Genomic DNA, 71875 nt, shown 5'->3' with positions numbered 1-71875 from the left:
TGAATAGCAAGCTAGGGGAAGCAGAATGGATCAATGAGCTATACGACAGATAATGGAAAGTAATCAAGCTGCACAGGAGAGGAAAAATAATTCAAAGGAAACACAGACTTAGGGAACTCAGAGACATCATCAAGCATAATAACATTTATACTATCAGGATTACAGAAGGAGAAGAAAGAGAAAAGGGGCAGAAAATTTATTTGATGAAATAATATCTAAAAATTTCCCAAATCTGGTGAAGGAAATAGAAATCAAGAATCAGGAAGCACAGAGAGAGCTCCCAACAAAATCAACCTAAGGAGGTCCTCAGCAAGACACATAGTAATTAAAATGGCAAAAAAAAAAAAAAAAAAAAGTGATAAAGAGATAATTTAAAAGCAGCAAAGGAAAAGAAGGCAGTTACATACAAGATAAGCCCTATAAGGTTATCAGCAGAGTTTTCAGCAGAAACTATAGGCCAGAAGAGGGTGGTATGATGCACTCCAAGTACTGAAAGGATGGAAGCCTGGGTGGCTCAGTGGATGAGCGTCTGCCTTCAGCTTGGGTCATGATCCCGGGGTCTGGGGATCGAGTCCCACATTAGGCTCCCTGCGTGGAGCCTGCTTCTCCCTCTGCCTGTGTCTCTGGCTCTCTTTCTGTCTCTCTCTCTCTGTCTCATGAATAAATAAATAAATAAATAATCTTTAAAAAAGTACTGAAAGGAAAACAAAACTAAACAAAGAACCATTAGAGCCGAGAATATTCTATCCAGTAAGGCTATAATTCAGAAGAAGAGATAAAGAGTTTCCCAGACAAACAAAAGTTGAAGGACTTCATGACCACTAAACCAGCACTACAAGAAATATTAAAGGGGACTGTGAGTGGAAAGGAATGGCAAGACCAAAATGAAAGGAAGCATGAAAGCAGTAAAAATAACGATATCTATAAAATCAGTCAAAGGACTCACAAAATGAAAAGATGTAAAAGAAGTCACCACATACCTAAAATGTGCGTTTGGAGGGAAAGAGAAATAAGGTATGGATTCAGTGTTAAGTGACCAATAAGTTAATATCGACTGCTATGGGCAGAAGCTGTTATATACAAGCTAAATGATATCCATGAATCAAAAACTACAAATAGACATGGAAAATTTAAGAGATAAGAATTCAAGTGTATCACTAAAGAAAGCCAGCTAACCATGAGAAAAGAGAGCGAGAGGAGAAAGGAACAGAGAACTGCTAAAATAACCATAAACACATAAAAAATGTTGATAACTACATACCTATCAATAAATGCATTGAATACAAATGTACTAAATTCTCCAGTCAAAAGTGTGATGGGTGGATAAAAAAGCAAGTCCTACCTCTCTGCTGCCTACAAGAGATTCATTTCAGACCTAAAATCACATGCAGATTGAAAGAGAAGGGATGGAGAATTGTTTATCAAGCAAAAGATGTGAAATGAAAGCCAAGGTAGCAATATTGTATCAGAAAAAATAGACTTACAGAAATACTGTAACAAGAGGCAAAGAATGACATTATAAAATAACAATGAGAATAATGAGCAAAATATATAATACTTTTAAATATTTATGCACCCAACATTGGAGCACCCAAATGTATAAAACAAGTAATAACATAATGGATATAATCCACAGTAATACAATAATGGGGGGGGACTTTAACACCCACTTACATCAATGGACAGACCATCAAAGCAGAAAATCAACAGGGAAACAGAGGCAAACTAAATCCAACAATGGATTAAATATTAGCAAATTGAATCCAAAGATACATTTAAAAAGTCACTTATCATGATCGAGTGGAATTTATTAATGAGATTCAAATGATGTTCAATATTCATAAATCAATCAACATGATTTATGACATCAACAAGAGAAAGGATAAAAACTGTATGATCATTTAAATAGGTTCAGAAAAATCATCTGACAAAGTACAACTTCCATTGATGATAAAATCCCTCAACAAAATAGATTTAGAGATAACATAACTCAACATAATAAAGGTGATATATAAAAAACCCGAGCTAACATCATACAAATAATGAAAAACTTTTTCCCTTAGGTCAGGAATAAGACAAGAATGTTCACTATCACCACTTTTATTAAACATAGTACTGGAAGGCCCAGCCACAGAAATATGACAAGAAAAAGGGGATAAAAAGGCATCCAAATTGGCAAGGAAGAAGTAAAACTTTCACCATTTTCAGATGACACGATACTACGTATAAAAAACCCTAAGAACTTCTCCAAAAAACTCCTAGACTGATAAATGAATTCAGTATGGTCACAGAATATAGAATCAATATAGAGAAATACCTTGCATTTGTATACACTAATAAAGAAACAGAAGAGAAATTAAGAGAAAAACAATTCCATTTACAATTGCACCAAAACTAATAAAATACCTAGAAATACACTTAACCAAAGAGGTGAAAGACCTGAAAACTATAAACACTGGCGGAGAAAATTGAAAGTGACACAAAGAAATGGAAAAATGTTCCGTGTTCATAGTTTGGAAGAACAAATATTGTTAACATGTCCATATTCTCCAAAGCAATCTATAGATTTAATGCAGTGCCTATAAAAATATCAACAGCATTTTTTTTTATTGGAGTTCAATTTGCCAACATATCACCCAGTGCTCATCCCATCAAGTATTTTTCACACAACTAGAGCAAACAATCCTAAAATTTGTATGGAAACACAAAACACACTGAATGGCCGAAAACAAAGCTAGAGGTGTCACAATTACAGATTTCAAGGTATCCTACAAAGCTGTAGCAATCAAAACGGTATGAAACTGGCACCAAATAGACACATACATCAACGGAACAGAGGAAAGAGCCCAGAAATAAACCCATGATTTTATGGTCAATTAAACGTTGCCAAGGGGACAAGAATGTGCAATGGGAAATAGAAAGTCTCTTCAACAAGTGCAGTTGGGAAAACTAGACAGCTACATGCAAAAGAAAGAAGGTTGATCACTTTCTTACACCATAGACAAAAGAAGCTCAAGGTGGAATAAAGACCTAAATGAGGGGCTGAAATTCCATAAACATCTTAGGACAGAGCATAGGCAGTAAGGTCTCAGATATTGGCCACAGAACATCATTTTAGATATGTCTCCAGAGGCAAGGGAAACAAAAGCAAAAGAATCTATTAACTACATCAAATTAAAAAGCTTCTGAGAAGCCAATGAAACAATCAATAAAACAAAAAAACAACCTAAGGGATGGGAGGATCTGTTTGCAAATAATATATTTCATAAAGGGCTACTATCCAATCAATATATATAAAGAACTTGTACAAGTCAACACCTAATAAAACAAATAATCCCATTTTTAAAAGGATGGAACACATGAATAGACGTTTCTCCAAAGAAGACACCCATATGGTCAACAGACATAAGATGCTCAACATCACTCATCATCAGGGAAATGCAAATCAAAACCACAATGAAATATCACGTCACACCTGTCACATTGATTAAATACAAAAAAAAAAAAAAAAAGAAAAGAAAATACACAAGAAATAAGTGTTGGAGACTCCTAAGTGGTTCAGGCGTTGAGCATCTGCCTTTGGTTCAAGGAGTGACCCTGAGGTCCTGGGATCGAGTCCCACGTCAGGCTCTCCGCAGGGAGCCTGCTTCTCCCTCTGCCTGTGTCTCTGCCTCTCTCTCTGTGTCTCTCATGAATAAATCAATAAAATCTTAAAAAAAAAAAAGAAACAAGTCTTGGGGATGATGCGAAGAAAAAGGAACCCTTGTACATTGTTGACGGAAATTCAAACTGGTGCAGCCACTATGGAAAAGAGCATGGAGGTTCCTCAAAGCATTAAAAATAGAATTACCAGAGAACCCAGTTATTGTGCTACTTGATATTTACCCAACGAATGTAAAAACACTAAAATGAAAAGATATAAGCTCCCTGATGTTTCCTCTAGCATTATTTACAACAACCAAATTATGAAAACAGCCCAAGTGTCCATTTATGGATAAACAGAGAAAAAAGATATGATAGGCGCACATGATGAAATATTACTCAGCCATGAAAATGACTAGAATCTTGCCATTTGCAACAACATGGAGCTAGAGAGTATGATAGTGAGTGAAAAAAGTTATTCAGAGAAAGGTTAATGCTGTATAGTCTCAAATTCACTCACATGTGGATTTTAAGACACACACAAAAAAGGAACAAAAAGAAAAGAGACAAAGGAAAAACCAGACTCTTATTTATCTATAGAGAACAGACTATTGGTTCCCAGAGGGGAGGTGGGTGGAGGAGACGGGAAAACAGGAGAAGGGGATTAGGATTACATTTATGTTCATGAACGTTGACTAATGTATAGAATTGCTGAATAACTGATTTTATACCTGAAACTAACTCACATGGTATGTTAACTATAGTGGAATTGAAAAAAATCCCAAAGAAAAAATAACTCCGCAAAACAAAAAGGTGTAGTTCTTGGTGTTTCTTGGCTTTTCTTCCCAGGTAGACTCAATGCTCCTTGAATACAGTGCCTCATCACTCCCCTGTGCACACTGTACTTTCATGAGTGCTTGGGTCCAGGCAGGTGCTAAGTGGCTGGTGGTGAGTGAATATGTATTAATGCCAGTCAGATGGAGGGGGAACTCTTCAGATGTTTCCATGTCCTGTGGTCTCTGTGATGCCTACTGGTTCCTCCCGAAGAATAATGGAGAACTGGGGGTTGCTGAGGCTGCTACAATCATGGGGAATCTGGACAAGCAAATAGAGCATCTGTTGAAAAGAAACCCTTGGGCCCAAATGTCACCTTGGTCCAGACCAAGTCACCAGATCTGGTTTAATCCCTAACCAACTGCAGTTCCCACCTCCCCCAGAAATAAAGTCTTCACCATCAGTGCGGGATTCTCTGGTTTGGCCCAGGGAGGTTCTCTGTCACATGCGCCCTCTCCATCCCCATGGAGGGGAGGTCATCTGCATGGTTAGACCCCCTGCTCTCCCAGTTAAGGGTAAGGGACCTTCCCTGAAACACTCCTTTCTCTTCTTTCACCAACTTCCTTCCTATGAAAACCCTCCATTTGCACCACTGCTCAGAGCTCCCCTTACCTGCCAGGTGGGAGGCTGCCTCATTCTTGAATCACTTAATAAAACCAGGTGGATCTCTGAATGTAACTCTTTGGTTGTTTTTTTGGCACAAGCAGTGAGAAGTCAGAGGTGTGAAGGAGCTGGGGTAGGGGTGGGACAGGGAAGGAAATACCTGGGGTGGGGCAGTCACAGGGCAGGAGGGACAGAGAGACAGCAGGTCCAGGGCTGGTGCTGGGAGCCGGGTATTTTCCTGGGTTACTGTCTGGGTGAGAAGAAAGGGCTGAGAGGTGGGGCCACTTTTCCAGGCTACACAGGACTTGTTCTGTAGCATCTGAATCAGGGGGCGGGGGCGGGATGGACACTGGAAGAAGCTGGAAGGGAGAAGCTGGAGGCCAGAGGGGAGGCAGAGCAAGAGGGGAAGTGAGACTGAGTAGGTGTCCAGGGCTGAGGGAGGAGCACATTTGCATTGTGGCAGAGACTCAGGGAAGGGTTGTGTGTAGAGAGGAAGTCAGAGGAAGGGGCTGGGAGGGGGTCTGTGTGTGAGGACAGACATCAAAGAGCGACTTTGCAAGAGAAAGAACATCTGCAAACACAATGCTGTTCCTGCAACTTGTGCTGTTGGTGGTTCTCCTCCCGGAGGGTGACAGCGAAGATGGTGAGAGCTCCGGTCCTGTCCAATCTGTGCACGTGTGTGTGTGTGTGTGTGTGTGTGCGCGTGCATGTGTGTGATGTGTGTAAATGTCCTTGTGTGCCTCTAAGTGTGCATTTGATTATGTGTATACATGTGTGAGGGCGTGAGTGTGTCTTCCAGTCTCTGTATTTGTGATGAATATATGTCTTGTGTGTCTTTATGCAAGTGTTTTAATATGTGTTTGTGTGTGTGTATGTGTCTCTGTGTCTGTATACTTGTGTGTGTGTGTATATATTTGTTTGTGTAAGAATGTGTGTACGTTTCTATGTGTGTGTTTTTGTGTGGATGTGCATGTGTGCACTTGTTGCCTGGGTTCCCAGCACAGACCTGGGCAGGGAGAGAGTCAGTCTGCTTCCTCCCCGAGCATCCCCAACCACAGGGCCCTGTGCTCTCCTGAAGGATGGGTGCGAGGCCCGGGCTCCGGGGCAGCACTGTCTCCTGAGTTGACTTGGCTTCTCTGTCCTCCAGATTTTGGGTCCCGTCCCCGGCCCCTTAGTCTCCATTCCCTCTCCTTCCCAATGCCCTCCTCTTCCTCAGTCTATCTGTCCTTTTTCCCACAGCCTTCCAGGAGCCAGTCTCCTTCCAAGTCATCCTGACCACATCCTTTTACAACCGTTCCTGGACACAAAATCTTGCCTCAGCTTGGCTGGATGAGTTGCAGACTCATGGCTGGGACAGTGACTCTGGCACTTTCTTGTTCCTGTGGCCTTGGGCCAAAGGCAAATTGAGCAAAGAGGAGCTGATTGAACGGGAAAGGACATTCCATACCTTCTCCATTAGATTTCCCCTGATATTTCAGGACCGTGTCAGTGACTGGCAGCTTGAATGTGAGTTCAGTTCCCTCTGGTGGGATGGAGGAGGCTGGTCTGTGTGTGTCCTGGGATCCTTCTTCCTCCAGGAAAGAGGCTTCATTGAACCTCATGTGTCCCCATCATGAAGCTGAATCCCACCACTGTGGGCAGAGCGTGGAGCCAGACTGTGATTCTTGAAAAGCTTCACATCTTCTGCTTCGTCCCGCTCCTCTCATTGACCACAGGGCCCTCCTGTCCCACTAGTTCTCCCACGACCTGGGAGTTCTCCCTCTCCCCTTTCCCTGGCCTCCAACCAGGCACCTCTGGTCCTCACTCTGTGACTGACTCCTTGATCTGCTTTTCTCCTCATTCAGTCCTATCAGCAATGTCTATCTATGTGTTCCCTGTACCCCACTGCTCTCCCTTCATTTTAAATTGTTTTTACCTGAACTTCTCTGCTGAGCCCTTCCCTTTCCTCTGCCCACATCCTTCATGTCTCTCCTCTAACATTCATTCCTTCCTCCATCATTCACCTCTCTCTCTCCACCTCCAGCTACCACCGCTTCCCCTTTATCTGAGCCTCCCATCAAATCAAATTCTATGCAATTCCCTCCAATCCCCTGAACTTCTCTACTTCCACTATCCTAGGCTTTGCTTTATCTCATTTTAGTTTTTTCACTCCCCCTGTCCTGTAATTCACAGTCTCTCTTCCCAGATCCCTTTCAGGTACAGATGGCAGAAGGCTGCGGCCTGTACTTTGGGGAACCATCAGTAGGATTCATGCAGATTGCTTATCAAGGATCAGATCTTGTGAGTTTCCAGAACAAGTCATGGTGGCCATCTCCAAAGGGAGGAAGGAGAGCTCAGCAAGTCTGTAAACTATTAAATCAGTACCATGTGGTCAATTTAAGAATACATTCACACATCAATGACTTCTGTCCCCGTTACCTGTTGGGTCTTCTTGATGCAGGGAAGGCAGATCTCCAGCGACAAGGTCAGTCCTGCTTCCTCGCTCCAAGAATTCTCTATTCTGCACTCATAAATTTGCATTATTCCCTCACATTCAGGGAAGAAGGAATCAAGAGGGAGAAGGGATGATGGTGATAGGTCTAAGGGTGAAGACCTCCCCTCAGTCTGTGAATCCCTGTCCTGTTTCCACAGTGAGGCCCGAGGCCTGGCTGTCCGCTGGCCCCAGCCCCGGGTCTGGCCATCTGCGGCTGGTGTGCCATGTCTCCGGCTTCTACCCCAAGCCTGTGTGGGTGACGTGGATGCGGGGCGAGCAGGAGCAACAGGGAAGGTGGCGAGGTGACGTCCTTCCCCATGCTGACGGCACGTGGTATCTTCAGGTGTCCTTGGATGTGAAAGTCAAGGAGGTGGCCGGCCTGTCCTGCCGTGTGAGACACAGCAGTCTAGGAGGCCAGGACATGGTCCTCCACTGGGGTGAGGAAGAACTGGGCCTGGCTGGGAAAGGGGCAGGGGGCCCTTCACCAGGGCAGGAGAGTCAGAAGAAAAATTAGGGATTCTAGGAACTCCAGGCCAAGAAGAACAAAAAATCAGTAACCCAAGAGTTGGAAGAACTGAGGGTGAGGGTCCTGCAGATGTGGGAGGATGCGGAGGGTGAGGTGAAGTGTCCATCTCTGAGGAGGGATGGGAGAAGGGAAAGGGGGAAAGGCAGCTGGTGAGATGGATGGTGACAGGAGTGGAGAGGACCTGGGAGGTGCAGTCCAACCTGGGGTGGATGGGAAATGATACCCTCTGGGCCCAACCCCACAGAGCAGCCCCACTCCATGGGCTTGGTCTTCCTGGTGGTGATCGTGCCCCTGGTGCTCCTGGCAGGCCTGGCGTGGTGGCTCTGGATGCGCTGGTGAGTCTCTGGAGCCCCCTTCCTGCTCTTTCCCACCTGTCTCCCCACCTTTCAGTGTGTCCTCAGCCCTCCTGCCACCTGTGCCCTTCCCCCCTGCAGCCTCCCCTCCACCTGCTGCAGAGGGATTCCTTTTTATTCCTCCCAGGAAAACACACAGCAGACCTCAGTGCATGGACTTCCCTTTGAAGTGAGATCCCAGCAGCCCAGGCCCCTGGACTGACCTCAAGGCAGCTCAGCCGTGATGTCCTGGCAACTCTCTGTGTGCAACTTTGTCTTTGGTTCCTGCTTAATGATCGTTTGTCAATATAAGCTAGGTGTAATTTAGTGGGATTTGTTGTTCTAACTTGATTCTGGAGCTTAAGTCTCAAAATCGAATTCAGAGCAAAATGAAATCCTTATAACCTCCCCGAGTCCCTGGCATCTGATGTCACTTCCTCCAGTGAGCCCTCCCTGATTCATAATTGGAATCAGTCTCTGCCTGGTACGAATTTTAACCTGCACTTTGGCAGTTCTATTCAGATACCCATGGCTTTTTGCCACTGTTAGGTTCCTTTCCCCTTTCTAATTCTTAGGCCTCTGAAGAGCAACGTCCATGTCTTTATGATATTTGTAATTTGGTAAGGTATCTCACATGCATGAAATAAAAATCCCGGTGAATAAATGCTAAGTCTGTAGGCTTTTCTTTTTCTGTTGCTTCCTGAAATGTTTGTAGTAGTTGAGATGTTTGATGCTTGAAGGATGGACAGATATCCCCCACTTCAGGCCAATCATCGTATAGATTCCACATGACCTCACCCAGTGCGATGGTTTGGGTCCAGGCATCTGGTCCAGGTGGCACAGTCACACAAAGTTGATTTTTTGTGGCCAATGTTTGAGGCTCTCTCTTGTCCTGAAGGATACGATGTGAGGTATAAAGCTGAAAAACCACAATCATTTTCGCACCACAGAAGCAAGTCTGAGGAGGAATTCGGTATTCAAGAAGACAGGGAAATTGTATACATGAAATTTTCCAAGGGGGTAGATCTGAAGTGTTCTCACCAAAAGAAAGGTAATTAGGAGAATCGAAAAAGAAACAAGAGGGTCGGCGGGAGGAGCTAGGATGATGGAGTAGTAAGCAGATTACAGGCTTGCCTCATCCCTTAAACTCTGCTAGATAAATATCAAAGTATTCTGAATACCCAAGAAATCTGTCTGATAACTGATGGAACAAACTACACAGCTAGAGAGAGAGAAGAAGCCACATCATGGAAGGTAGGAGGTGCAGAGACATGATTTGGGGGAGAAATGGATTGTGGTTTCTGCTAGTGGTAGGAGCCATGGTCATGGAGAGAGGAGAGAGAGAGAAGTGAACATGGGACCACACAAGGAGAAACTACCAGGAAGCCAATGAATGGGAAAATAAGAGGCCCTTATTTTTCTGAGATTTTGTAGCCAACAGGGCTCAAAAACTGGAATTTTGGAGGTCCACATTATGGCTGGTGTGGAGCCTTGAAGGGATTGCAATGATCCTGTGGAGAAGCCCAGGGGCAGACAGCGTGATCTGAGGTCTGTTAGGATGCACTGGGAGCGATGTTGATCCTTCTCGTAGTGCATCTGGGAGAGATGCCATTGCCTCTCTGGGTACATAAGGGACAGTAGGTGCCATTAGCCTCCCGCACCCTTTAGCGTAAGTGCAGCAACACTGGCAGAAGGCAGATAGCCCGGACACTAGCTATTTGCTATGCTTTACGACAAACTCCATGCTCCTGTGCTTTGGTGCAACTACCCATCTGGAACAAACCTGCACCCCTCTCAGTGCAGCAAGACCCTCCCCGAGATGACCAGTGTGAGGCCCTGCCATGCCAGCTCCCTAAAGTTTGGAGCTTTACATCTCAGCTAACCTGCCTGGGATAGAACACAGGGGTACTGTGCTGCCTGGTGGGCAGACGGTCTACACACAAGTAGGATTAAGGCATTGATCTGAGAGGCATCTGGGACACATGAGGGGAGATTGTCTGCTCTTCTGGGAATTGGAGAGTGGTGGACATGAGCTCCCTTCTCTGAGGATGACAAAGGGGGCTGGTGCCTTTCTCTTACCCCACCCTTCAGCCTAAACTAACGTCAGTAAACATTACAACACCCACAGTGGAGGCTTGAGCCTCTTGTACAAAGACCCACCCCCCTGTGCTTTGCAGGTGCAACTTTTCTCAGGCAAGTGTACTTGAGAACCAGAGCAGCAGGCATCTCCTCCAGAAGATCAGCAGATCCTCCACATGCACCACAGCTACTGACCACAGGAATTCTGTAAATCTTCATTTCTAGTGGAAATAGGATCTGGCTCTTTTAAGAAGCAGATCAGGGCACACATAGTTAAAACTCACCATACTTTGGGCAAGGTCCAAAAATATCCACTGCAGGCAGGGAGAAACTCTTCAGAGGAATGACCTAAGGGAAAGGGTAGACAAAACACAGAAGCAGAGTGTGTACATCATACACCAGAGACACTTCCTGAAGCAATAGACACTGGATGGCATATGACCTCTTCTTTAAAGAGTTCTTACTCTCAGGAACAGAAACATAACGGGCCTTTCTAACACAGAGAAGACAGAGATTTAGATAAAATGCCACGATAGAGGAATTCATTCCAAAAGAAAGAACAAGAAAAGGTCAAAACCAAGGATCTAATGAAAACAGATATAAGTAATATGACTGATCAATAAGTTATAACAACAATCATGAGGATACTAACTGGGCTTGAGAAAAGCATAGAGGACAGCAGGAAGTCCCTTACCACAGAGATAAAATAACTAGATACCAGTCAGGACAAAATTAATAATGCTATAACTGAGATTTGAAACCGACTAGATGTAATAACAACAAGGGTGGACAAAGCAGAGGAATGAAGAAGTGACATAGAAGATAAAATTATGGGAGCATCTGGATGGCTCAGTCAGTTAAGTGTCTGCCTTAGGCTTGGGTCATGATCCTGGGGTCTTGGATTTGAGTCCTGCAACAGGCATACAGCTTAGTGGGGAAATTGCTTTTATCTCTCCCTTTGCCACTCCTCCATAAATAAATAGATAGATAGATAGATAGATAAATAGATAAATAAATAAATAAATAAATAAATTTTTTAAAGAAGATAAAATTATGGAAAATAATGAAGCTGAAAAGAAGAGGGAAAGAAAAATATTGGGTCATGAATGTAGACTTAGGAAACTCAGTGACTTCATACAGTATAAAAACATTCATATCTTAGGAGTCCCAGGAGAAGAAGAGAGGGAAAGGGGGCAGAAGGTTTATTTGAGAAAATTATAGGTGAAAACACCCTCTTTCCTAATATGGGGAAGGAAACAGACATCCAAATCCAGAAGGCCCAGAGAACTCCTATCAAAACCATCAAAAGCAGGCCACCATCAAGGCATATCATAGTTAAATTTGCAAAATATAGAGATAAAGAAAAAATCCTAACAGCAACAAGAAAAAAGAAGCCCCTAACTTACAGGGAAGGCAAATAAGTTTAGGAGCGGATCTGTCCACAGAAACTTGACAGGCCAGAAGAGAGTAGCAAGATATGTTCACCACATTGAATGGGAAAAATATGCAGCCAAGAATATTACATCCAGAAAGGCTGTCATTCAGAATAGAAGGAAAGATAGAGAGTTTCCCAAACAAAAACTAAAGGAGTTTGTGGTCAGTAAGCCAGCCCTGAAAGAAATATTAAAGGACTCTGAGTGGGAAAGAAAGACCAAATGCAACAAAGACTGGAAAGTAACAGAGAAAATCTCCGGAACCAACAATAAAACAAGTAATAAAATGTTACTAAATTCTTATCTATCAATAAACACTCTGAATCTAAATTGACTAAATGCTCCAATCAAAAGACATAGGGTGTCACAATGGATGAAAAATCAAGGCCATCTACATGCTGCCTACAAGAGGCCCATTTCAGACCTAAAGACACCTGCAGACTGAAAGTGAGGGGATGGAGACCATTTATCATGTAAATAGAGGTCAAAAGAGAACCAGAGTTTCCATACTTACATCAGACAAACTAGATTATAGAGCAAAGACTGTAACAAGAGAAATAAAAAGAGCACTATATCATAATAAAGGGGTCTACCCAACAAGAAGACCTAACAAATGTAAATATTTATGCTCCCACCTTGGGAGCGCTCAAATGTGTAAAGTAATTAATAACAAACATAAAGGAACTCATTGATAATAATAGTAGGGAACTTTAAAACCCCACATACAGGGACGCCTGGGTGGCTTAGCAGTTGAGCATCTGCCTTTGGCTCAGGGCATGACCCCAGGGTCCTGGGATTGAGTCCCACATCAGGCTCCCTGCAGGGAGCCTGCTTCTCCCTCTGTCTACATCTCTGTCTCTCTCTGTGTGTCTCTCATGAATAATTAAATAAAATTAGAAAAATAAAACCTCACTTGCAGCAATAGACAGATCATCTAAGAGAAAGTCAACCAGGAAGTGAAGGCTTTGAATGACACACTGGGCCAGATGGACCTAACAGTAGAAAGAGAAAGAAATCAAGGAATCAGTCCCATTTACAGTCCCCGGGCTCTCCAGTTCCATCAGCCAATACCTTTCCTGTGTGATTTCAGCCCAACAAGGTCAGTTTCTATCCTCAGTGACCGGAAGCTCTCCTCTGATGGACGTGGACAACGCTCTTGGGGACGCTGGGTTAAGGTCTCTCTTCCTTGCAGCGTTCCTCCTCACTTCCCTCTTCCTTTCTCTAGATGCTTGAAAATATTCCTTTATCCCTTTTCTTGCCTATTTGTGTTTTCTTTATGTGTCCTTGTCTTGTAACACTCTTATCCTGTCTTGCTTATTAAACCTGACATCTTGAGCAACCCCTGTCCTGGGTGTTTTCATGATTTCTGACAGATCACAGGTCAGGAATCAAGGTTGCTGCTGCTGATTAAGTGACTGGTAGAAATTCATCTTTCAGGGTCTTCCTAGAGTTGGAAGAACAAGATACACCAGCATGTAATAAACTAAGAAGTGTCCTGACAATGACAGCGAAATACTCAAAATGCAGGATTTTCTGCGGAGGAAATTCACTGATGCCTTGGATCATCCATTCATTCATTCACTTCCTCCTCACTTACTCAGCATTTCCTATTTTTATGGTAAACATATTCTCTGAGAGTGATTCCAACATGGATGAGAGGAAGCTCTGTGTCCAGATATTTAAGGCAAATGAATAATCTCTTCCTCTAAGCTTGTTCATTTTTTGATGTTTACTTTTAATCACCCTGAGACAAACTTCAGAACTGTTCAATAAGAAAAATCAACTACATATATTTGAAGAACTAATTGGCTTCATTAAATGGTGCATGACTTACACAATACCCCCATCTGACCCACAGGGGGGCACTCAGAGGAGTTGTACAGAATGGAAGGTTTTTATAGAGGGGGCGTGGGGCCAGGGAGTTAGTAGCAAAAGAGAAAGATAGTTTCAGGGACAGGTCCGTTTTCTTGGGGGAAAAACAGGGGTTTTTATCATGCACATGACTTCATCTGCCTTCAGGGGACAGAAGGGTCTCAGTAGACAGATTCATTGGCTCTGATGGAAAGAAAAATTTCTTGCCTGACCAGTTAAGGCTACATTTCTGGATGAGGGTGGGGGTTGGGGTGGTAGTGATTAAAACTGTAATTAGATCGTAGGAAGCTCCAGTGTGGGAACCGGGTCTAAATGACACCATGTGGACCTGTGACTTTCTTTTTCTAGTAAGATGTGCCTCATGGGTACGTATCTTCAGAGTCTTGTCCCTCCACTAGCAGAGAAGCTCTGGGTACCTTGCTGGCTACTCTGCATGGGGCAGAGAGTGGGGCACTAGCTCTGTTTCTGGTCCAGTCTCATCCTCAACTATGCGTTTTGTTTCTCAGTTTTGGGATCATTGAGCACCTACTTACTGGGCCCTCTTTTAGATTTTGGGGGTTCATTTTAAGAGGGATGTATGTATATCTAATACCCCAAACCAACAAATTAAGTCATGATTTTAAGTGAGCAAACATCAGTTAAAGGTCATTTTTAGAAAATATTATTTCAAGCAGTTATATTGTTGGGTACAGCCTATACATTATCATAAAACTAGTACATGAAGTTCTGGGGAAGAAGTTGCTGAGAAGGGCCCTACAAACATCTCTTCCCAATGAGATGACACCTGTATCAGTGTAAATAATCTAGAAAATGACCCAAAGACTGCCGGAACTAACTCTCCATAGCTAAGCGTAGAAGAGAGGCCACATGGACCTGGCAGGAAGGGTGGAGATGCAATGAAGAGAGCCTCCACAGGGCACACATGATATACATAGGAGACAGCCCTAAAGTGTCAGGCTCTGGTAAACAGGAGACTCTGCCCTGCAGAGCACCACAGAAACTCTTATTCATAAGGACATCACTTTTAAGAGCAGAAGATGTAACTAACTTTTCTAACATGGAGAAAAAAGAAAAGAGACTTAAACAAAAAGAGGACACAGGGGAATATGTCCCAAGTGAAAGAATAGGACAAAATCACAGTAAGAGAAAGAAGAGAAAAAGAGATAAGTAATATGTCTGATAGAGAACTTCAAATAATGATCATAAAGTTACTCCCTAGTCTTGAGAGACAAATAGAGGACCTCAGTGAGACCCAAAATAGAGAGATAGATAACATAAAAAGGAACCAACCAGTGATGAAGAACTCAACAAATGAAATTAAAAATACACTATATGGAATGAACAGGAGAATTGAGGAAGCAGAATAGATCAGTGACCAGGAAGACAGGATATAAAAAGCAATCAAGTTGAATAGGTGAGAGAGAAAGAGAGAGAGAGAGAGAGAGAGAGAGAGAGAGAGAGAAATACAAAAGGAAAATAGACTTAGGGAACTCAGTGATACCATCAAGCATAAAAGCATTATACATCACAGAAGGAGAAGAACGAGAAAAAGGGCAAAAGTTTATTTGAAGAAATAATGGCTGAAAACTTCCCAAATCTAGTGAAGGAAACAGAAATCAAGAATCAGGAGGCATAGAGAGCTCCCAAGAAAATCAATGCAAAGAGGTCCACACCATGATACATATTAACTAAAATGTCAAAAAGTAGTAATGAAGGTGAATTTTAAAACCAGCAAGAAAAAGTTACATGCAAGGGAAACTCATAACCCATATCAGCTGAGTTTTAATCAGAAATTTTGCAGGCTAGAAGAGAGTGGCATGGTATATTCAAAATACTGAAAGGAAAAAAAAAATATCCAGGCAAGCATACTCTATCCAGCAAGACTATCATTCAGAACAGAGAAAGAGAGAGATAAAGAGTTTCTCAGACAAACAGATGTGAAAGGAATTCGTGACCATAACCTAGCACTACAAAATATGTTAAAGGGGACTCTGAGTGGGAAGGAAAGGAAATACCACAGGAAAGAAAGCAGAAAACGAGTAAAAATAAAGATATCCATAAAAATCAGTCAAGGAACTCACAAAAGACTGCAAAGTAGGACACCGTATTTCAAAAATGTGAGAGTAGGGAAGGGAGAGGGATAGAGAACGGCTTCAAACTTAAGTAACAGTAACTTAATGTTGACTGCTACATAAAGAAGCTGTTATATACAAACCAAATTATAACCACAAATCAAAAATTAATAATAGATATGTAAAAAATAAAGAGACAGTATCCCAGTATATCACTAAAGAAAGCCAATTAACCAAGGGAAAGAGAGGAAGAAGAGGAAGAATAGAAAACTTCAAAAACAGTCAAAACAAGTAGCAAAATGGCAATAATTATATACCAATCAATAATTACATTGGGCAGCCCCGGTGGCTCAGTGGTTTAGCAACGCCTTCAGCCCAGAATGTGATCCTGGAGACCCGGGATCGAGTCCTATGTCAGTCTCCCTGCATGGAGCCTGCTTCTCCCTCTGCCTGTGTCTGTGCCTCTCTCTCTCTCATGAATAAATAAATAAAATTATTAAAATAAATTAAAAAATAAATAAATAATAAAATTAAAAAATAATTACATTGAATGTAAGTGGACTAAATTTTCCAATCATAAATCATAGAGTGATTGGATGGATAAATAAATAAGACACATTTCTATGCTGCCTAGAAGAGACTCATTACAGACCTAAAGACACATGCAGATTCAGAGTGAAAGGATGGAAAATCATTTATCAAGCAAATACTTGTGAATGGAAGTCAGAGTAGAATACTTGTATTGGAGAAAATAGGCCTTAAAAGAAAAACTTTAAAAAGGGAAAAAGGGGGATCCCTGGGTGGCGCAGCGGTTTCACGCCTGCCTTTGGCCCAGGGCGCGATCCTGGAGACCCGGGATCAAATCCCACGTTGGCCTCCCGGTGCATGGAGCCTGCTTCTCCCTTTGCCTGTGTCTCTGCCTCTCTCTCTCTCTCTCTCTGACTATCATAAACAAATTTAAAAAAATTAAAAAAATAAAAAGGGAAAAAGGATAATATATAACAATAAAGGGAACAATCCAACAAGAAAATATAACAGTTATAAATATTATGCACCCAACATGGAAGCACCCAAATACATAAAGCTGCTAGTAACCAACAAAGGAGATAATGAATAGCAATACAACAATAGTGAGGGACTTAAACATCCCACTTATGTGGATGAACAGACCACCCAAGCAGAAAATCAACAAGGAAATTGCCTTTAATAACACATTGGACCAGATAGATCTGAATGATATTTCAGAACACTCCATCCGAAGACAGCAAAATACACATTCATTTCAGGTGCAGGTGGAACATTTCCAATAAAAAATCCCATATTAGGCCACAACACAAGTCTCAACAAATCCAAAAAGATCACCGTCATACCACTCATCTTTTCTGACCATGACAATATGAAAGCAGAAATTAACCACAAGCAAAAGATAGAAAGAGGACAACTACAAGGTGGTTAACTAACATACTGTTAAACAATGAATGGATCAACCAAGAAATCAGAGGAAATAAAAAAATACATAGAGACAAATGAAAATGGAAACACAATTGTCCAAAATTTTGGGGATGGAGCCAAAGTTGTTCTAAGAAGTAATTTTATTTTGTTTATTTTTATTTTTAAAATAAATTTATTTTTTATTGGAGTTCAATTTGCCAACATATAGAAAAACACCCAGTCCTCATCCCATCAAGTGCCCCCCTTAGTGCCCGTCACCCAGTCACCCCACCCCCCGCCCACCTCCCCTTCTACCGCCCCTTGTTCGTTTCTCAGAGTTAGGAGTCTCTCATGTTCTGTCTCCCTTTCTTATATTTCCCACTCATTTTTTCTCCTCTCCCCTTTAATCCCTTTCACTATTTTTTATACTCCCCAAATGAATGAGACCCTATAATGTTTGTCTTTCTCTGATTGACTTATTTCAGTCAGCGTCATACCCTCCAGTTCCATCCATGTCGAAGCAAATGGTGGGTATTTGTTGCTTCTAATGGCTGAGAAATATTCCATTGTATACATAGACCACATCTTCTTTATCCATTCATCTTTTGATGGACACCGAGTCTCCTTCCACAGTTTAGCTATAGTGGACATTGCTGCTGTGAACATCGGGTGCAGGTGTCTCGGCATTTCACTGCATCTGTATCTTTGGGGTAAATCCCCAGCAGTGCAATTGCTGGGTAGTAGGGCAGATCTATTTTTAACTCTTTGAGGAACCTCCACACAGTTTCCCAGAGTGGCTGCACCAGTTCACATTCCCACCAACAGTGCAGGAGGGTTCCCCTTTCTCTACATCCTCTCCAACATTTGTGGTTTCCTGCCTTGTTAATTTTCTCCATTCTCACTGGTGTGAGGTGGTATCTCATTGTGGTTTTGATTTGTATTTCCCTGATGGCAAGTGATGCAGAGCATTTTCTCATGTGCTTGTTGGCCATGTCTATGTCTTCCTCTGTGAGATTTCTCTTCATGTCTTTTGCCCATTTCATGATTGGATTGTTTGTTTCTTTGCTGTTGAGTTTCATAAGTTCTTTATAGATTTTGGATACTAGCCCTTTATCTGATACATAAGAAGTAATTTTATAACAAAACAGGCACAACTCAAGACAGAAGAAAAATCTCAAACAAACAGCCAAACTTTACAACTAAAATAGATAGAAAAAAAGCAAATAAAACTCAAAGGCAGTAGAAGGAAGGAAATAATAAAGAATAGAGCTGAAATAAATGATATAGAAACAAAAACAAAAACCACAAAAATAACACAGCAGATCAATGAAACGAGGAGCAATTTCTTAGGCAAGATAAAAAAATTGGTATTTAACCAGACTCATTGAGAGAGAGAGAGAGAGAGAGAGAGAGAGAGGAAGAAAGAAAGAAAGAAAGAAAGAGAGAGAGAGAGAGAGAGAGAATTCAAATAAACAAAAGCATAAATAGAAGAGGAGAAATTTCAGCATCACAGAAATACAAAGGATTGTAAGAGAATATTATGGCAAATTATATTCCAAGAAATTGGACTACCTACAAGAAATGAGTAGATTCCTAGAAACATATAGCCTCCCAAAAATGAAGTGGGAAGAAATTGAAAATTTGAACAGACGAATTACCAGCAATCAAATGGAGTCAATAATGAAAAAACTCCCAACAAACTAAAAATCAGGACTAGATAACTTCAAAAGTGGATTTTATCAAATAGTTGAAGAAGAGTTAATACCTATTCTTCTCAAACTATTAAAATTAGAAGAGGAGGAATGCTTTCAGATTCATGCAATGAGGCCAATATTACCCTAATACCAAAATCAGATAAGAACACTATAAAAAGAGAAACTACAGGCTAATACTGCTGATAAAAGGATGCAAAACTCCATAATAAAATATTAGCAAACCAAATCCAACAATTCATTAAAAAAATCATTCCTCACCATCAAATGAAATTTGCTCCTGAGATACAAGTGTGGTTCAATATTCACAAATCAATCAATATGATATATGACATCACCAAGAGGAAGGATAAAAACTGTATGATTATTTCAATAGATGCAGAAAAATCATCTGACAAAATACAACATCCATTATGATAAAATCTCTCAACCAAATATATTTGGAGGTAACATACTCAATATAATAAAGGTCACATATAAAAACCCCACAGCTATCATCATATTTAATGGCTAAAAACAGAGAAGTTTTGGGGTTATTGGGTGGCTTAGTTGATTAATTGCCTGACTTTTGGTTTTGGCTCATGTTGTGATATTGTGGTCATGGGCCTGAGTCCTGTATCAGGCTCTGTGCTCAGCATGCAGGCTGCTTCAGATTCTCTCTCCCTCTCCTTCCCATTCATTCTCACACTATCTCTCTCTCATAAATAAATAAGTAAACAAACAAACAAACAAACAAACAAACAAACAAATCAAATCTTAAAAAAAGAACAGTGAACTTTCCCCTGAAGGTTAGCAATAAAACACGGATGTCCACTCTCACCACTTTTAGTTAACATAGTATTGAAGTCCCAGACACAGCAATCAGACAAGAGAATAAAAGTCATCTTTGGTAGGGAAGATAAGGAAAGAAGCAAAGCTGGTAAGGAAGAAGCAAAATATTCGTCTGCAAAAAATATTTGCAGAAAACCCTAAAGGCTCTCCCCAAACTACTACAACTGATAAATGAATTCAGTAAGTCTAAGGGTACAAAATTAATATAGAGAAACCCTTTATATTTCTATACACTAATAATTAAGCAGCAGAAAGAGAAATTAAGAAAACCATTCCATTTACAATTGCACTAAAAATAATAAAATACCTAGGAATACACTTAACCAAATAGGTTAAAGGCCTATACTTGGAATCTATGAAAACACTGATGAAAAATATTGAAGGTAACACAAAGAAATGCAAAGATATCCCTTGCTCCTTGATGGGAAGAATTAATACTGTTAACATATCCATACTACCCAAAGCAATCTGCAGATTTAATTCAATTCCTTCAAAATACAAAAGCATTTTTCACAGATTGAGAGTAAGTAATCTTAACCACAGACGATTGAATGGCCAAATCAAACTTGAAAAAGAAAAACAAAGCTGGATGTATCACAATTACGGATTTCAAGTTACCCTACAAAACTGCAGTAATCAAAACACTACGGAACGGCACAAAGTAGACACATACATCAATGGAACAGAGTTCAGAGACGAAGGAAAAATAAACCACGATTTCATGTTCAATTAATCTTTGACAAAGGAGGCAAGAATACGCAATGGGAAATAGTCTTTTCAATAAATGGTACTGTGAAAACTGGACCACTACATGCAAAAGAAAGAAAGTTGACCACTTTTTTTAAATTTAATTTAATTTTTTAAAATAAATTTATTTTTTATTGGTGTTCAATTTGTCAACATACAGAATAACACCCAGTGAGTTGACCACTTTCTTATACCACAGACAAAAATAAACTCAAAGTCTATAAAAGACCTAAATGTAAGGCTTGAAATAATAAAAATCCTAAAAGAGAGCAAAGACAGTAAGGTCTCTGATGTTGGCCCCAGTAACATTTTTTCCAGATATGTATCCACAGGTAAAGGAAACAAAAGGAAAATCAAACTGTTGGGACTACATGAAAATGAAAAGCTTTTGGACAATGAAGGAACCAGTCAAGAAAGGTAAAAGACAACCTATGGAACGGGAATATCAATTTGCAAGTAACATATTCCATATGGGGTTAGTATCCAAAATATAAAAGGAATGTGGACAATTCAACATGTCAAAAATCAAATAATCTAATAAACGATAGACAGAAGACATGAACAGATATTTCTCCAAAGAAGACACCCAGATGGCCAACAGACACATGAAAAGGTGCTCAACATCACTCATCAGGGAAATGCAAATCAAATCTCAATGAGATATCACCTCACATCTGTCAGACTGGTGTTATATATATAATATATAATTATATATAATTATTATATATATATATAAAGAAACACATACAAGAAACAAGTGTTGGAGACGATGGAGAGAAAAAAAGAACCATTGCACTCTGTTGGTGGGAATGCACACTGGCGCAGCCACTGTGGAAAAGAGCATGGAGGTTCCTCAAAACATTAAAAAGAGTTACTATATGATCCAGTGTTTGTACTACTTGCTATTTACCCAAAGAATATGAAAACACTAAAATGAAAAGATATGTGCATTCTGATGTTCACAGCAGCATTACATTCTACAGCCCAATGTCCATAGACAGATGAACCAAGAAAAAAAGGTGTGGTGTGTACGCACAATGGACTGTTACTCAGCCATAAAAATGGATGAAATCCTGTCAAGTGCAACAACCTGGATGGAGCTAGAGAGTATGATGGGAAGTGAAGTAAGACAGCCAGAGAAAGATAAATCCCATATGGTCTCACTCATATGTGGAATTCATAAACAAAATAAAGGAAGAAAGAAAAAAGAAACAAAGGATAAAACAGGCTCTCATATATAGAGAACACACGGCTGGTTCTCAGACGGGAGGTTGGTGGGGGAAGGTAAGCAGGTGATGGGATTAGCATTACACTTAGGTTCATGAGCACTAAGTAATGTGGGGAATTACTGAATCACTATATTGTATACCAGAAACTAATTTAACGTGGCATGTTTACTATAGCAGAATAAAACCAACCAAACTAAGAACTAACCGAGCACACAAAACTGTATAGTTTTTGATTTATGCGTTTTTCTTCCCAGGTAGACTCAATGCTCCTTGAACACAGTGCCTGCCCTGCGCACACTGGACTTTAACGAAGGCAGCACAGTGCTTGGGTCCAGCCAGGTGCTAAGTGGCTGGTCCTGAGTGAATATGTATTAATGCCAGTCAGATGGAGGGGGAACTCTTCAGATGTTTCCATGTTCTGTGGTCTCTGTGATGTCTGCTGGTTCCTCCCGAAGAATAATGGAGGACTGGGGGTTGCTGAGGCTGCTACAATCATGGGGAATATGGACAAGCAAATAGAGCATCTGTGGAAAAGAAACCCTTCCCTTGGGCCCAAATGGCACTTTGTTCCAGACCAAGTCCCCAGATCTGGCTTAATCTCTAACCAGCTGCAGTTCCCACCTCCCCCAGAAAGGGAAGTCTTCACCATCAGTGAGGGAGTCTCTGGTTTGGCCCAGGGAGGTTCTCTGTCACATGGGCCCTCTCCATCCCCACGGAGGTCATCTGCATGGTTAGACCGCCTGCTCTCCCAGTTGAGGGTAAGGGACCTTCCCTGAAACACCCCTTTCTCTTCTCTCACCAACTTCCTTCCTATGAAACCCTCCATTTGCACCACTGCTCAGAACTCCCCTTACCTGCCAGGTGGGAGGCTGCCCCATTCTTGAATCACTTAATAAAACCAGGTAGATCTTCAGATTTTCCTGGCTGATTAGTTTTTTGGCACAAGCAGTGAGAAGTCAGAGATGTGAAGGAGCTGGGGTGAGGGTGGGACGGGGAAGGAAATACCTGGGGTGGGGGGGTCACAGGGCAAAGGGACAGAGGGACAGCAGGTCCAGGGCTGGTCCTGGGAGCCGGGTGTTTTCCTGGGTTACTGTCTGGGTGAGAAGAAAGGGCTGAGAGGTGGGGCCCGTTTTCCAGGCCACACAGGACTTGGTCTGTAGCATCTGAATCAGCGGGCAGGGCGGGATGGGCACTGGAAGAAGCTGGAAGGGAGAAGCTGGAAGCCAGAGAGGATGGTCAGAGCAGGAGGGGAAGTGAGACTGAGTAGGTGTCCAGGAGGAGCACATTTGCGTTGTTGCAGAGACTCAGGGAAGGGTTGTGTGTGGAGAGGAAGTCAGAGGAGAGGGGCTGGGAGGGGGTCGGTGTGTGAGGACAGACGTCAAAGAGCGACTTTGCAAGAGAAAGAACATCTGCAAACATGATGCTGTTCCTGCAACTTGTGCTGTTGGTGGTTCTCCTCCCGGGGGGTGACAGCGAAGATGGTGAAAGCCCCGGTCCTGCCCAGTGGCTTCAATTGTGTATATGAGTGTGTATGTGTATGTTTTTAAGTGCTTTTGTGCATCTGTGTGTTTGTGCATGTGAGGAACTGGGAGTATGCATGTTTGTATATCTGTGTTTGTATATGCATATGGGTGTGCATGTCTGTGTGTGGGTGTGTGTGCTTGTGGCATGTGTTTCCACACATACTTGAGGATGAGAGAGTCAGCCTGCTTACTCCCTGAGCATCCCCAGCCCCAGGGCCCTGTGCTCCCCTGAAGGATGGGTGCGAGGCTCAGGCTCTGGGGCAGAACTTGTCTCGTGAGTCGACTATGGCTTCTCTGTCCTCCAGATTTTGGGTCCCGTCCCCAGCATCTTACCCATTCCCTCTCTTTCCCAATGTCCTCCTCTTCCTCAGTCTATCTGTCCTTTCCCACAGTCTTCCAGGAGCCAATCTCCTTCCAGATCATCCTGACCACATCCTTTTACAGCTGTTCCTGGACACAAAAATCAAGGCTCAGCTTGGCTGGATGAGCTGCAGACTCACGGCTGGGACAGTGACTCTGGCACTTTCACATGCATGTGGCCTTGGTCCAGGGGCAATTTCAGCAACAAGGAACTGATGGAAGAACAAAGATCATTCCATACATTCTCCATTAGAGTTCCTCTGATATTTCAAGATCATTTCAGTGAATGGCAGCTTGAATGTGAGTTCAGTTCCCTCCAGGGTGGGATGGAAGCGGCTGGTTATATGTCTTTCGTGTCCTGTGTTCCTGAAGGAAAGAGCCTCCACTGCCTTCTGAACCTCATATCTCTCCATTTTGAAACTGAGTTACACCTTTTAGGGGAGGGGGTGGAAGCCAGACCCCGATTTTTGAAAAGCTTCACATCTTCTGCTCCATCCCACTCCTCTCATTGACCACAGGCTGGGCTCTCCTGTCCCACTAGTGTCTCGCACGAACACTACTTTCCCTGGCCTCCAACCAAGCACCTCTGGTCCTCATTCTGTGCCTGACTCCTTGAACTGTATTTTTCTCTCCATTCTATCCACCAGCATGTCTACCTATGTGTTCCCTGTACCCCATTGTTCCTTGACTGTAGATTGTTTTACCCCAATTTGTTGATGAGCCCTTCCATATTCTCTGCCCACACCTTTCATACCCCTCCTCCAGCATTAGCTCCTTCCTCAATTATTCACCTCTTCCTCTGCTTCCAGTGACTACCACTTCCCCTTTGTGTGAGCCTCTACTAAAACCAAGCTTTGTTCCATTCTCTAAAATCCCCTGAACTTCTCTCTCTGCTCCCATCATCCTTGGCTTCCACTCATTCAATTCATCTCTTTCAATCCCGCTGTGCTGAAACTCACAGTCTCTTTTCCCCAGATCCCTTTCAGGTATAAGCAGCAAAAGGCTGTGAGCTGCACATTGGAGAAACATCAGTAGGATTTATGCGAATTTCCTATCAAGGGGAAGATCTTGTGAGTTTCCAGAACAAGTTATGGTGGCCATCTCCAAACGGAGGAAGGAGGGCTCAGCAGGTGTCCAGACTATTCAATCAATACCATGTGATCAATGTAAGACTGCAAACACACATCAGTGACTCCTGCCCCCAGTTCCTGTTGGGTCTTCTTGCAGGGAAGACACATCTGCAGTGACAAGGTCAGTCCTGCTTCCTCCCCCAAGAACTCTACAATCATAAATTTGCATCATTCCCTCAAAGTCAAGGTAAGAAGAGAGTTGAGGGAGAGAGACAATGATGGTGGCAGATTTCTAGAGGTGGAAAGGTGTGTCTGTCTAAAGTGATATGAGGACCTCCCCTCAGTCTGTGAATTCCTGTCTTGTCTCCACAGTGAGGCCCGAGGCCTGGCTGTCCACTGGCCCCAGCCCCAGGCCTGACCATCTGCGGCTGGTGTGCCACGTCTCCGGCTTCTACCCCAAGCCTGTGCGGGTGACATGGATGCGGGGTGAGCAGGAGCAACAGGGCGCCCAGTGAGGTGATGGGACATGGTACCGTCAGGTGTCCTTGGATGTGAAAGTCAAGGAGACAGCTGGCCTGTCCTGCCGGGTGAGACACCGCAGTCTAAGGGGCCAGGACATGGTCCTCCACTGGGGTGAGAAAGAGCTGGGCCCGGCTGGGAAAGGGGGTGAGTGGTGCTATAGCAGAGCAGGAGCCTAATGAAAAATTTGGGAATCTAGGAAATCTCCACCAAAAGGACAAAAGGTGAGTAATCCATGAAATGAAAGATCTGAGGGTGAAGGCCCTGTAAATGTGGGAGGATGCATAGGGTTAGGTGAAGTGTCCATCTCTGAGGAGGGATGGGAGAAGAGAGAGGTGCAAGGGTGGCTGGTGAGGCAGAGGTTTTCAGGAACATAGAGGACCAGGGTGGTGCAGTTCAACCCGGGGTGGATGGGAAATGACACCCTCTGTGCCCAACCCCACAGAGCAGCCCCCCTCAGTGGGCTTGGTCTTCCTGGCAGTTATTGTGCTCCTGGTGTTCCTGGCAGGCCTGGCGTGGTGGCTCTGGATGCGCTGGTGAGTCTCTGGAGCCCCCTTCCTGCTCTTTTCCACGTGTCTCCCCACCTTTCAGTGTGTCCTCAGCCCTCCTGCCGCCCGCGCCCTTCCCCCCTGAAGCCCTCCCCTCCACCTGCTGCAGAGAGATTCCTCCTCTGTTCCTCCCAGGAAAACACACTGGAGACCTCAGTCCACTGGCTTTCATTTGGAGTGAGAATCCAGGAGCCCATGGACCAAAATATACCTAAACTCAGCTTAGTGGTGATGTCCTCATAATCTTCTGTGTGCAACTTTATCTTTCATTTGTGCTTAATGATTAGTCGACAATAAAAACTAAGTGAAATTTAGCTGGATTTGTTGTTCAACTTCATTTGCAACTTAAATCTCAAAATTGAACTTAGGGTAAAATGAATTCTCAGCAACTTCCACGGTTTGCAAGCATCAAATAGCATTTCCTCCAGTGACAATTCCCTGTTTCACAAATAGAATCAGTGTATTTTTTAAAATTTACTTTTTATTGGTGTTCAATTTGCCAACATATAGAATAAAACCCAGTGCTCATTCCATCAAGTGCCCCCCTCAGTGCCCGTCAACCAGTCACCCCCACCCCCCCGCCCACCTCCCTTTCTACCACCCCACGTTCGTTTCCCAGAGTTAGGAGTCCCTCATGTTCTGTCTCCAGAATCAGTGTATTTTGTAAGAAATTCCACCACCTTGATGTGCACTCTGTCTAATTTATTGCTGCCCTGCAGCCCTTGATCCCTCCTATAGTTTCTTTTCCCTTCTAACTCTTAAGCCTCTTCAGGGCAAAGTCCATGTCTTTTAAATATTTCTACCTTTGCAAACTGTCTCATTTGCATGGAATAAGTTCTCAATAAAAATATGGGTGATTCAGGATGCCTGGGTGGCTCAGTGGTTGGGCAGCTGCCTTTGGTTCAGATTGTGACTCCAGGATCTGGGATCGAGTCCTGCATCGAGCTCCCCGTAAGGAGCCTACTTCTCCCTCTGCCTGTGTCTCTGCCTTTCCTCTCTCTCTGTGTCTCTCATGAAAAAATAAATAAATCTTTAAAAAATATTGGTGATTTATGCCAAATTTATAGGTTTTTCTTTCCTTTTGGTTAGTGACATGCTCCACATAGACCTCACAAATTTCCTGTTCTTTCTCCTGGATTTACTGCATTGTTGAATCATTACCACTGAACTCATGACCTGCAACCCTGCATCCCAAGCCTGAGAGGGCCTTATGTACACTGGTGTTTTGTTTGTGAGGCGCATCCTACCCTTTTGTGCTTAAGAACACTAGTCATCCCTGTAGCTCTAGCTTCAGGGCCATTTTGAACAATGAAATAACCAAGAAGGAACATGTATATGCAGAAATTGCAGCAGCATGGCCCAACCAGAAATTGGGCCATGAATAAGACACATGCTTACAGTGTAGTAATTAAAACAGGAAGGCAGAGAGGCCACTGGTTCTGCCTCACCTGGGAACACGTGTGATGGGTGACATATGTTGGGCCAATCTAAGTACCATGAACATGGTGAGCATGTGTGTCTGGGGCTACAAATCAATGTCTGCAGGTATGTCAATCAGCACAGACTCTGAATAATGAAGATAGATCCTTTGTGAGTAATGACCCTCATGGCAGTGTGAGTGGAGACATCCATGGCTAGACTTCAGTTATTTTAGGTTTCACTAATTAACTCAAACCATTCTCAAGCCCTGACCATGCAGCAGGGATACTTTGAGTGTCAAGGAGTAGGGGAAGAAGAAGTCATCACTGTTTTTGGAGCTTGAAAGTTTTGCTTTCCTGCCTTGATTATGGTTTTCATTGTTTCTATCCAGTTAGTAGAGCTTCTTATTTTAATTGAACAAGGGAAAAAGCACTTTGTTCTACTTTGTTTAGGGGTCGAGGAGGGGCTCTGGGGAGGAGAGCATCCAGAGGGACCAAGTGTAAACAGCCACTGCTGCACATGAGGATATTTCTGGAAAATGACATTGAGATGGGAGAGGTGGCAAAGGTGAAAAGACAGGAAGGGGGGAGAGCAAATCATGGGACTTCCACAATCTTCTCACCTGGATCAGACTGTGCGGCTGCTTCTCTATGTTCCAGGCTTATCATCCTTGCATGACTGTCATGTGGTTTTTGGTTAGTTGACTCCAACCTCATGGATATCCCTGGGCTCTCATCAACCTGAAGCCATCAGGAGAAAGCATCCTTGACAATGAAACAGGCTGAAGGATGGACAAGAGGTAACCTCCAGTTCAGGCCAATAATCAGACAGGTGTCACTTGTCCTGACCCAGAGTGATGGTTCAGATCAAGTCACCTGCTCCAGCTGGTGCAGATCATACAAAGCCTGATTTTTGTCACAAATCGAGAAAAATGAGATGCTCTCTCTTTGCCTGGATATTAAGGTTTTATGTATAAAACATGAGACAACTACTGTCCATTTTTCAGCACCAGAGAAGCAAGTCTGAGGATGAAGTCTGCCTGCAAGAAGGCAGAGAAGTTGTATATGTGAAATTTACCAAGAAGGTAGATCCCAAGTGTTCTCACCACAAGAAAGATAAAGAAAGGAAAAGAAAGAAGAGGGTTGGGATGGAAGAGCTAAGATGGCAGAGTAATAGAATGGTCTAGGGCTTGCTTCATCCCATGAACATAGCTGTATAAATATCAAATCATTCTGAATACCCATGAAATCAATCTGATGACCAAACAAACTGCACAACTAGAGGGAGAGAAGATGCCACATCATGAAAGGTAGGAGGGGTGGAATTGTGGCTTGGGGAAGAAACAGATCACAGGTGTGGTGGATGGGAGGAAGCCGTGGTCACAAACAGAGAAGAGGGAAAGAAAGGAGAAGAGAGAGTGCAGAGCCTGCAGGGGATCACAGAAAGAGAACACTTCCCTGCCGCCATTGTCTGGGAAAAGGAGTGGGGCTGATTTTCATGAGTTGCTACAATCAGTGGGGCTTAAAGAGTAGAGTCTTAGATTCCCACTACTGGCCAGGGTAGAGTTGGTGGGCACTACAATGCTCCTATGATAAAGGAAGGCAGAAGCCTGGGGGCAGACAACATGATCTGAGGATTCCCTGGGATACACAGGAGAGATGCTTAGCCCTTCTTGGAGCATATCTGGGAGAGGTGGTACTGAATCACCAGGGACACAAAAGCCAAGGGAGATCACCATTACCTTTCCCCACATCAGAGCATGGTACAGACACTTGCAGAGGGTGCCCTACCTGGACACCAGCTATTTGCTGCCCTTCAGTCCAAACCATAAGCCCCTGTGCTTTGGTGTGACTGCTGTTCTGGAACAAATCTGCACCAGTTGCATCCTGACGAGACCTTCCCCAAGGACCAGTGGGAGCCTGCACCATGCCACCCTAAAGTTTGCTTTAAAACTCAGCCAGACTGGTTGAGTTAGGACACAGGGGGCACTTTCCTGTTGGGTAAAAGATGGTTTAGACACAGACAGGGTGAAGGAAGGGATCTGAGGGACACCTGGGACACATGAGGGCAGATTGTTCACTCTTCTGGGTATGCATTCTTCAGGGAAATAGTACAGGATCTCCTGTCTATGGATGAGGAAGTGGGCTGGCACCACTTCCCTCTCTTGCCCTTCAGCATAAGCTAAATTCAGTAAGCAGACAAGGATAACAGTGGTAGCCTAAACCACTTCACCAATCCCTCCCCCTGAGCTCTGCAGGTGCTGATTTTCAGACAAGTGTGCCCAAGAACCAGGGTAGGGAGCCCTCCCTAAAAGACCAGCAGTAACCACAACATGCATCACATCTACCAACCAGAGACTTCTGCAAAGCTTCATTTCTGGTGAAAGTTACATCAGGTCTCATTTAACAAGCAGACCAGGGCACACCCAGTTAAAACTCACCACACTCTGACAAGCTGCAAACACTCCTCGCTGCAGCCTAGGAGATCTTCTGTAGATGACTGACCTGAGGGAAAGGGCAGCCAAAACACAGAAGCAGAGTGCACACAGCACAAGAGATACTTCCTGAAGCTCCAGGCCCTGGACAGTATAAGATCTATTAATAATAATGCCATTACTCTCAGGAATAGGAAACACAACAGGCTTTCATAACACAGAGAAGACAGAGACCTAGACAAATTGTCAAAATGGAGGAATTCATCCCAAAAAGAAGAACAACAACAAAAAAAAGTCACAGCTAGGGAATAACTGAAACAGATAAATAATATGTCTGATCCAGAATTTAAAGTAACAATCTTAAGGATACTAGGTGGGCTTGAGAAAAACACAGAAGACACCAGGAAGTCTCTTACATTAGAGATAAAAGACTTGAAAACTGGTTGGGCTGAAATAAAAATGCTATAACTGAGATTTAAAACTGACTGGATGTAATGATCACAGGGATGGAAGAAGCAGAGGGATGACAAAGTGATAAAGAAGATAAAGTTATGTAAAATATTGAAGCTGAAAACAAAGGGAAAGAAAAACAGTGGTTCAGAAATGTAAACTTAGGGAACTCAGTGGCTCCATATAACACAGTGACATTCACGTCATAGCAGTCCCAGAAAAAGAGAGGGAAAAGGGGGGGCAGAAGATTTATTTGAGCAAATTAAAGCTGAAAATTTCCCTAATCTGGGGAAGGAGACAGATTATCCAAATCCAGGAGGCACAGGAACCCCCATCAAAATCACCCAAAGCAGGATAACACCAAGATATATCATAGTTAAATTTGAAAAACATAGAGGTAAAGAAAAAATCCTAACAGCAACAAGAAAAAGAAGTCCCTAACTTACGAGGGAAGACAAATAAGGTTAGCAAGAGATCTTTCCATGGAAACGTAGCACACTGGAAGAGGGTGGCATTAAATATTCAACATCCTGAATGGGAAAAATCTGCAGCCAAGAATACTCGATCCAGCAAGGCTGTCTTTCAGAATAGAAGGAGAGATGAAGCGTTTCCCAGACAGAAAGGAGAGAAAATGAATGGGAGATATCAGAGAGGGAGACAGAACATGAGAGACTCCTAACTCTGGGAAATGAACAAGGGATAGTGGAAGGAGAGGTGGGTGGGGGGTGGGGTGACTGGGTGATGGGCACTGAGGGGGACACTTGATGGGATGAGCACTGGGTGTTATGCTATATGTTGGCAAATTGAACTCCAATAAAAAAAAAAGGATGGGAAAATTCTTCAAATATTTGACCATAATGGTATAGTTTTATATTGGATTCCAAACTTAAACGTGGATGGGTACTTGTCATTTAGTTGTGAAATCCACCAACTTGCCTGAATACAGCCTTTTCACATTTAGGCAGTAAACTGTTTGATACTGAGATTTGAGCCAATGTTTTATAATAAATTGTATTGATAAATATGTTAAAAAAAGTGTTTCCCAGACAAACAAAAAGTAAAGGAGTCTGTGACCACAAAGGCAGCCCTGCAAGAAATATTAAAGGGAACTCCTTGACTGAGAAAGAAAGACCAAAAGTGACAAATACTAGAAAGAAGCAGAGAAAATCTCCAGAAACAATGACAAAACTAGTAATAAAATGGCACTAGATTCATATCTATTAACAATCTCTCTGAATGTAAATGGACTAAATGCTTCAGTCAAAAGACATAGGGTGTCAGAAGGGATGAAAAAACAGGACTCATCTATATGCTGCGAAAGAGAGATTCATTTTAGACCTAAATACACCTGCAGATTGACAGGGAGGGGATGGAGAACCACCTATTATACTAATGAACATCAAAAGAGAGCAGGAGTAGCCATATATCAGTTTATCAGATAAACGAATATTTATTTTATTTTATTTTTTAATTTGTTTTTTATTGGTGTTCAATTTGCCAACATATAGAATAACACCCAGTGCTCATCCCATCAAGTGCCCCCCTCAGTGCCCGTCTAAACTAAAATTTAAAACAAGGCCTATAACAAGAGATGAAGAAGGGCACTATAATATAGCAAAGGTGGTCAAATACATCATCATATGATCATCATATGACCTCAACCTTTTTGTACTTCTCAAGGCCCGATTTGTGACCTGGTTTGTGATCTATTCTAGAGGTTGTCCCGTGTGCAGCCCAAAGGAATGTGTATTCTACTGCTTTAGGATGAAATTTTCTGAATATGTCTGTTAAGTCCATCTGGGCCAGTGTGTCAATCAAAGCCATTATTTCCTTCTTGATTTCTGCTTAGATGATCTGTCCATTGCTGTAAGTGAGGTGTTGAAGCCCCCTACTATTATTGTATTATTATAAATCTGTTCCTGTAATTTTGTTATTAATTCTTTTGCATATTATGTGCTCCCAATTTGGGGGCATAAATATTTACAATTGTCAGATCTTCTTGTTAGATCTAACAGAAGGCGGTCATAAAGGACGCTTTTCACTACAGCGGTTAAACTGAAGGTTGCAGGATCCCTGGGTGGCGCAGCGGTTTGGAGCCTGCCTTTGGCCCAGGGCGCGATCCTGGAGACCCGGGATCGAATCCCACATCGGGCTCCCGGTGCATGGAGCCTGCTTCTCCCTCTGCCTGTGTCTCTGCCTCTCTCTCTCTCTCTGTGACTATCATAAATAAATAAAAAAAAAAATTAAAAAAAACAAAAACAAAAAAAAACTGAAGGTTGCTGGAGGGGAAGTGCACGGGGATGGGTTAAATGGGCGGTGGGTATTAGGGAGGGTGCTTGTTATAGCGGGAACTGGGTGTTGTATGTAACTGATGAACCACAGACTACTACTCTTGAAACTACTACTACTACTACTAATTCTAGAAACATATAAATCACCAAATCTGAAACAGGAAGAAATACAAAATTTGAACAGATGGAAAACCAGCAAAAAAATTGAATCGCTAATCAAAAATCTCCCAACAAAAAATGTCCGGGCTCAGATGGCTTCCCGTAGGAATTCTACTAAATATATACTTAGCTATTATTAAATTTTTATTTGAATTTTATTTAGCACATAGTGTAATATTGGTTTCAGGCATAAAATGCAGTGATTTATCACTTAGATACAACACGCAGTGCTCATGACAAATGCCTCCTTTAATACCCATCCCCCCCACCTAGCCCATCCCCCAACCACTGCCTTCATTAACTCTCAGGTGCTCTCCAACATTAGAGCCTCTGTTTTTTTTGGTATATTTTTTTGTTGCAGTTCGATTTGCCAACATAATATAACACCCGGTGCTCATCCCGTCAAGTGCCCCCTGAAGTGCCATTCTCACTGGTGTGAGGTGAGATCTCATTGTGGTTTTGATTTGTATTTCCCTGATGGCCAGTGATGCGGAGCATTTTCTCATGTGCTTGTTGGCCATGTCTATGTCTTCCTCGGTGAGATTTCTCTTCAGGTCTTTTGCCCATTTCATGATTGGATTTTTCCTTTCTTTGCTGTTGAGTTTGATAAGTTCTTTATAGATCTTGGATACTAGCCTTATATCTGATACATCATCTGCAAATATCTTCTCCCATTCTGTAGGTTGTCTTGTAGTTTTGTTGACTGTTTCTTTTGCTGTGCAGAAGCTTTTTATCTTGGTGAAGTCCCAATAGTTCATTTTTGCTTTTGTTTCACTCCCCTTCATGGATGTATCTTGCAAGAAGTCACTGTGGCCAAGTTCAAAAAGGGTGTTGCCCATGCTCTCCTCTAGGATTTTAATGGATTCTTGTTTCACATTTAGATCTTTCATCCATTTGAGTTTATCTTTGTGTCTGGTGTAAGAGAATGGTCCACCTTCATTCTTCTGCATGTGGATGTCCAATTTTCCCAGCACCCTTTATTGAAGAGACTGTCCTTTTTCCAGTAGATAGTCTTTCCTGCTTTGTTGAATATTAGTTGACCATAGAGATGAGGGCCCATATCTGGATTCTCTATTCTGTTCCATTGATCTATGTGTCTGTTTTTGTGCCAGTACTACACTGTCTCGATGAACACAGCTTTGTAGTCCACTTGAAATCTGGCATTGTGATGTCCTCAGCTCTGGTTTTCTTTTTCAATATTCCCCTGGCTATTCGGGGTCTTTTCTGTTCCCACACAAATCTTAAGATCATTTGTTACAACTCTCTGAAGAAAGTCCATGGTATTTTTTTAAAAGATTTTATTTATTTATTCATGAGAGACACAGAGACAGAGACAGCGAGAGAGAGAGAGAGAGAGAGAGAGAGAGAGAGAGAGAGAGAGGCAGAGACACAGGCAGAGTGAGAAGCAGGCTCCATGCAGGGAGCTTGATGTGGGACTCGGTCCCGGATCTCCAGGATCATGCTCCAGGCCAAAGGTAGCGCTAAACCACTGAGCCACCTGGGCTGCCCTCCATGGTATTTTGATACGGATTGCATTGAATATGTACATTGCCCTGGGTAGCATTGACATTTTCACAATATTAATTCTTCCAATCCATGAGCATGGAATATTTTTCCCTCTCTTTGTGTCTTCCTCAATTTCTTTCAGAAGTGTTCTGTAGTTTTTAGGGTATAGATCCTTTACCTTTTTGGTTAGGTTTATTCCTAGTTATCTTATGCTTTTGGGTGCAATTGTAAATGGGATTGACTCCTTCATTTCTCTTTCTTCAGTCTCATTGTTAGTGTATAGAAATGCCACTGACTTCTGGGCATTGATTTTGTATCATGCCACACTGCTGAATTGCTGGATGACTTCTAGCGGTCTTGGTCTTGGGGTGGAGTCTTTTGGGTTTTCTATGTACAGAATCATGTCATCTGTGAAGACGGAGGGTTTGACTTCTTCTTTGCCAGTTTGAATGCCTTTTATTTCTTTTTGTTGTCTGATTGCTGAGGCTTGGACTTCTAGTATTATGGTGAATAGCAGTGGTGAGAGTGGACATCTCTGTCATGTTCCTGATCTTAGGGGAAAGGCTCCCAGTGTTTCCCCATTGAGAAGGATATTTGCTGTGGGCTCTTCATAGATGATTTTTAAGATTCTGAGGAATGTTCCCTCTATCCCTACACTCTGAAGAGTTTTGATCAGGAATGGATGCTATATTTTGTCAAATGCTTTCTCTGCATCTATTGAGAGGATCATATGGTTCTTGTTTTTTCTCTTGTTGATGTGATCTATCATGTTGATTGTTTTATGACTGTTGAAGGAGCTGTGCATCCCGGGGATAAATCCCACTTGGTCATGCTGAATAATTTTCTTAATGTACTGTTGGATCCTATTGGCTAGTATCTTGTTGAGAATTTTTGCATCTGTGTTCATCAGGGATGTTGGTCTATAATTCTCCTTTTTGGTGGGGTCTTTGTCTGGTTTTGGAATCAAGGTGATGCTGGCCTCATAGAACGAGTTTGGAAGTATTCCGTCCCTTTCTATACTTTGGAACAGCTTTAGTAGAAAATGTATTATTTCTTTAAACATTTGATAGAATACCCCTGGGAAGCCATCTGGACCTGGACTTTTGTGTCTTGGGAGGTGTTTGATGACTGCTTCAATTTCCTCCCTGGTTATTGGCCTGTTCAGGTTTTCTATTTCTTCCTGTTCCAGTTTTGGTAATTTGTGGTTTTCCAAAAATGCATCCATTTCCTCTAGACTGCCTAATTAATTGCCCATAGCTGCTCATAATACGTTTTTAAAATTGTTTGTACTTCCTTGGTTGTGATCTCTCCTCTTTCATTCATGATTTTATTAATTTGAGTCTTTTTTCTTTTTAATAAGACTGCTAATGGTTTATCTATCTTATTAATTCTTTCAAAGAACCAACTCCTGGTTTTGTTGATCTTTTCTACAGTTCTTTTGGTCTCTATTTCATTGAGTTCTGCTAAAATCTTTATTAACTCTCTTCTTCTTCTGCTGGGTGTAGGTTTTATTTGGTGTTCTTTCTCCAGTCCTTTAGGTGTAAGATTAGCTTGTGTATTTGAGTTTTTCCAGTTTTTTGAGGGAGGCTTGTATTGTGATATATTTCTCTCTTAGGACTGCTTTAGCTGTATCCCAAAGATTTTGAACAGTGTATCTTCATTTTCATTAGTTTCCATGAATCTTTTTAACTCTTCTCTAATTTCCTGGTTGACCCTTTCATCTTTTAGTAGGATTCTCTTTAACCTCCACTAGAGGTTTCTTCCAAATTTCTTCTTGTGGTTTAGTTCTAGTTTCAAGGCATTGTGGTCTGAAAATATGCAGAGGATGATCCAAATCTTTTGGTTGGTTGAGACCTGATTTGTGACCCAGTATGTGGTCTATTCTGGAGAAAGTTCCGTGTGCACTTGAGAAGAATGTGTATTCAGTTGCGTTTGGACGTAAAGTTCTGTAAATGTCTGTGAAATCCATCTGGTCCAGTGTATCATTTAAAGCTCTTGTTTCTCTGGTGATGTTGTGCTTAGAAGATCTGTCATTTGCAGAAAGAGCTCTGTTAGAGTCTCCTACTATTAGTGTATTATTATCTAAGTATGTCTTTACTTTGGTTACTGATTGATATACTTGGCAGCTCCCACATTAGGGGCATAAATATTCATGATTGTTGGGTCATATTTTTGGATAGACACTTTAAGTATGATATAGTGTCCCTCTTCATCTTTTACTATAGTCTTTGGGATAAATCTTAATTTATCTGATATGAGGATGGCTACCCTTGCTTTCTTTGGAGGACCATTTGAGAGGTAAATGGTTCTCCAACCTTTCATTTTCAGGCTGGAGGTGTCCTTAGGTCTAAAATGAGCCTTTTGTAGACAGCAAATAGATGGGTCTTGCTTTTTTATCCAGTCTGAAACCCTGCGCCTTTTTAATGGGATCATTAAGCCCATTCATGTTCAGAGTAACTATTGAAAGAAATGAATTTAGTGTCCTCATAATACCTATTTAGTCCCTGTTTTTGTGGATTATTTCTTTGAGCTGCCTCTTTCTTTTACAGGGTCCCCCTTAATATGTCTTGCAGAGCTTGTTTGGTGATCACATATTATTTCAGTTTCTGCCTATCTTGGAAGCTCTTGATCTCTCCTTCTATTCTGAATGAGAACCTCGCTGGGTAATGTATTCTTGGCTGCATGTTCTTCTCATTTAGGACCCTGACTATATCCTGCCAGCCCTTTCTGGCCTGACACGTCTCTGTGAAGAGGTCTTCTGTTAATCTAATATTTCTTCCCATATACGTTAGGGATCACTTGTCTCTTGCTGCTTTAATGATTTCCTCTTTATCTTTGGAATTTGCAAGATTCACTATTATATGTTGAGGTGTTGAATGGTTTTTATTGATTTTGGGGGTCATATTCTCTATCTCCTGGATCTGATTGCCTGGATCTGAATTTACCTCCCCAAATTAAGGAAGTTCTCAGCTACGATTTGTTCAAATACACTTTCTGGTCCTCTGTCCCTGTTGGAGTTTTCTGGAACCCCAATTATACGTAGATTTTTCCTTTTGAGGCTATCATTTACTTCCCTTAATCTTTCCTCATGGTCTTTTAATAAATTTTCTCTTTTTTTCCTCAGCTTCCTTCCTTGACATCAACTTATCTTCTATGTCACTCTTTCTTCCACCTCACTAACCCTAGCAGTTAGGACCTCCAATTTGGATTGCATCCCATTTAATTGATTTTTAATTTTGGCCTGATTAGATCTAAATTCTGCATTCATGATATCCCTTGATTCCTTTATGCTTTTTTTCCAGAGCCACCAGTAGCTTTATAATTGTGCTTCTGAATTGGCTTTCTGACATCCATATTCTGTAACTCTGTGGCAGAGAGTACTGTTTCTCCTTCTTTCTTTTGTGGTGAGTTCTTCTTTCTACTCATTTTGCTCAGTGCAGAGTGGCTGTATGACCGAGCTGAGTCAAGAATATCAACCACAACATAAGTAAATTTTACCCTAGATGATTCTGACTAGGTCAGAGACCTGATATTGAAAACAAAGATCAGAATGAAATAAAACAAAAGTACCACTAAAGTGAAAAACACATTTTAAAACAAAGTAGTTAGTAATAAAAGGCCACGAATACCAAAGAAGAATAAAAAAAAGAAAAAAGATACAAGAAGAGAAAAAAGCAAAAGTTAAGAAGAAAAAAGAAAAAAGAAAGAGTAGAAAAAGTTGGGGGGGGGACTGGGAGATGGTGGTGGTGAAGGATTTGTAGTGGAGGAAGAATGTAGTCTACCTGAGGGGTCCTAGAGGGTGATCCTCTTGGTTCCGAGTGTATTAAGGTCTGTATGTTAGAAGATGCTCAAATTTATATAAACCAGAAATACTTGTAGAGAGCCCCAACATTGACCACAAAAACATAAACGAGATAAAAGAGGGGGGCAGTATGGGAATGAAGAGAGAATATAATCTCACAGAATGAACCAGCATAGTGTTGTACTTGGTTCTGGGTGCATGCTGGTCATGTTTTAGAAGGTATTACCTTCTGCCATTGGAGAACAAAATGAGACACAGAGAACAAAAAACACAAAACAAAAAAGTATATCTTGTGTATCTCCAAAACTGAATTGAGTACGTTGAAGGCAATCTAGAAGTGGAAAATATATCTAGGACCCGAATTGTAGGTATGTGAAAGTCAAAAAGGAAGAAACTTAAAAATGAAGGGTGGTAAAATATTGTAGTGGGAATAGAGAAAAGGTGGGAAAAGAGAAAAAAATTAGAAATTTATAGTCTGATATAAAAACGAGTTGTACTGGAAAAAGGGGAAAAAGTTGAAGGGGCACCCTCTGGTTCTATATACTGTAAATCGCTCGACTTCCCCTGGAGCTTCCCAGGGCTGTTTGGTCAAGAACTTGCTCTTCCTCTGTCCTTCCAGCTGGTCTTCTGGAGGATGAGCTGCTGTCTGATTCTCAGGTACATGCACCTGGGTGAGCTGCCCCGCCCCCTGCCAGGTGCCGGGCTCAGTGGGAGCTGTGTATCCCGGGAGACCTCTGTTCCCCGGACCGCCCCCTCCCAGGCACAGGGTGACACCAGGACGAACAACCACACTGGCATCGGCCAGCTCTTCAGCCCTAGAGTCAGCTCCTGCAGTAACTCCCGCAGCTCCCAGTCGGCACTGGCCTGGATGCTCCCGGGGCAGCGGGGGACGCTGACCTGCACAAATGGGGGGTTCCTGGGGGCAGGAGCATCCTCACTGTCCTGTGCCCTCCCCCATCCCCTGGGGGCACCTGGTGGCAGGAGGGTCCCCCGACCCGGTGGGAGGGCAGGATCCTGGGCTGTGTCCCCGGCGCCCTGGGATCCCGGACCTGTGCTGCTGGAATCGTGCTCCCGAAGGCAGCAGGGCACAGCCTCTTCCCCCGGACCCCCCCCCCCACAGCTTCCCCCCAAGGCCCCCCTGGTGTGCGCTCCAGCCCTTACCCAGACCAGCTGCGGTGTGGGTGTGCTCCCTCCGGGCGCCCCTCCTCTAACAGGTACCCCGGGGACTGGAGGTGACCCCGCCCCCCCTGCGGTCCCGCCCGTGTTCCCTGATGAGCACCTTTCCTTCCAGGAAGAATCCAGTGCAAAGTTAAAGTTCCCGCCTCTCCAGGGTGGGACTCTCCTGTCCCCGAGGCCCCGCCCCCTCGGCCCGGCTCTTCATGCCCGACCCCCACTTGATTCTTTTTTGTCTTATTTTTTTCCACCTTCCCACCTTGTTAGAAGCGAAAACCCTTCTCTCTGTAGCATCTGTCTGTTTTCTCTACATCTCAGGTCGGATTTGCAGGTGCTCAGGATGGTGTAAAAGTCATCCAGGTGAGCTGGGGGCCAGGTGCGGTGAGGACCCTGCTCCTGCGCCAGCTTGCCCCGCCCTCCACGTTCCAGTCTCTGATGGTCTGTTTTCCTCTTTCCCTTCATTTCCCCCCTTATCATATGTTCATCTGTTTTGTCTCTTAAATTTCACGCCTGACCGAGTTCATACGATGTTTGTCTTTCTCTGACGGACTTATCCCACTTAGTATGACACCCTCCAGCTCCATCTACCTTGCTGCAAATGGCAAGATTCCATTCTTTTGATGGCTGAGTAAAGTCCCTGGTATCTACAGCACATCTTCTTTATCCATTGATCATTGATGGACATCTGGGCTCTCTCCAGAGTTGGTAATGCTACAGTAAGCTTTGGGGTGCCTGTACCCCTTTGATTCTGTGTTTTTGCACCCTTTGGGTAAGTACCTCGTAGTGAAACTGCTGGATCACAGGGCAGCTCTATTTTGAACTTCGTGAGCGATCTCCAGAGTGTCCCTACCAGTTTGCATCCACACCAACAGGGCTGGAGGGCTCCCCTTTCTCCGCATCCTTACCAAAGGCAGGGTTTCTTGTGTTGTTGACTTTAGCCATTCTGACAAGTGCGAGGTGGTTCTCATCGTGGTTTTGATGTGTATTTCCCTGACGTTGAGCATCTTTCTATGTGTCTGTTAGCCATCTGGGGTTCTTCTTTGGAAAAATGTCTACTTAGGTCTTTCACGCGTTCCGTAACTGGATTATTAGTTTTCTTGGATGTTGCATTAATAAATTCTTTATAGATTTATTTATTTATTTATTTATTTATTTATTTATTTATTATTTATTGGAGTTCAATTTGCCAACATTTAGCATAACACCCAGTGCTCATCCCACCAAGTGCCCCCCTCAGTGCCCATCACCCAGTCATCCCAACCCCCCGCCCACCTCCCTTTCCACCACCCCTTGTTCGTTTCCCAGAGTGAGGTGTCTCTCATGTTTTGTCACCCTCACTGATATTTTCACTCATTTTCTCTCCTTTCCCTTTATTCCCTCTCACTAATTTTTATATTCCCCAAATGAATGAGACCATACAATGTTTGTCCTTTTCCTATTGACTTACTTCACTCAGCATCATACCCTCCAGTTCCATCCACGTCGAAGCAAATGGTAGGTATTTGTAGATTTTTTAATAGATTTTGGATAGTGACCCTTAATCAGATATGTCATTTGCAAATATCTTCCATTCTGAGGGTTGTCTTGTAGTTTTGTGGTTTCCTTCACTGTGCAGAAGCTTTTTATCTTTATGAAATCCCAGTAGTTCATTTTCAGTTTTCTTTTGCCTTCAGTGATGTGTGTAGTAAGAAGTTGCTGTGGTCCAGATCACCGAGATTGCCACCTGTGTTATCCTCTAGGATTTTGATGATTTCCGATCTACATTCAGTTATTTCATCCATTTTAAATTTATTGTCATCTATGCATAAGAAAGTCACCTAGATGGACAGTTCTGCATGTGGCTGTCCAATTTTCCCAGCATCATTTGTTAAAGAGACTATTTTCCCATTGGATATTCTTTCCTCCTTTGTCAAATATTAGTTGACCACATAACTGTGGTTCCATTTCTGGGTTCCTGGTTCTGTTCCTTCGACCCATGTGTCTGTTTTTGTGCCAGTACCATACTGTCTTGATCACTATAGCATTGTAATAGAGCTTGAAATCTGGAATTGGGATGTCTCCATTTTTTTCAGGATTTTTCAGGATTACTTTGGCTATTTTGAGTCTTTTGTGATTTCAAAAATTTTGTCTTTTGTGATTTCAAAAATATTTGTTTTTGCTTTATGAAAAATGCTGGTGGTATTTAGAAAGGGATTGCATTAAATGTGAAGATTACTTTGGGTGGTGTAGACATTTTAATAATTTTTGTTATTCCAATCCATGAGCATGCAATGTTTTTCTATTTCTTTGTGCTCTCTTTAATTTCATTCGGAAGTGTTCTGTAGTTGTCAGAGTACAGATCCTCTACTCCTTCAGTTATGTTTACTCCTAGGTATATCTTATGCTTTTGGTGCAATTGTAAATGGGATTTACTCCATGATTTCTTTTTCTGCTGCTTCATTATTGCTGTATAGAAATGCAAAAGGTTTCTTTTTTTATATTTAAATTCAATTAACCAACATATAGAGCATCATTAATTTCAGACCCAGCAGAGTTCAACAATTCTTCAATCGCATTTAACACCCAGGGCCCAACACATCACATGCCCTCCTTAATGTCCATGATCCAGTTACCCCATCCATTCACCCACACCCCTCCAGAAACCATCAGTTTCTTTCCTATAGTTTAAGAGTCTATTATTGTTTCTTTACCTCTCTGATTTCTTCCCATTCTGTTTGTCCCTCCCGTCCTGTATGATCCTCTGCACTGTTTCTTATATTCCTCATATGGGTGAAACTGAATGATAATTTTCTTTCTGGGATTGACTTACTCCACTCAGCATAATATCCTCCAGTTCCATCCATGTCGATGTAAATGGTAAGATTTCATCCTTTCTGATGGCTGAGTAATATTCCATTGTATATACATCATATCATCTGTCAAAGGACATCATGGCTCCTTCCGCAGTTTGGCTATTGTGGACATTGCTGCTGTGAACATCCGAAGGTGCCCCTTCAGATCACTCCACTTGTATCTTTGGAGTAAATACACTGTAGTGCAATTGCTGGGTCATAGTGTAGCTCTATTTTTAGCTTCTTGATGGGCCTCTATATTGTTTTCCAGAGTGGATGCACCAGCTTGCATTCCCACCAACAATGTAAGAAGGTTCCCCATTCTCTGCACCCTCACCACTACCTGGTATTTCCTGATTTGTTAATTCCAGCCATTCTGACCAGTGTGAGGTGATATCTCATTGTGGTTTTGATTTGAGTTTCCCTGATACCAAGGGATGTGGAACATTTTTTTCAGGTGTCTGTTGACCATTTGTAGGTCTTCTTGAAGAATTGTCTGTTCATATCTTCTGCCCATTTCTTAACTGAATTATTTGTTTTTGGGGTGTTGAATTTGATATGTTCTTTGTCGACCTTGGATACTAGCCCTTTATATGATGTCATTTGCAGATATTTTCTCCTGTTATATAGGTTGCCTCTTAGTTTTGTTGACTATTTCCTTTGTTGTGCAAAAATTTTAATCTTGATGAGTCCCAAAAGTTCATTTTTGATTTTGTTTTCCTTGCCTTTGGAGATGTGTCTAGCAAGAAGTTGCTGTGCCTGAGGTTGAAGACATTGTTGCATATGTTGTCCTCTAGGATTTTGATGGATTCCTCTCTCACATTGAGGTCTTTCACCATTTTGAGTTTATCTGTGTATGGTATAAGAAAATGGTCCAGTTTCATGTTTCTACATGTGGCTGCCCAGTTTTCCCAACACCATTTATTGAAGAGATTGTCTTTTTCCATTGGATAGGCTTTCCTCCCTTGTCAAATATTAGTTGACCATAGAGTTGAGGGTACATTTCTATGTTCTCTATTCTGTTCTATTGATCTATGCGTTGGTTTTTGTAACAATACCTACTGTCTTGATGATCACAGCTTTGTAATAGCGCTTGAGGTCTGGCATTGTGATGCCACCAGCTTTGGTTTTCTTTTTCAACATTCCTCTGGCTATTTGGGGGCATTCTCTTATTTCATACAAATTTTAGGATTATTTGTTCCAGCTCTGTGAAAAATGTCAATGGGATTTTGATAGGGATTGCACTGGGTGTGTAAATTGCTCTGGGTAGCATAGACATTTTAGCAATATTTGTTCTTCCAATCCATGAGCATGAATGTTTTTCTATCTCTTTGCGTCTTCCTCAATTGCTTTCAGAAATGTCCTGTAGTTTTTAGAGTATAGATCCTTTATCTCTTTAGTTAGGTTGATTTCTAGGTATCTTATGGTTTTTGACACAACAATAAATGTGATCCAGTCCTTAATTTCTCTTTCTTCAGTCTCATTGTTAGTGTATAGAAATGCCACTGACTTCTGGGCATTGATTTTGTATCATGCCACACTGCTGAATTGCTTTATGAGTTCCAGCAATCTTAGGGTGGAGTCTTTTGGGTTTTATATGTACAGTATCATGTCATCTGTGAAGATGGAGAGTTTGATGTCTTCTTTGACAATTTGAATGCCTTTTATTTCTTTTGTTGCTCAATTGCTGAGGCTAGGACTTCTAGTACTATGTTGAATAGCGATGGTGAGAGTGGACATCCTGTCATGTTCCTGACCTTAGGGGAAAAGGTCTCAGTTTTTCTCCACTGAGAATGATATTTGCTGTGGGATTTTCATATATTGTTTCAAAGTATTGTTGTATGAAAATATGTAGGGAATGACCCCAGTCCTTTGGTACTAGTTGAGACCTGATTTGTGACCCAATATGTGATCTAGTCTGGAGAATGTTCCATGTGCACTTGAGAAGAATGTGTATTCTGTTGTTTTAGGATGAAATGCTCTGACTATATCTGTGAGGTCTATCTGGTCCAGTATGTCATTCAAAGCCCTTGTTTCCTTGTTGATCTGCTTAGATGTTCTGTCCATTGCTGTGAGTGTGATGTTAAAGTCCCTCTACTATGGCAGCCCAGTGGCTCAGTGGTTTAGTGCTGCCTTCAGCTGACGGCCTGATCCTGGAGACCCGGGATCAAATCAAATCCCATGTCGGGCTCCCTGTATGGAGCCTGCTTCTCCCTCTTCCTGTGTCTCTGCCTCTCTCTCTCTCTGTCTCTGTCTCTGTCTCTGTCTCTCATGGATAAATAAACAAAATCTTAAAAAAAGAAAACACATCTAAAGTACATAGCCAGGCCCTGGCAAATAGTAATCACTCAGGAAATTAAAGTCCCTTTACTATTATATTAAGATCAATGTGTTTCTTTAATTTTGTTATTAATTGGTTTATATAATTAGTTTCTCCCAAGTTAGGAGCATGAATACTTATAATTGTTAGATCTTCTTGTTAGACCTTTTAATTATGATATAGCGTTCCTCTTCATCTCTTTTTATAGTCGTTGGTTTAGAATCTAGTTTGCCTGATATAAGGATTGTTACTCCAGCTTTCTTTTGTTGTCCATTAACATACAAATCTGGAAGTGTCTTTGGGTCTAAAATGAATCTCTTGTGGACAGCATACAGATGGATCTTGCTTTTTTAACCCAATCTGATACCCTGTGTCTTTTGAGTGTAGCATTTAGTCCATTTACATTCAGAATAACTATTAAAATATATGATTTTAGTGTCATTGTATTCCCTGTAAAGTCACTATTTCTGTAAATTGTCTCTGTTTCTTTCTGGTCTATGTTACTTTTGGGCTCTCTCTTTGCTTACAGGATCCCCTTTAATATTTGTTGCAGGGCTGGTTTAATGATCACAAATTATTTTTAGTTTCTGTTTTTCCTGGAACTCTTCATCTCTCCTTCCATGCTGATTGACAGCCTTGTAGATAAAGTATTTTTGGCTGCATGTTTTTCTCATTTAGTATCTTAAATATATCAACCCAGTCCTCTATTGCCATGCAGGTTTCTGTCGATAAATCTGCTTCCAGTCTAATGTTTCTTCCCATATAGATTAAGGACCTCTTCTCTCAAGCTGCTTTCAGGATTTCTCTTTATCTCTGAAATTTGCCAGCTTAACTACTATATGGCAAGGTGTTGACATATTTTTATTGATATTGAAGGGAGTCTCTGTGCCTTTTGGAGTTGAATACCTGTTTCCTTCCCCAGATTAGTGAAGTTCTAAGCTATAATTTGCTCAAATGTATCTTCTGTCCCTCTTTCTCTCTTTCTTCTTCCTCTGGGACCCCAATTATTCTAATAGTTTTGCTTTATGGTACCACTGATTTCTTGAAGCATTCCTTTATGATCCAGTAGTTGCTTTTCTCTCTTTCCCTCAACTTCCTTACTTTCCATCATTTTGTTTTCTATGTCACTGACTCTCTTTTCTGCCTCATTTACCCAAGCCATTAGAGCATCCATTTTATATTGCATCTCAGTTAAAGTATTTTTAATTTCTGCCTGATTAAATTTTAGTTCTTTTATTTCTGCACTAAGGAATTCTCTAGTGTCTTTTATGCTTTCTAAAGCCCAGCTAGTATCTTTATAATTGTTATTCTGAATTCCAGGTCTGACATCTTAATTATATCCATATAGATTAAATCTATGACAGAGTATTACCTCTGGTTCTTTCTTCTGTTGTGAATTTCTCCTTCTAGTCATTTTGTCCAGAGAAGAATAGATGAATGGGAGTAAAAAATCAAAAATATCAACCGCGTCCTCAGCAAAATATACATTAGACAAATCCGAAGAAATCAGAAACCAAAAAGAGGGGAAAAAAGAATATAATCTAATATGTGGACAAAATAGGGTGATACACTTGGTCTTGGGTATATTTTGGTCTGTTTGTTAGAAGACACTAGTCCCAAAATTGTAAGGAAAGAAAAACTTATATTTATTTTTTTTAAATAAATTAATTTTTTATTGGTGTTCAATTTACCAACATACAGAATAACACCCAGTGCTCATCCTGTCAAGTGTCCCCCTCAGTGCCCGTCACCCATTCACCCCCACCCCCCGCCCTCCTCCCCCTCCACCACCCCTAGTTCATTTCCCAGAGTTAGGAGTCTTCATGTTCTGTCTCCCTTTTTGATATTTCCCACACATTTCCTCTCCCTTCCCTTACATTCCCTTTCACTATTATTTATGTTCCCCAAATGAATGAGAACATACACTGTTTGTCCTTCTCCAATTGACTTACTTCACTCAGCAGAATACCCTCCAGTTCCATCCACATGGAAGCAAAAAGCAAATTTGTCATTTCTAATGGCTGAGTAATATTCCATTGTATATGTAAACCACATCTTCTTTATCCATTCATCTTTCGATGGACACCGAGGCTCCTTCCACAGTTTGGCTATTGTGGACATTGCTGCTAGAAACATCGGGGTGCAGGTGTCCCGGCGTTTCATTGCATCTGAATCTTTGGGGTAAATCCCCAACAGTGCAATTGCTGGGTCGTAGGGCAGGTCTATTTTTAACTCTTTGAGGAACCTCCACACAGTTTTCCAGAGTGGCTACACCAGTTCACATTCCCACCAATAGTGCAAGAGGGTTCCCTTTTCTCTGCATCCTCTCCAACATTTGTTGTTTCCTGCCTGAAAAACTTATATTTATACAAAAATAAATTTGAATATAGTGAAAGGAAGCAAAAAATGAAGAATATTCTTAGAAAATGTAAATAAAAATGAAAATTTAAAAATGGCTTTAAAAGAGTTGATAAAATAAGAAACTAGTTGATAAAGATAAAAAGGAAAAGAGAAAAAAATTCAAACAGAAAGACTAAAGAATCATAAGAAAAAATTTCAAATTCTATATACTATTTTCTCCTAGTACAAGAGTTTTTCAGTTCTGGGTGATCTGTAAATTTGGTATTAGCCTGATGTTCCTGTTGGTCTCCTGGGGAGGGGCCTCTTGCACTGATTCTCAGGTGTCTGCCTGGGCAAAGTTGCACCACCTCTTGCCAGGGGTCTGGGGCAGGGTAAGGTGCTTTGGGTTGCTCTATGTGGCTTTCATTTCCTGAAGGCTATCCACGCTGCCTTGGATGAAGAAAAAATTAAAATAACAATGGTGGAACCTCAATCTCCAGCCTAGAGTTGAAAGATCGTGGCCTCCACTCTCCACTGCACCCTCAGGGATAAGCAGGCAATCACTTTTGTGTGTGCCAAACTGCAGACTCCTAGATTGCACAGCCACACCAGTCCTCTTTGGGGAAGGAGGTGGGTCTCATTGTGGTTCTACCACTTTCTGGGCCCGTGTTCTTAGAGTGATCACCGGATCATGCACACAGCCCTGCTGTTTCTTCTGGGGACAGGAGGGTATTGCTGCATTTCTATCACTTGCTGGGCCCCTGCTTGGGCAGCAGTTGCCCGATGGTGCCACAGTTTGTGGTTTATGGCAACAGAAAGCTGAGAGCCCTCCCCTGGTTCACTGATGGTAGCCAGCTTCTCTGCTCCAATGCTTAGGAACTGGGCTGCACTCAGGTATCCCTGCTCTATCTGTGACCCCAGGGATCCTGAGACCACATTGTCCCACTTAGGATTTTGCCCTGCTTTTCCACCTGAGCACCTTTCAGGCAGAGTGCTGTCCCTCCACAGAGCAGACTTCTGAAAGTTCTAATTTTGTACTCGCTGCTATATCACCTCCCCTAGCTTCTTTAACAGTCTCCCTCCTCTGCCACCCCTCGCAGTTTACCTTCTGATATATCCACTCACCTTCACGTATCTGCACCTTCCAACTTGCACAAAGTGGTCACTTTTCTATTTGTAGAATTGCCACAACCCTTTTCTTAGATCTCAGGTCGAACTGACAAGTGTTTAGAGTGATTTGATAGCTAGCTAGCTGAATTCAAGGGACCAGATGAAATGAGGTCCTCTACTCTTCCATCATCTTCTCTCCTAGAAATGCAACAGATTTCTGCATGTTGATTATATATCCTGCAACTTTGCTGAATTCTTATATCATTTAGCACTTTTTTTGGTGGAATCTTTTAGGTTTTCTACACAGAGTACCATGTCACCTCCAAATAGTGATAGTTTGACTTCTTCCTGGTCAATTTGAATGCCTTTTAATTATTTTTGTTGTCTGATTGCTGAGGCTAAGATTTCCAGTATTGTGTTAAATAGGGATGGTGAGGGTGGACATTTCTGTCTTGTTCCTGACCTTAGGGGAAAGGATCTCCATTTGTCCACACTGATGATGATATTAACTATTTGTCTTTCATATGTGGCTCCTATGATCTTGAACTATGTTCCATCCATCCCTACTTTCTTGAGAGTGTTTTTAAAAATATTTTATTTATTTATTTATTTATTTATTTATTTATTTATTTATTTGAGACACACACACAGAGGCAGATACATAGGCAGAGGGAGAAGCATACTCCCTGCAGAGAGTCCGATGTGGGACTTGATCCCGGGCCCCTGGAATCACACTCTGAACCAAAGGCAGGTGCTCAACCACTGAGCCACCCAGGTGCCCTATTGAGAATTTTTATGAAGAATGGATCCTGTGCTTTATCAAATGCCTTTTCTGTAGCTATTGAGAGGATCATATCATTCATATCCTTTCTTTTATTAACATGGTGTATCCTACTGATTAATTTGTGAACATTGAACCACTCTTGCAACCCAGGAATAAATCTCAGTTGATCATGGTGAGTAATTCTTTTAATGTACTGGTGAAAATGATAATGAAAATTTTTGCATCCATGTGCTCCAGGAATATTTGCGTGCAATCTTTTTTTTTTTTTAAAGTAGGGTATTTGTTTGGTTTAGGAATCAAGGCAATGCTAGCTTCATAGAATGAGTCTGGAAGTTTTCCTTCCATTTATACTTTTTGGAACAGTTTGGAAAGAATAGGTATTGACTCTTTTTTAAATGTTTGGTAGAATTCCCTTTGGAAGTCAACAGGCCCAGGATTTTGTTCATTGCAAATTTTTTGATTACTGTTTCAATTTTTTTGCTTGTGGGTCTTTTCAAATTTTCTATTTCTTATTTTTTCACTTTTAGTAGTTTGCAAGTTTCTAGGAATTTGTCCATTTCTTCCAGATTTTGCAGTTTGCTGCAGTGCAATTTTTCATAGTTTTTTATTGTAATTGTATTTCTGAGCTATTAGTTGTGATCTCTCATCTTTCATTTGTAACTTTATCTATTTGGATCGTTTCTCCTTTCTTTTTGCTAAGTCTCTCTAAGGGTTTATCAATTTTATTAATTCTTTTGAAGGACCAGTCTTTAGTTTTGTTGATATGCTCTAATGTTTTGCTTTCCTTTCTTTTTTTTTCTATGTCATTTATTTCTGCCATAATCGTTATTATTTCCCTTCTTCTGCTTTCACTAGCCTATCATTACTGTCTCTTTTGTAGCTCTTTTAGGCATAAATTTAGGTTGTGTCTTTGAGGCTTTTCTTGCTTCTTGAGGTAGGCCTGTAGTAGAATATATTCCCTCTTAGAACTGTCTTTGTTGCATCCCAAAGGTTTGGTTACCAGTTTTCATTTTCATTTGCTTCCATGAAATTTTTTACTTGCTCTCTATTTCCTGCTTAACTCATTCATTACTTAATAGGATGTTCTTTAACCTCTATATATTTGTGGTCTTTCCAAATTTTTTCTTGTGGTTGACTTCAAGTTTCATAGTGTTGTGGTCTGAAAATATGCATCATATGATCTCAATACTTTTGTACTTGTTGAGGGCTCATTTTGATCAGGTACATTATCTACTCTGGAGAATGTCTCATCTGCATTTGAGAAGAATGTGTATTCTATTGCTTTAGGATGAAATGTTCTGAATATATATATTAAGTTCATCTGGCCCAGTGTATCACTCAAACCCAGGGTTTCCTTGTTGGTTTTCTTTCTTTATTTTCTTCTTTTTTAAAGAAAGTATCTGGAAGGGGGCAAGAGGGTGGAGGAATAGGGTCCTCACTCACCTGGTCCCACAAACTTACCTCGATAACCTTCAAAACATCCTGAACACCTATGAATTCGACCTGAGATTTAAAGAGAGAACAGGTGAAATGATACAGAGAAAAGTTACTGCTTTTAACAAGTCAGGAAGATGAAAAAAAAAAAAAGTGGGGGAGCGTAACTGAGTAGCCAGGCTAAAGCAGAGCAGTGAAAGCATCCTGGGCAGGAAATCTCAACCACTGCAAAGCGGGAACTTTAAAAATCCTCACCAGAGTTTTCCCTGATGGAAAAATGCTTAGTAGGGAAATCAGGGAAAATCTCAGGAGGGATAGTGAAGCCTCAAGATTCCAGGAGTCACTATAAGAGGAGGGGTGCCCTGGGGAAATATCACAGAAAACTGCGGTCCATTATTGGTAAAGGGCTGGAGGGCCACAAACTCTCTGGGGCATTTGGAAGAAGCCAGTCAGTTAGGCGGGCCACCTCTGGGTAGAGGTGGCTGTCCTCCATTCCCTTTGGGAGAGGTGGTCCCCAGGAGCACTAGTCTAGTGGCACAGGGCCCTGGATCCCAGTGTGCCAAAGCAGACAAAGCCAGTGATCCTGCATTCCCCTGGGACTGGCAGAAGCAGGGAGGGCACAGGACAGTGAGAACTCTCTGCCCCTGGGCACCCTGCGAGCTGTGCAGATCAGTGCACCTGCCCTTGCCCCGGGAGCATCTAGGCCAGCGTGGATGGGGAGACTGCGGTTAGTTACTCACAGGGAGCTGCCTCCAGAGCTGGAATTCTGGCCGCCACCATTGTTGTTTTTCTTCCTTGTTTCACCTTGTGTCTGGGAGAGGTGGGGCCTCCAGGGAACACAGGCCTCACAGGAGAAAGAGCTCACACTGAGCTGGCACCTGGTAGGGGGCGGGGCAGCTCTCACCAGCACAGACACCTGAGAATCTGCACAGTGGACCCTCTCCCAGAAGATCAGCTGGAAGAACAAGGGAAGAGCAAGTTTATTGACCAGGCAGCGCTGGAAAGCTCCAGGACCAAGGGAAAATTGAGAGAAAATAGTATGTAGAACTAGAGGGTCCCCCTTTTCTTTTTTTCCCCTCTCCTTTCCCATTATGACTCATTTTTACATCAGACTAAAACTTTCCAATATTTTTTTCTTTCCCACATTAGCTAGAGTATTTTACCAGTTCTTCATTTTTTTTTAATTTTTATTTATTTATGATAGTCAGAGAGAGAGAGAGAGAGAGAGAGGCAGAGACACAGGCAGAGGGAGAAGCGGGCTCCACGCACCGGGAGCCCGATGTGGGATTCGATCCCGGGTCTCCAGGATCGCGCCCTGGGCCAAAGGCAGGCGCCAAACCGCTGCGCCACCCAGGGATCCCCAGTTCTTCATTTTTAAGTTTTTTTTTTCCTTTTGACTTTCATATCTCTACATTTACATGTCTTAGATATATTTTTCACTTCTGGATTCCCTTCAATGTATTCAATTTAATCTTGGTAGATATATGAAATATAGGTTGTTTTTTTTTTCTGCCTTGTTTTGTTCTACAATGGTGGAAGTTAGTACCTTCTAAAACATGACCAGCATGCACCCGAACCAAGTGGAATGCTTTCTGGTTTATTCTGTGAGATTATATTCTTTCTTCCTCCCCATTCTGCCCCTTTCTTTTATCTTGTTTATGTTTTTGTGGTCAGTATTTGGGCTTTATATAAGTATTGTTGATTTATGTAAATTTGGGATTGAGCATCTTCTAACATACAGAAGAAAATATACTCAGAGCCAAGAGTATCACCCTCTAGGACCCCTCATGTAGACTACGTTTTCTCTCCACTACCACTTCCTCACCACCACCATCCTCCACCCCCACTTTTTTCCTCTTTTCTTTACCTTTTTCTGTTTTCTCCTCCTTTGTGATTTTTGGCCTTTTATTTTTACTACTTTGTTTTAAATTTTGTTTTTCATTTTAGTGGTTCTTTTGTTTTATTTTGTTCTGTTCTTTTTCTTTTATTTTCTGGTCTCTGACCTCTTCAGAATCATCTAGGGTGTATTTTACTTAGGTTGTGGTTGATATTCTTGACTCAGCCCACTCATACAGCCACTCTGCACTGGACAAAATGAGTAGAAGGAAGAATTCACTTCAAAAGAAAGAATCAGAAACAGTACTCTCTGCCACAGAGTTATAGAATTTGGATTTCAATACAATGTCAGAAAGTCAATTCAGAAGCACAATTATAAAGCTACTGGTGGCTCTGAAAAAAAGCATGAAGGACTCTATAGACTTTATTACTGCAGAATTGAGATCTAATCAGGCCGAAATAAAAAATCAATTAAAAGAGATGCAATCCAAACTGGAGGTCCTAACTGCTAGGGTTAGTGAGGTGGAAGAGAGAGTGAGGGAAATAGAAGACAACATGATGGTAAGGAAAAAAGTTGAGGAAAAAAGAGAAAAACAATTAAGAGCCCATGAGGAAAGGCTTGGGGAAAAAATGATAGTTTGAGAAGGAGGAATATACATATAATAGGGATTCCAGAAGAGGCTGAGAGAAAGAGCACCACAAAGTATATTGGAACAAATCATAGCTGAGAACTTCCCTAATCTGGTGAAGGAAACAGGCATTCAGATCCAGGAGATAGGATGACCCCCCAAATCAATGCAAACTGTTCAACACCCCAACATGTAATAGTGAAACTTGCAAATCCCAAAGATAAAGAGAAAATCATTAAAACAGCAAGAAACAAGCGATCCCTAACTTATTTGGGGAGAAATATTAGATTATCAGCAGATCTCTCCACAGAGACCTGGCAGGCCAGAAAGGGCTGGCAGGATATATTCAGGGTCCTAAATGAGAAGAACATGCAGCCAAGAATACATTACCCAGCAAGGGTCTCATCCAGAATAGAAGGAGAGATAAAGAGCTTCCAAGATAGGCAGAAACTGAAAAAATATGTGACCACCAAACCAGCTCTGCAAGACATATTGAGGGGGACCCTGTAAAAGAAAGAGGCAGCCCAAAGAAATAATCCACAAAAACAGGGACTGAATAGGAACGATGACACTAAATTCATTTCTTTCAATAGTAACTCTGAACGTGAATGGGCTAAATGATGTCATCAAAAGATGCAGGGTTTTGGACTGAATAAAAAAAGCAAGACTCATCTATATGCTGTCTACAAGAGACTCATTTTAAAATTAAGGACACATCCATCCTGAAAACGAAGAGTTAGAGAACCATTTACTTCCCAAATGGTCATCCAAAGAAAGCAGGGGTAGCAATCCTCATATCAGGTACATTAAAGTTTATCCCAAAGACTGTAGTAAAAGATGAAGAGGGACACTATATCATACTTAAAGGGTCTATCCATCAAGAAGACCTAAAAATTATGAATATTTATGCCCCTAATGTGGGAGTTGCCAAGTATATCAATCAATTAATAAGTAAAGTAAAGAGACACTTAGATAACAATACACTAGTAGTAGGAGACTTCAACATGGCACTTTCAGCGAATGATAGATTTTCTAAGCAGAACATCACCAAAGAAACAAGGGCCTTAAATGATACACTGGACCAGATGGATTTCACAGATATTTACAGAACTTTCCATCCAAACACAACTGAATACATATTCTTCTCAAGTGTGCATGGAACTTTCTCCAGAATAGACCACATACTGGGTCACAAATCAGGTCTCAACTGATACCAAAAGATTGGGATTGTCCTCTGTATATTTTCAGACCACAATTTTTTGAAACTAGAACTCAATCACCAGAATAAATTTAGAAGAAACTCAAACACAAGGAGGTTAAAGAGCATCCTACTGAAAGACGAATGGGTCAACCAGAATATTAGAGGGACGCCTGTGTGACTCAGTGATAGAACATCTGCCCTTGGCTCAGGGCATGATCCTGGGGTTCAGGATCGAGTCCCACATCAGGCTTCTTGCAGGGAGTCTACTTCTCTCTCTTCCGTGTCTCTGCCTCTCTCTCTATGTCTTTCATTAATAAATAAATAAAATCTTTAGAAAAACCCTTGGGGAGGGGATCCCTGGGTGGCGCAGCAGTTTGGCGCCTGCCTTTGGCCCAGGGCGCGATCCTGGAGACCCGGGATCGAATCCCACGTCGGGCTCCCTGCATGGAGCCTGCTTCTCTCTCTGCCTCTCTCTCTCTCTCTCTGTGTGACTATCATGAATAAATAAATAAAATCTTAAAAAAAAAAAAAAAGAAAAACCCTTGGGGAATTAGAGAAGACTTAAAAAGATTCATGGAAACTAATGAAATGAATACAACCATTCAAAATCTTTGAGATACAGCAAAAGCAGTTCTAAAAGGGAAATACATTGCAATACAAGCCTCCCTCAAAAAATTGGAAAAAACTCAAATACACAAGCTAAGCTCACACCTAAAGGAATTGGAGAAAGAACAGGAAGTAAAACTTACGCCAAGCAGAAGAAGAGACATAATAAAGATTCAAGAAGAACTCAATGAAATAGAGACCAGAAGAGCTGTAGAACAGATAAACAAAACCAGGAGTTGATTCTTTGAAAGAATTAATAACATAGCTACATCTCTAGCCAGCCTTAAAAAGAAAAGAAAAAAGACTCAAATTAATAAATCATGAAAGAGGAGAGATCACAACAAATACCAAGGAAGTACAGATGTTTTTAAAAACGTATTATGAGCAGCTATATGTAAAAAAATTAGGCAATCTAAAAGAAATGGGTGCATATCTGGAAAACCACAAATTACCAAAACTGGAATAGGGAGAAATAAAACCTGATCAGGCCAATTACCAGCGAGGAGACTGAAGCAGTCATCAAAAACTTCCCAAGAAACAAAAATCCAGGTCCAGATGGCTTCCCAGGGGGTTTCTATCAAACATTTAAGGAGGAAATAATACAAAAAAGGGAAAACATACCTATTCTACTAAAGCTGTTCTGAAGGATAGAAAGGGATGGAATACTTCCAAACTCGTTTTATGAGGCCAGCATCACCTTAATTCCAAAATCAGACAACAACCCCACCAAAAAGGAAAATTATAAACCAATATCCCTGACAAACACAGATGCAAAAATTCTCAACAAGATACTAGCCAATAGGCTCTAACAGTATATTAAGATTATTCACCATAACCAAGTGGGATTTACCTCTGGGATGCAAGGCTGGTTCAACACTAGTAAAACAATCAATGTAATAGATCACATCAGCAAGAGAAAAAACAAGAAGCATAGTATCCTTTCAATAGATGCAGAGAAAGCATTTGACAAAATACAGCATCCATTCCTGATCAAAACTCCTCAGAGTGTAGGGATAGAGGGAACATTCCTCAGAATCTTAAAAGCCATCTACAAAATCCCACAGCAAATATCCTTCTCAATGGGGAAATACTGGGAGCCTTTCCCCTAAGATCAGGAACATGACAGGGATGTCCACTCTCACCACTGCTATTCAACATAGTACTAGAAGTCCTCACCTCAGCAATCAGACAACAAAAAGAAATAAAAGGCATTCAAATTGGCAAAGAAGAAGTCAAACTCTCCTCCTTCTCAGATGATGTGATACTGTACATAGAAAACCCAAAAAGCCTCCACCCCAAGATTGCTGGAACTCATACAACAATTCGGCAGTGTGGCAGGATACAAAATCAATGCCCAGAGATCAGTGGCATTTCTATACACTAACAATGAGACTGAAGAAAGAGAAATGAAGGAGTCAATCCCATTTACAATTGCACCCCAAGCATAAGATACCTATGAATAAACCTAACCAAAGAGTTAAAGGATCTATACCCTAAACCCTACAGAACACTTCTGCAAGAAATTGAGGAAGACGCAAAAAGAGGGAAAAACATTCCATGCTCATGGATTGGAAGAATTAATATTGTGAAAATGTCAATGCTACCCTGGGCAATGTACACATTAAATGGAATCCCTACCAAAATACCATGGACTTTCTTCAGATAATTGGAACAAATCATCTTAAGATTTGTTTGGAATCAGAATATTCCCCGAATAGCCAGGGGAATGTTGAAAAAAACAAATTAGTGCTGGGGACATCAAAATGCTGGATTTCAAGTTGTACTACAAAGCTGTGGTCATCGACACAGCGTGGTCCTGGCACAAAAACAGACACATAGATCAGTGGAACAGAATAGAGAATCAGGAAGTGGACCCTCAACTCTATGGTCAACTAATATTCAACAAAGCAGGAAAGACCATCCACTGGAAAAAAGACAGTCTCTTCAATAAATGGTGCTGGGAAAATTGGACATTCACATGCAGAAGAATGAAACTAGACCATTCTCTTACACCATATACAAAGATAAACTCAAATGGATGGAAGATCTAAATGTGAGACAAGAATCCATCAAAATCTTAGGGGACAACATAGGCAACACCCTTTTTGAATCTGGCCACAGCAACTTCTTGCAAGATACATCCATGAAGGCAAGAGAAACAAAAGCAAAAATTAACTATTGGGACTTCATCAAAATAAGAAGCTTTTTCCCAGCAAAGGATACAGTCAACAAAACTGAAAGACAACCTACAGAATGGGAGAAGATATTTGCAAATGACCTATCAGATAAACGGCTAGTATCCAAGATCTATAAAGAACTTATTTGACTCAACAGCAAAGCAGGAAAAATCCAATCATGAGATGGGCAGAAGACATGAACAGACATTTCACAGAGGAAGACATAAACATGGCCAACAAGCACATGAGAAAATGCTCTGCATCACTGGCCATCAGGGAAATACAAATCAAAACCACAATGAGATACCACCTCACACCAGTGAGAATGGGGAAAATTAATAAGACAGGTGACAACACATCTTGGAGAGGATGTGGAGAATGGGGAACCCTCTGCACTGTTGGTGGGAATGTGACCTGGTGCAGCCACTCTGGAAAAGTGTGTGGAGGTTCCTTAAAGAGTTAAAAATAGACCTGCCCTATGACCCAGCAATTGCACTGCTGGGGATTTACCCCAAAGATACAGATGCAGTGAAACGCTGGCACTCCTGCACCCCGATATTTATAGCAGCAATGTCCATGATAGGCAAACTGTGGAGGGAGCCTCGGTGTCCTTCGAAAGATGTTGGATAGAGAAGATGTGGTCTATGTGTACAGTGGGATATTCCTCAGCCATTAGAAACGACAAATACCCGTCATTTGCTTCAAGGTGGATGGAACTGGAGGGTATTATGCTGAGTGAAGTAAGTCAATTGGAGAAGGACAACAATTATATGGTTTCACTCATACAGGGAATATAAGAAATAGTGAAGGGGATTAAAGAGGAAAGGAGGAGAACCGAGTGGGAAAAAATTAGAGAGGGAAACAAACCTTGGGAGACTCCTAACTCTGGGAAATGAAGAAAGGGTTGCAGAAAGGGAGGTTGTTGGGGGGAGGGGTTGGGGTAATGTGATGGGTGCTGCGAAGGCACTTGTTTGTATGAGCACTGGGTGTTATAGTATATGTTGGCAAATCAAAGTCCAATAAAAACAAATTAAAAAAAAAAGAAAGTCTCTTCAAAAAATGGTGTTGGGAAAACCAGGCAGCTACATGTAAAGGAAGGAAATTGGACCTCTTTTTTACGCCACAGAAAAATAAAGTCAAAGTAGATTAAGGACCTAAGTGTGAGACCTGAAATCATAAAAATCTTAGAATGCAGCAGAAGCAATAAGGTCTTTGTCATTAGCACTAGAAGCATTTTTCTAGATATGTCTTCTCAGGCAAAGGAAACATAATTAAAATACAAAACAAAATAAACAAACACAAAACTGTTGGGAGCACATCCAAATAAAAAGCTTCTGCACAGCAATGGAAATAATCAACAAAACTAAAAGACAATCTCCTGAATATGAGTAGGCATTTTAATAACATATGTGGTAAGTGAATAGGATGCAAAATATATAACGAACGTGTACATCTCCACATCTAAGAGAGCAAATAATCAAATTAGAAATGGACAGAGTACATGAATAGCCATTTCTCCAAAGAAAACATGCAGATGTCCAACACACAGATGAAAAAATGCTCAGCATCACTCATCATCAGAGATATAGAAATTGAAAACCACAATGAGATGTCATCTCACACCTGTCACACTGGATAAATTAAAAGCAAACAAGACAAAACCATGAAAGAAACAAATGTTGATGGGTCTGTCGAGAAAGAAGAACACTTGCCCACTGTTGGGAGGAGTGTAAACTAGTACGTCCACCATGGAAAGCACTATGGAGGCTCCTCAAAAAAATAAAAAACACAATTACTATTAGATCTGGCAATTTTACTACTGGATTTTTTTGTGTGTGTTATAGGATATTTACCCAAAGAATGTGAAAACAGTTCATTGAAAAGAATCATGCCTCCTGATGTATACTGCAGCCTTATGTACTAAGTGGGCAACATACAGAAACAACCCAAGCATCCATAGATAGATGAATAAAAAGAAAAGGTGTGGTATGTACACACAATGGAATATCACTCAGACATAAAAATAACTGATCTCTCCACTAGCCACATGAATCGAGCTAGAGAACATGATGGGAAGTGATGTAAGTCAATGAGATCAAGACAAATACCAAATGGTCTCATTCACATGTGGACTTTAAGGAACAAAACAAAAGAACAAAGAAACAAGTGACAAAAAGAGACTTATCTACAGAGAACACACTGCTGGTTCCCAAAGGGAGGTGAGTGGAGAAGGTGGGGGAAACAGGTGAAGGGGGTTAGGATTCCATTAACACTGATGAGCACTGATAAGGTATAGAATTGCTCAATCACTCTATTCTACACCGGAAACTCAAATAACATTGTTAACTAGAGTGGAATTAAAAAAATAACCAAAGAAAGAAAACCTAACCCAGCATTCTAAAATGTATATTCTTAGTTTATGCATTTTTCTTCCCAGGTAGACTCAATGCTCCTTGAATACAGTGCCTGCCCTGCACACACGGTACTTTCACGAGGGCAGCACAGCGCTTGGGTCCAGGAAGGTGCTAGGTGGCTGGTGGCGAGAGAATATATATTAATGCAGGTCAAACGGAGGGGGTATTCTTCTGATGTTTTAAGGACTGGGGGTTGCTGAGGCTGCTACAATCATGGGGAATCTGGACAAGCAAATAGAGCATCTGTGGAAAAGAAGACCCTTCAATTGGGCCCAAATGGCACCTTGGTCCAGACAAAGTCCCCAGATCTGGTTTAATCTCTAATCAACTGCAGTTCCCACCTCCCCCAGAAAGGGAAGTCTTCACCATCAGTGAGGGATTCACTGGTTTGGCCCAAGGAGGTTCTCTGTCACATGCGCCCTCTCCATCCCCACGGAGGGGAGGTCATTTGCATGGTTAGATCCCCTGCTCTCCCCGTTAAGGGTAAGAGACCTTCCCTGAAACACTCCTTTCTCTTCTTTCACCGACTTCCTTCCTATGAAAACCCTCCATTTGCACCACTGCTCAGAGCTCCCCTTACCTGCCAGGTGGGAGGCTGCCCCATTCTTGAATCACTTAATAAAACCAGGTGGATCTCTGAATTGAATTCTTTGGTTGTTTTTTTGGCACAAGCAGTGAGAAGTCAGAGATGTGAAGGAGCTTGGGTGGGGGTGGGACGGGGAAGGAAATACCTGGGGGCGGGGGGGATGTCACAGGGCAGGAGGGACAGAGGGACAGCAGGTCCAGGGCTGGTGCTGGGAGCTGGTGTTTTCCTGGGTTACTGTCTGGGTGAGAAGAAAGGGCTGAGAGGTGGGACCACTTTTCCAGGCTACACAGGACTTGTTCTGTAGCATCTGAATCAGGGGGCGGGGGCGGGATAGACACTGGTGACAGGGAGAAGCTGGAGGCCAGAGGGGAGGCAGAGCAGGAGGGGAAGTGAGACTGAGTAGGTGCCCAAGGTTGAGGGAGGAGCACATTTGCATTGTGGCAGAGACTCAGGGAAGGGTTGTGTGTGGAGAGGAAGTCAGAGGAGAGGGGCTGGGAGGGGGTCGGTGTGGTGTGTGAGGACAGAAGTCAAAGAGCGACTTTGCAAGAGAAAGAACATCTGCAAACAAGATGCTGTTCCTGCAACTTGTGCTGTTGGCGGTTCTCCTCCCGGGGGGTGAAGGCGAAGATGGTGAGAGCTCGGGTCCTGCCCAGTGGGCGCACATGTGCATGTGTGTGTGTACTTGTGTGATTGTATGTGTACATGTAGGTATGTGTCAGTTTCTGTGTGTGTATTAGATGCCTGTGTGTGTATCTTTGTGTGTGTTTTCGTGTCCGCAGGTCTGTGTATGTGTCACGTGTGTACATGTCCTTGTCTCTATGTATGCGTCTCTTTTATTATGTGTATGAGTTTGTACATGTGTATGCATGTCTTTGTTTTGTATACTTGTGTGCATATGCACATGTATGTTTATTGGTGTAAGAGTTTGTTAATGTGTGGAAGTTTATAGGTTTGTGTATCCATATATGTGTTCATGTGCATCTGTGTACTTGTGGGGTGTACGTACTTGTGTGCATTTATGTCTGTACATATGTGCACTTGTTGCTTGGGTTGCCAGCACAGACCTGGGCAGGGAGAGAGTCAGCCTGGTTCCTTCCTGATCATCCCCAGCCCCAGGGCCCTGTGCTCTCCTGAAGGATGGGTTCGAGGCTCAGGCTCTGGGGCAGCACGTTTCTCCTGAGACAACTATGGCTTCTCTGTCCTCCAGATTTTTGGGTCCCGTCCTTGGCACCTTATCTCCATTCTCTCTCCTTCCCAGTGTCCTCCTCTTCCAGTCTGTCTGCTCTTTCCCACAGACTTCCAGGAGCCAATCTCCTTCAGAATTATCCTGACCACATCATTTTACAGCCATTCCTGGACGCAGAATCAAGGCTCAGCTTGGCTGGATGAGCTGCAGACTCAGGGCTGGAACCCCAAGACTGGTATTTTCACTTACCTGAAGCCTTGGTCCAAGAGCAACTTCAGCAATGAGGAGCTGAAGGAACAGGAAAGGAGCTTGCATTTAGCCTCCACTGGATTTCCTTCAATATTTCATAACCATGTCCGCCAATGGCAGCTTGAGTGTGAGTTTGGGTCCATATGGGCAGGTGGGATTGAAATGGCAAGTCCGTATGTCTCTTGAGCTCCTTTTTCCTCTAGGAAAGAGCCTCTACTGGCATCTAAAACTCTTGTTCTCCTATTATACAACTGAATTGCACCCATTTGTGCTGGTGGTAAAAGCCAGACCCCAATTCTTGAAAAGCTTCACATCTTCTGCTCCGACCTGCTCCTCTCATTGACCACAGGCTGGGCTCTCCTGTCCCACTAGTTCTCCCATGACCACCCCTTTCCCTGGCCTCCAACCAGGCACCTCTGCTCCCTCGCTCTGTGACTGACTCCTTGACTCTGCCTTGCTCCCCATCCTATCCCACCAGCATGTCTGCCTTCATGTTCCCTGTACCCCACTGCTCTCCCTTCACTGTAGGTTGTTTCTAGCCCAGCTCTCCCACTGAGCTGTTCCCTATATTATGCCCACATCCTTCATATCTCTCCTCCATCATTTGTTCCTTCCTCAATCGTTCACCTCTTCCTTCACCTCCAATGACCACCAGTTCCCCCCTTGTCTGAGCCATCTCTCAAACCAAAGTCTACTGGCTCCCTCCAATCCCCTGAACTTCTCCCTCTGTTTCCACCATCCCTGGCATCCACTCACTTCATTTCATCTCTTTCACTCACCCTGTCCTGTAACTCACAATTTATTTTCCCAGATGCCTTTCAGGTACAAGTAGTCAAAGGCTGTGAGCTGCATTTTGGGAAAGTTTTAGAATGCTTCTTGCGGATGGCTTATCAAGGATCTGATCTCCTGAGCTTCCAGAATACGTCATGGTGGCCATCTCCAGAAGGAGGAAGTAGAGCTCAAATGGTCTGCAAACTATTAAATCAGTACCATGTGGTTAATAAAATAGTACACGTGCACATGAGTAACATCATCCCCCGGTTCTTCTTGGGTCTTCTCGACGCAGGGAAGGCGGATCTCCAGCAACAAGGTGAGTACGGCTCCCTCCTTCCATGATTCTCTCTTCTGCACTCATAAATTTGCAGTATTTCCTTCAAATTCAGGAAAAGATGGAGTCAAGAGGGAGAGGGGGTGATGGTGGAGATTTCGATTTAGAGGCGGAAAGGTGTTTCTGTCTAACGTGATGTGAGCACCTCCCCTCAGTCTGTGAATCCCTGTCCTGTCTCCGCAGTGAGGCCCGAGGCCTGGCTGTCCACTGGCCCCAGCCCCGGGCCTGGCCGTCTGCAGCTCGTGTGCCACGTCTCCGGTTTCTACCCCAAGCCTGTGTGGGTGACGTGGATGCAGAGTGAGCAGGAGCAGACTGGCTCCCAGAGAGGTGACGTCCTGCCCCATGCTGACGGCACGTGGTACCTTCAGGTGTCCTTGGATGTGAAAGCCAAGGAGGCAGCTGGCCTGTCCTGCCGTGTGAGACACAGCAGTCTAGGAGGCCAGGACATGGTCCTCCACTGGGGTGAGGAAGAGCTGGGGCCAGGCTGGGCAACATGGTAAATGGTCATCCATCAGAGCTGGGAGCCTGATGAAACATTTGTTCTGGTGGCTCCAGACCAAAGAGGACTAAAATACTCAGTAATCCAGAAATGGAAGAGCTGAGGGTGGGGGTCCTGCAGATGTGGGAGGATGCGGAGGGTTAGGTGAAGTGTCCATCTCTGAGGAGAGATGGGAGAAGGGAAAGGGGGAAGGGCGGTTGGTCAAGGAGAGGGTGACAAGAGTGGAGGAGCAGGCAATTGCAGTTAAACCCCGGATGGAAGGGAAATGACACCCTCTGTGCCCAACCCCATAGAGCAGCCCCACTCCATGGGCTTGGTCTTCCTGGTGGTGATCGTGCCCCTGGTGCTCCTGGCAGGCCTGGCGTGGTGGCTCTGGAAGCGCTGGTGAGTCTCTGGAGCCCTCTTCCTGCTCTTTCCCAAGTGTCTCCCCACCTTTCCCTGTGTCCTCAGCCCTTCTGCTGCCGTGCCCTTCCCCCCTGCAGCCTCCCCTCCACCTGCTGCAGAGGACCTCCTCCTTGTTCCTCCAGGAAAGCCCACTGGAGACCTCAGTGCACGGACTTCCCTTTGGAGCAGGAACCCAGCTGCCCAGGCTCCAGCACTTACCTAAACCCAACTCAGCACTGATTGTCCCTGCAACTCCCTGTGCGCAACTCTGTGTTCATTTCTTCTTAATGATCAGTTGTCAATATAAGCTAAGCATAATTTAGTGAGTTTTGTTGTTCTGACTTAGTTCTGGAATTTAAATCTCGATTTTATCTCTGAATGGAATGAAGTTCCAGCACCTATATGGATCGAGAGACATCAAATGTCATGTCCTCCAGAGGGCCCTCCCTGATTCACAAGTAGAAGCAGTCTCTGCCTGTTGAGAATCTCTACCCCCTTTTCCTGACCTTTTGTAAATCTGTGTTTCCCAGCCCACTCCTCATTACCTCCAGTTATGTTCCTTTTCTCCTCTAATATTAGGATTCTTTTTTTTTAAATAATAAATTTATTTTTTATTGGTGTTCAATTTGCCAATATACAGAATAACACCCAGTGCAATATTAGGATTCTTAAGAACTAAGTCCACGTCTTTTTAGTATTTGTATTCTTGGCGAGGTGTCTCACCACATGGCATACGTCCTCAGTAAAAATCTGTGTTGACTCTATCCCACAGTTATATGTTTTTCTTCTTTTGCTTCTTGACATGTTTATGGTAGTTGGGATGTTTGATAATCTTCCTGTTAAAAGTTGTCTCCTGGCCTAGGGAACTCACACTCCTCTGGGTCTTTGCTGATGTATCTGAGCCCTTGAGGAGAAACAGTTTTGGCTGTGACCATTCCAGTTATTTAGCTGCAGACACTTATGGGAGTGGCCTGTTGCCTATTTCTTGTGGTTGATGGCCAGGGAATGAGATGCTCATTCTTTTCCTGGATGATAAGGTCAGGGCAAGAAACATGAAAGAAGTACAACCCATTTTTCTGCACCAGAGAATCAAGCCTGAGGATGAAAGCTGCCTCCAAGAAGGCTGAGAAATTGTATAGATGAAGTTTTGCATAAATATCAAATCATTCTGAATACCCCAGAAATCAACCTGAGGCCTGTAGAAAAGTGCACATCTAGGGCAGTGAAGAGGCCACATCATGGAAGGTAGGACGTCCAGAGCTGTGATTTGGAAGATATATGGATTGTGAGTGCTGTGGAGTGGAGGGAACCCTGGTCAAAGACAGAGGAGAGAGAGAGAGAGAGAGAGAGAGAGAAAGATCAGGAGATCACACAAGGAAAACAGTTCTCCAAAGCCAATGACTGGAAAAACAAGAGGGGCTGATTTTCATGAGTTTTTACAATCAGTGGACTCAAAAACTGGATGGAGTTTTAGAGGTCTCACCACTCAGACATGTAGGAATGTATTTTGCCTATAGATCAAGGTGGTGGCTGCACCCACAGGAACAAAGGAATAAAGGGATGAGAGCTGAAGAAGGTAAGGTGGCTGAGTCAGCCAAGGTCCCTAAATGATCCTAACTGAGACTGTAATGTGTACAGCTTTGCCCTAGGTGAGTTGCTGCTGGCAAGATTTCCTTACATTGGAAATGGGAACCTCAGAGAGACAGAGTGGGAAAGAGGAGAAAAAGGTATCTTTCACCCTCATACGCATGGACCGTCTGACCTGCTGCTGTCAGACTTTCAAACCGACCTGGGGTGCTGCACTGGCCAGAGATGTTCAGTTGTCTGGGAATTACCAGGGGTAGGTTACAGAAAGGCCAAAAGGCAAAAGGAGAGGGACAGAAGGATCCCTCTGAAGGGCAAGAGGGTAAAATCGGGTAAAATCCGTCACCCTTTGGGCAAGGGAGGTCTGCTGTTTCCTCCAGTGGCTTCGAGTATTCACCAAGGACTGACCTTGGCTACAGGTCTTCAGTTCTCCAAGAAGTAACTGGAGTTAGTCCATTAAGGGCAAGTCTCAAGAAATTCCGAGAGAATCTGGCGAGAGCCCAGAGCCAGCCAGGTCTTCTCATTCAGGCCACCATATCTGGGCTGATCCAATAGGGTGGAGGCCAGTGGCACAAGCGATAGAATTAACAAAGAAGATAGAAATTTATTGAATAAACTGTCAAGAAGCTGTGGGCAGGACGACAATGGAGTGACTGGGAGGAGGCAGTGATGGGCAGTTGCAGTTAAGGGGAAGGTGAGCAGGTATGAGACCATAAGGAGTTTTCCCTTGTTGGTAACTGGTCTGGGTGTAACTAACCCATTGGTCAACTAAGGCTAATGGGTGTTTTGAGGTGAGTCACCTAATGGGCCTGTTTATATTCACCCGGGGGTACGGGGTCACTGTGGGCTCTCCTATCTTGCTTAGGTTTCTGTTGCTCAGGTTCATTGCCTAAAAGTGGCCTGTATACATATCCTATTGCCTGGGGGGACTTTGTATTTCCCTAGATTTTGGGTTAACAAGTTGCCCTGGTTCTTCAGCTGCCTGATGGATTCAAGAAAAGTGATGCTGATTATCCAGCTTTTGGTAATCTTAAGTATGGGAGTGATTTCCTTCTAGCTTTCTATGTTCCAATCCATAGTTTCTAAAAAAATATTTCCTTCCTTTCATTAGACTGAGATTACTTACGGTTATTGGTCAACTAAGAAGTAACCAGGTAAATAGCCCAAACACATATATCCAGATGATATAAAGCATAACAACATATTGAGGAGCCTTTAAATACTTAGAAACACCATGAAAGAGGAAGGTCAGTTGTCCAGCATAGGCCAGCTCACGATTAAACAGAATGGAACATTTCATTAGCAACAGTAAGAACGGAATCTGGATCTGTGAATCCAGAATGCTACTTAATCCACTTGGTACAAATTCTCAGTGGTTTGTTATTTCAAATAATGGAAGATTGCAGTAGGGCTTTGTGTGTGAACTTCTTGATCATTAGCACACGCTTGTGTCCTAAAGGAACCAGTGTAAGATTCTCATTACCTCAAATAGGGTTAAAACTAGTGTTTTCTGATCCTTAATGGCAAAAACTAGTGAAAAGGAGAATTTTAAAACCAACAAAAGAAAAGAAGACATAGAAAGGAAACCCATGAAGCTGATTTTTCAGCAGAAACTTTGCAGGCTAGAAAAAAATGGCATGATGTATTCAAAGAACTGAAAGGAAAAACTTCAGCCAAGATTACTCTAGCCACCAAGACTGGCATTCAGAATAGAAGGAGGGATAAAGAGTTTCTCAGACACTTAAGTGTTAAAGGAATTCATGACCACTAACTCAACACTGCAAGAAATGTTAAAGGGGACTCTGAGTGGAAAGCAAAGATCAAAAGGAAAGGAATCATAAAAGCAATAAAAATAAGGATATTTGTAAACGTCAGTTAAGGGACTCACAAAATAGAAGGTTGTAAACTATGACAAAATATACCTAAAACATAGGTGAGGGTCAGGAAAGGAGTAAAAGGTGTGTAAAGTGACCTTAACTTGATATTGACTGCTATATACAAAAGCTGTTCTATATAAACTGGTTAATAACTAGAAATTGAAAATTAGTAATATGTATGTAAAAATTCAAGAGAAATAATCCACATATATCACTGAAGAAGCAAACTAACCATTGGAGAAAAGAGCAAAAAAAAAAAAAAAAAAGAAAAGAACAGAGAACTACAAATAAAGTCATAGAACAAGTAACAAGGGGACAATAAGTACATACCAATCAATAATTGCATTGAATGTAATTTTTTTTAAAATTTTTATTTATTTATGATAGTCACAGAGAGAGAGAGAGAGAGAGAGAGAGAGGCAGAGACACAGGCAGAGGGAGAAGCAGGCTCCATGCACCGGGAGCCTGATGTGGGATTCGATCCCGGGTCTCCAGGATCGCGCCCTGGGCCAAAGGCAGGCGCCAAACCGCTGCGCCACCCAGGGATCCCAATTGCATTGAATGTAAATGGATTAAATGCTCCAATCAAAAGACATAGGGTGATGGGATGGATAAAAAAGCAAGATCCATCCATATGCTTCCTACAAGAGACTCATTTCAGACCTAAAGGCACATGAGATTCAAACTGAAGGGGTGGAGAAACATTTATCAAGCAAACGGCTTTGAACTGAAAGCCAAGATAGCAATGCTTCTATCCTACACGATGGACTTTACCAGAAAGACTAACATGAGGCAAAGAAGGACTCTATATAATAATAAAGGGAACAGTCCAACAAGAAGATATAATAAAGGTAAATATTTATGTGCCTAACATGGGAGTGCTCAAAAACTGGTAACAAACACGAAGGAGGTAATCCATAGTAATGCAATAATAGTAGAGGACTTTAATACCACACTTGCATTGGTAAACAGATCATCCAAGCAGAAAATTAACAAAGAAACAATCACCTTGAGTGATGCATTGAGCCGGATAGATAAATGATATTTCAGACCATTCCATCCTAAAACAGCAGACTACACATTCTGATATTTCTTTTCTTTTTTTAAATAATAAATTTATTTTTTATTGGTGTTCAATTTGCCAACATACAGAATAACACCCAGTGCACATTCCATCAAGTGCCCCCCTCAATGCCCGCCAACCAGTCACCCCCACCCCCCGCCCAAATCCCCTTCCACCACCCCTAGTTCGTTTCCCAGAGTTAGGAGTCTTCCATGTTCTGTCTCCCTTTCTGATATTTCCTACCCATTTCTTCTCCCTTCCCCTCTATTCCCTTTCAGTATTATTTATATTCCCCAAATGAATGAGTACATGTAATGTTTGTCCTCCGATTGACTTCTTTCACCCAGCATAATACCCTCCGGTTCCATCCATATCGAAGCAAATGGTGGGTATTTGTCATTTCTAATGGCTGAGGAATATCCCATTGTATCCATAAACCACATCTTCTTTATCCATTCATCTTTCGAAGGACACCGAGGCTCCTTCCACAGTTTGGCTATTGTGGACATTGCTGCTAGAAACATCGGGGTGCAGGTGTCCCGGTGTTTCATTGCATCTGTATCTTTGGGGTAAATCCCCAGCAGTGCAATTGCTGGGTCATAGGGCAGATCTATTTTTTTTTTTAACTCTTTGAGGAACCTCCACACAGTTTTCCAGAGTGGCTGTACCAGTTCACATTCCCACCAACAGTGCAAAAGGGTTCCCCTTTCTCCACATCCTCTCCAACATTTGTTGTCTCCTGCCTTGTTAATTTTCCCCATTCTCACTGGTGTGAGGAGGGATCTCGTTGTGGTTTTGATTTGTATTTCCCTGATGGCAAGTGATGCAGAGCATTTTCTCATGTGCGTGTTGGCCATGTCTATGTCTTCCTCTGAGATTTCTGTTCATGTCTTTTGCCCATTTCATGATTGGATTGTTTGTTTCTTTGCTATTGAGTTTAATACATTCTTTATAGATCTTGGAAACTAGCCCTTTATCTGATAGGTCATTTGCAAATATCTTCTCCCATTCTGTAGGTTGTCTTTGAGTTTTGTTGACTGTATCCTTTGCTGGGAAAAAGCTTTTTATCTTGATGAAGTCTCAATAGTTCATTGTTGCCTTTGTTTCTTTTGCCTTCTTGGATGTATCTTGCAAGAAGTTACTGAGGCCGAGTTCAAAAAGGGTGTTGCCTGTGTTCTCCTCTAGGATTTTGATGGAATCTTGTCTCACATTTAGATCTTCCATCCATTTTGAGTTTATCTTTGTGTATGGTGAAAGAGAGTGGTCTAGTTTCATTCTTCTGCATGTGGATGTCCAATTTTCCCAGCAGCATTTACTGAAGAGACTGTCTTTCTTCCAGTGGATAGTCTTTCCTCCTTTATCGAATATGAGTTGACGATAAAGTTCAGGGTCCACTTCTGGGTTCTCTATTCTGTTCCATTGATCTATGTGTCTGTTTTTGTGCCAGTACCACACTGTCTTGATGACCACAGCTTTGTAGTACAACCTGAAATCTGGCATTGTGATGCCCCCAAGCTATGGTTTTCTTTTTTAAAATTCCCTTGGCTATTCGGGGTCTTTTCTGGTTCCACACAAATCTTAAAATAATTTGTTCTAACTCTCTGAAGAAAGTCCATGGTATTTTGACAGGGATTTGATTAAACGTGTAAATTGTCCTGGGTAACATTGACATTTTCACATTATTAATTACTCCAATCCATGAGCATGGAAAATTTTTCCATCTCTTTGTGTCTTCCTCAGTTTCTTGCAGAAGTGTTCTATAGTTTTTAAGGTATAGATCCTGTACTTCTTTGGTTAGGTTTATTCCTAGGTATCTTATGCTTTTGGGTGCAATTGTAAATGGGATTGACTCCTTAATTTCTCTTTCTTCAGTCTTATTGTTACTGTATAGAAGTGCCACTGACTTCTGGGCATTGATTTTGTATCCTGCCACACTGCCAAATTGCTGTATGAGTTCTAGCAATCTTGGGGTGGAGGCTTTTTGGGTTTTCTATGTAGAGTATCATGTCATCGGCGAAGAGGGAGAGTTTGACTTCTTCTTTGCCAATTCGAATGCCTTTAATGTCTTTTTGTTGTCTGCTTGCTGAGGCTAGGACTTCCAGTACTATGTTGAATAACAGTGGTGAGAGTGGAAATCCCTGTCTTGTTCCTGATCTTAGGGGAACGGCTCCCAGTGCTTCCCCATTGAGAATGATATTTGCTGTGGGCTTTTCATAGATGGCTTTTAAGATGTCGAGGAATGTTTCCTCTAACCCTACGCTCTGAAGAGTTTTGATCAGGAATGGATGCTGTATTTTGTCAAATGCTTTCTCTGCATCTAATGAGCAGATCATATGGTTCTTGGTTTTTCTCTTGCTGATATGATGAATCACATTGATTGTTTTACGAGGGTTGAACCAGCCTTGTGTTCCGGGAATAAATCCTACTTGGTCATGGTGAATAATTTTCTTAATGTACTATTGGATCCTATTGGCCAGTATCTTGTTGAGAATTTTTGCACCCATGTTCATCAGGGATATTGGTCTGTAATTCTCCTTTTTGGTGGGGTCTTTGTCTGGTTTTGGAATTAAGGTGATGCTGGCCTCATAGAACGAATTTGGAAGTACTCCATCTCTTTCTATCTTTCCAAAACAGCTTTAGGAGAATAGGTATGGTTTCATCTTTAAACGTTTGATAGAATTCCACAGGGAAGCCATCTGACCCTGGACTTTTGTGTCTTGGGAGGTTTTTGATGACTGCTTCAATTTCCTCCCTGGTTATTGGCCTGTTCAGGTTTTCTATTTCTTCCTGTTCCAGTTTTGGTAGTTTGTGGATCTCCAGAAATGTGTCCATTTCTTCTAGATTGCCTAATTTATTGGCGTATAGCTGTTCATAATATGTTTTTAAAATCGTTTGTATTTCCTTGGTGTCGGTGGTGATCTCTCCTTTCTCATTCATGATTTTATAAATTTGAGTCTTCTCTCTCTTCTTTTTAATAAGGCTGGCTAATGGTTTATGTATCTTATTAATTCTTTCAAAGAACCAAGTCCATGTTTTGTTGATCTGTTCTACAGTTCTTCTGGTCTCGATTTCGTTGAGTTCTGCTCGAATCTTTATTAACTCTCTTCCTCTGTTGAGTGTAGGATCTATTTGCTGTTTTTTTCTCTAGCTCCTTTAGGTGTAAGGTTAATTCTGATATTTCTATGCACTAATAGTGAAGCAGCATAAAGATAAGAAAATTGACCCATTTCAATTGAACCAAAAATAATGCAATACCTAGGAATACAGTATCCAAAGAATTGAAAGATTTGGATTCTGAAAACTATAAACATTGATGAAAACATTGAAAGGGACACAAAGAAATGGAAAGACATTCCATGTTCATGGATTGGAAGAACAAATATTGCTGACATATCCATACTCCCCAAAGGAATCTACAGATTTTTGTAATCTCATGAAAATATCAATAGCATTTTTCACACAGCTCGAGCAAACAACCTTAAACTTTGTATGGAACCACAAAATAATCTGAATGGTAAAGCAATCTTAAAAAAGAAAGACAAAGCTGAAGGCATCAGATTTCAATTATACGACAAAGCTGTAGTAATCAAATATTACAGTACTGGCATAAAAATAGACACATAGATCCATGGAACAGAGGAGAGAACCCATAAACAAACCCATGATTTTATGGTCAATTAAATTTTGACAAAGGAGGCAAGAATATAAAATGGGAAACAGAAAGTCTCTTCAACAAATGATGTTGGGAAAACTGTATACTAAATGCAAAATAAGGAAACTGGATGACTTTTTTATACCAGACAGAAAAATAAAATCAAAGTGGATTAAGGACCTAAATGTGATACCTAAAGCCATAAAATCCTAGAAGAGAGCACAGATATTAAGGTCTCAACATTAGCATCATTTTTCCAGATATGTCTCCAAAGGCAAAAGAAAAAAAAACAAAAATGAACTATTGGGAATACATCAAAATAAAATTCTTTTGTACAGAAAGAAGAATCAATAAAGCTAAAGAGTGATCACCGAATGTCAGTAGGTATTTCCTAATTACATATTCAATAAAGGGCTACTATCCAAAATATACAAAGAACTTGTACAACTCAAAACCACAAACAAATACAGGAAAAAAATGTGTAGAAGACATGAGTAAACATTTCCCTAAAGAAGACACCCATATGGCCAACAGACACAGACACAGGCAAAAAGGCTCAACATCACTCATCACCAGGGAAATGCAAATCAAAACCACAATGAGATATCACCCCACACCTGTCACATTGGCTGATTCAAAAGTACACAAGAAACAAGTGTTGTAGAGGGAGTGGAGCAAAGGGAATTCTTGTGCACTGTTGGTGGGAACGTAGACTGGTGCAGCCATGGTGGAAAACAGTGCGGCGGGTCCTCAAAAAATTAAAAACAGGGCAGCCCGGGTGGCTCAGTGGTTTAGCACCACCTTCAGCCCAGGGTGTGATCCTGGAGACCCGGGATCGAGTTCCACGTCGGGCTCCCAGCATGGAGCCTGCTTCTCCCTCTGCCTGTGTCTCTCATGAATAAATGAATAAAATTTAAAAAATTAAAAACAGAATT

The 71875-nt window shown here is 42.0% G+C and overlaps 2 protein-coding genes and 1 pseudogene across 2 annotated transcripts; all 3 read left to right on the top strand.

Annotated features, from left to right (window-relative positions):
* Window positions 1–5620: 5620 nt before the first annotated feature.
* On the top strand, window positions 5621–9074 carry LOC112912078 (T-cell surface glycoprotein CD1a-like). Its single transcript, XM_025988820.2, has 6 exons — window positions 5621–5722; window positions 6319–6585; window positions 7265–7543; window positions 7711–7989; window positions 8323–8413; window positions 8559–9074. The coding sequence occupies exons 1-6, from the start codon at window positions 5662–5664 to the stop codon at window positions 8602–8604; spliced, it is 1023 nt and encodes a 340-aa protein (XP_025844605.1). The 5' UTR covers window positions 5621–5661; the 3' UTR covers window positions 8605–9074.
* A 14162-nt stretch (window positions 9075–23236) lies between these two features.
* LOC112912071 (T-cell surface glycoprotein CD1a-like) lies at window positions 23237–26017 on the top strand (annotated as a pseudogene).
* Window positions 26018–59907: 33890 nt separating this feature from the next.
* Window positions 59908–63103, top strand: LOC112912077 (T-cell surface glycoprotein CD1a-like). The gene is made up of 6 exons (XM_072759778.1): window positions 59908–59968; window positions 60634–60900; window positions 61585–61863; window positions 62065–62343; window positions 62674–62764; window positions 62908–63103. The coding sequence occupies exons 1-6, from the start codon at window positions 59908–59910 to the stop codon at window positions 63002–63004; spliced, it is 1074 nt and encodes a 357-aa protein (XP_072615879.1). The 3' UTR covers window positions 63005–63103.
* The last annotated feature ends 8772 nt before the right edge of the window (window positions 63104–71875 follow it).

Source organism: Vulpes vulpes, chromosome 5 (assembly GCF_048418805.1).
Source record: "Vulpes vulpes isolate BD-2025 chromosome 5, VulVul3, whole genome shotgun sequence".
Taxonomy (NCBI): domain Eukaryota; kingdom Metazoa; phylum Chordata; class Mammalia; order Carnivora; family Canidae; genus Vulpes; species Vulpes vulpes.
Note: the sequence above shows the minus strand (reverse complement) of the source record. Positions and strands in the feature narration are given on the sequence as shown.

What these genes read in the sequence shown, in the direction of transcription:
- LOC112912078 (XM_025988820.2), top strand. Translation starts at nt 5,662, where the DNA reads ATGCTGTTCCTGCAACTTGTGCTGTTGGTGGTTCTCCTCCCGGAGGGT. An exon ending in GGAGGGTGACAGCGAAGATG is followed by an intron (nt 5,723 to 6,318) that starts GTGAGAGCTCCG and finishes TTTTTCCCACAG; the next exon opens with CCTTCCAGGAGCCAGTCTCC. An exon ending in TGGTGGCTCTGGATGCGCTG is followed by an intron (nt 8,414 to 8,558) that starts GTGAGTCTCTGG and finishes TATTCCTCCCAG; the next exon opens with GAAAACACACAGCAGACCTC.
- LOC112912077 (XM_072759778.1), top strand. Translation starts at nt 59,908, where the DNA reads ATGCTGTTCCTGCAACTTGTGCTGTTGGCGGTTCTCCTCCCGGGGGGT. An exon ending in GGCGGATCTCCAGCAACAAG is followed by an intron (nt 61,864 to 62,064) that starts GTGAGTACGGCT and finishes CTGTCTCCGCAG; the next exon opens with TGAGGCCCGAGGCCTGGCTG. An exon ending in TGGTGGCTCTGGAAGCGCTG is followed by an intron (nt 62,765 to 62,907) that starts GTGAGTCTCTGG and finishes TTGTTCCTCCAG; the next exon opens with GAAAGCCCACTGGAGACCTC.